The sequence below is a fragment of the Saimiri boliviensis genome, chromosome 4 (assembly GCF_048565385.1).
Source record: "Saimiri boliviensis isolate mSaiBol1 chromosome 4, mSaiBol1.pri, whole genome shotgun sequence".
NCBI lineage: Eukaryota > Metazoa > Chordata > Mammalia > Primates > Cebidae > Saimiri > Saimiri boliviensis.
Window position 1 is genome coordinate 20,461,459 of NC_133452.1, and position 71,142 is coordinate 20,532,600.

Sequence of the window (71,142 nt, forward strand, 5' to 3'; positions counted from 1 at the left end):
GATCTCAGCTCACTGCAACCTCTGCCTCCCAGGTTCAGGCAATTGTCCTGCCTCAGCCTCCTGAGTAGCTGGGATTACAGGCACGCACCACCATGCCCAGCTAATTTTTTGTATTTTTAGTAGAGACGGGGTTTCACCATGTTGACCAGGATGGTCTTGATCTCTTGACCTCATGATCCACCCGCCTCGGCCTCCCAAAGTGCTGGGATTACAGGCTTGAGCCACTGTGCCCGGCCTTTTTTTTTTTTTTTTTTTGAGACAGAGTCTCACTCTGTCACCCAGGCTGGAGTGCAGTGGTGTGATATTGGCTCACTGCAACCTCTGCCTTTTGGGTTCAAGCGATTCTTCTGTCTCAGCCTTCAGAGCAGGTGGGACTACTGGCTCATGCCACCATGCCCGCTAAATTTTGTATTTTTAGTACAGACGGGGTGTCACCATATTGGCCTGGTCTCAGACTCCTGACCTCGGCCTCCCAAAGTACTAGGATTACTGACCTGAGCCACCGTGCCCAGCCCATCTTTTTTTAAATGCACAGCTGGGTTGCACTTGGCAATATCCTCAGAGAGTTTCTTTTTTGATCGGTTGCTATCTCATACCTGCAAAAAATGTGGCTCAGCCATTTAGTGTTTGAAAGAGATCATCCAAGGAAGCCATTGTACTATGTGTCTCTGAGTTCTGTTGCTTTATTCAGTTAGATGATCAGAGAGCCAGGCTCTCGGACAGCGTTAGCTCATTTCCCCATAGAAACACCTTCCCTTGAGTTGAGGTATGAGGTTATATACTCTCAGCTTTTGCTTGTGGTGAAAAATGGGCATTTGAAGACCAACACAGCATCTTCTACAGGACTTGAGTTGAAGATATTGACTGATTTGTTACTCAACCTAAGGATTTAGATCTCTCCTAAAATTTAACATCAGGAATGTGCTTATTTCTCTTGGAAATGCTGCATCCTTTTCTGTGGGTTTGGGAGCTTGGAGGCAATGTGTGGTTGTGCAAAGCATGTTTCTGAGCCTGATGGCCCTGGGTTTCCATCTTCACTCAACCACTTAATGAGTGAACATGGGCAGGTTGGCTACACTTTCTCAACCCTAATGACCTTGTCTGGAAATGGAAATAATTATTTCAATGCCATCAAGCTATTGTGGAGATTAGGACACTTCAATGTAAAGTACTGTATATATCATTGGTGCTAAACAAATGGGAGTTATTGGCCAGGTGCAGTGGCTCACGCCTGTAATCCCAGCACTTTGGGAAGCTGAGGTGGGCAGATCACAAGGTCAGGAGTTCGAGACCAGCCTGACCAACATAGTGAAACACTGTCTCTACTAAACATACAAAAATTAGGCCAGGCATGGTGGCATGCACCTGTAGTCCCAGCTGCTCAGGTGGTTGAGGCAGGAGAATCGCTGAGGCAGGAGAACCTGGGAGGTGGAGGCTGTAGTGAGCTGAGATCGCACCATTGGACTCCAGCTTGGACAACAGTGTGAGACTCCGTCTCAAAAAACAAATAAATAAAAAACCAGAAATTAGCCAGATGTGGTGGTACGCACCTGTAATCCCAGCTACTTGGGAGCCTGAGGCACAAGAATCACTTGAACTCAGGGAGGCAGAGGTTGTAGTGAGCTGAGATTGCATGTTACTGCACTCCAGCCTGGGTGACAGAGCGAGACTCGGGCACAAACAAACGAAACCAAATGGGAGCTGTTACTAGAAAATCCACTGTACCGGAAAATTTCAAAGCTAGAATGAGTGTTCCAATCAATGTAGTGGCTACTTTAACCCAGCTTTCTAGTATGATGTTCTTTTCTTTTAAAGATTTCTGATTGAACTTTGAAAATAGTTTTATTTGTTTCTGAGATAGGATCTCACTCTGTCCCTCAGGGTGGAGAGCAGTGGTGCAATCACAGCTCACTGCAGCCTTGGCCTCCCGGGCTCAAGCAGTCCACCTCAGCCCCCTGAGTGGCTGGAACCACAGGTGTGTGCCACCATGCCTGGCTAATATTTGTATTTTTTGTAGAGATGGGGTTTGGCCATGTTGCCCACGTTGGTCTCAAACTCCTAGGCTCAAGCAGTCCTTCTGCCTCGGCTTCCCCAAGTGCTGGGATTACAGGAGTAAGACACTGCTCCTGGCCTTATTTTTTAATTATTCTACTCTGTATGTGTTTTAATCATCTATACTGCTTCACGTTTTTTGGGGGAGACAGGAGGCAAATAAATAAATAGAGCTACGCATTCCAGTTACCTTGTGCCATTCTTACCTCCCAGCACAAACACCTGGGTTCTAAACCCAACTTGGCCAACTGGCTGACTGTGTGTCCTCGAGTAAGTCATTGCCAGAGACACGGTGGTTTGTTGGGAGGTGGGCTACTGTGTGGTTTGATTGTGTTCTTTCCTTCTGGCCCCTGATGGGCATCACCAAATTTAGGAAATAGTCTCAGAGTTCTGGATCTGCTGCTACCTGGTGAGGCTGGAGGCCAGGCAGCCTGCAGGATGCTGTGGTTGGGGGGGTCCGACTTCCCCTGCCAAGTGGGAGAGAAGCCACCACCTGCTCTATGCAGGGCAGCAGTAGGGAGCCACAGGGCCAGGTTATCTTTGACACAGGCAAATGCCTTGGTTGGAAGGACTTCGTAACTTGCTTGGAATTCCCCCTTGTGAAGGCAGGGACAGAGTCCTCCCTGTGCCATGTCCCCTGTGCACCCATATCTCCGTAGCCATCTCTGCTCTCTCCCTTGCCCTGACACTCTTTCCTCCTGCAAGCTATGTTTGTGTCTAGCTGTGAGTACTGACTTTCCCCAGGAGCAGCTAGGATCAGGTGATCTTCCCAGCTGCAGGCAAGAGAACGTCTGTTCCAAGGAGTCTCCCCATGGCCTCTGAATGCTGTCCTCATGGAGCCTCTCCTGGCTTTCTGTGCAGCCAACCCCAACTACCGCCCTCGCAGAGACTCGCTGCCCTCACGGAGGGTTCGTTTTGCATGTGGTGGCTGAACTTTGATTCTGTGACTCATGCTGCGGCGCAAACTTCAAGTCTTTCTTCCTTTTCTTTCTTTCTTTTTTTTTTTTTTTTTAAAAAAAAACCCAAAGCATAACTACCTTTGCAGCTGAACGTGACTGCGGCGTGCAGGAAGTGGAGCGTTGGCATGAAGTGGCTCTTAGTGGCTGTGTGGCATATGCCGGCTGCCCTCCTCTGACTCCAGTGGCACCTGGGGGCCTGGCCTCACTGGCAGGAGAACATTGGTATGAAGGCTGCTGGCAACTGTGAAGACCGGAGGGACACACCCTGCTGGTGAGTGCATGTCCCCTGGCCATCAGTCAGTGTGGCCCATACCACGCAGACTTGAGTCCAGAGGTGGGGGACAGGGACTGGAATCCTGGGGCAGGGGTGGGAGGAGGACCGGAAGAGAGCAGTCCTCAGGGAGTGTGACCTGAGCAATCTGATTTTTCATACTCTATATTATTTTAAGTGCTAAATAAAAAAATAAGATAACCCTCTTTAATTTCCTTGAGGTGAAATCATTGCTCATTTTAGCAAAATTGGGCTTAATTTCCAGACGGTTTTTTGCGGGGGAAAGATTAAACAGAGGAAGCTCTTTGGTTTCTGTAAAAGCTCCTGCTTTGCGTTGGAAGCTATTTACATGTTAGGAAATCAGAAAAAGTAGCAGTCCCCAGCACACTTGAGCCCCGCCACTATGACTTCTAGACTTTTTATCATCTGTGGGAAGCCTAGTTTCCTGGCTGACTGTAGTCAGGAACTTTTGACAACATCTCTTATAGAGGATACCTCTGTGGGCTTCATGAAGGGTAATGAGGAAATTGAACTAAGTCTTACTCTGACTGTAGTGAAGATCAATTCCCTGCAGCATAAGAAACCTCAGCGGTGGCTCCCAAGATTATGAGCTTCTCTCCAAAGCCAGGTGATGCCCACTGTGGGGTGCCCATCCCTGACGCATGTACAGGCTGGGGTGTGGACTACAGTATCGCGGTTCCAGGATGGGGGTCAGGGCTTAAATGCTTGTGTGTCCACCTTAGAGATACCATCGCGGTGCAGAAGAGCAGGGGACGAGTTTGAGAAAGCAGAAGGCCAGGCCGGCACACTTCATGTTCACAGCAACATCGTTCACAGAGGTCCAGAGGCCATGGGTGAACAGATAAACGCGATGTGGTATATACATACCAAGGAATGTTATTCAGCCTTACAAATGAGAGAAATTGGCGGGGAGTGGAGGCTCATGACTGTAATCTCAGCACTTTAAAGGGCCAGGAGTTTGAGACTAGCACCTTGAGGCCAGGAGTGTGAGACCAGCCTGGGCAACTTAGTGAGACCCCCATCTCTACAAAAAATTTTAAAAATCAGCCAGGCATGGTGGTGTGTGCCCATAGTTCCAGCTACTCAGGAGGCTGAAGTGGGAGGATTGCTTGAGCCTGGGAGTTTGTATGGAAGATACAATGTAGGCCGGGCACCAGTGGCTCATGCCTGTAATCCCAGCACTTTGGGAGGCCGAGGTGGGTGGATCACCTGAGGTTGGGAGTTCAAGACCAGCCTGACCAACATGGAGAAACCCCATCTCTACTAAAAATACAAAAAGCTAGTGGGGCATGGTGTAATCCTGTAATCCTTGGTTTACATGCCTGTAATCCAAGTTACTCAGGAGGCTGAGGCAGGAGAATGGCTTGAACCCGGGAGGCAGATGTTGTGGTGAGCCGAGATGGTGCCATTACCCTCCAGCCTGGGCAACAAGAGCGAAACTCCATCTCAGAAAACAACAGCAACGAAATGAAGATACAATGTAGGGCAAAATAAGCTGGTGACAGAAGGACAAATACCGAACGGTTCCAATCCTAAGAGCTGCCTAGAATCATTTATTTACTGAGACAGAAAGTACCGCGGTGGGTGCGGGGGGCTGGGGCCGGGCGATGGGAAGTTACTGTTTAATGAGCAGTTTCAGTTCTGTAGGCGGAAAAGTATCCAGAGCTGAATGGTGGTGTCGGCTGCACAGCAGTGTGAATGTGCTCTGTGCTGCTGACCTACAACGGTACATTTTATGTTGTGTATAATTCACCACAATTTAAGGAAAAATTTTAAAAAATACATGTTCCCTTTAAAAGAAAAAAGAAGGCCGCAAGAAACACTGGCCCCATGAGCTGCAGTCTTTGCCTCTCTGTGACTTCCTCAAAATCTAACTGAACTGACAGCTCCACTGCCGGCCTCCAGCTCTGAGCTGAATCAGAAACTGTCCGCTTGGCCTCTGTGGAGAAGCTCAGGGCAGGACAGCTTCCTCCTCACCTGGTGGCCGAGTTCTGGAGGCCGGAATTTTGTGGATTTCTGTGGAGCCGGCAGAGGTGACCCGGGAACAGATGTGGGGTTTTGGGGCGGGCGACGTGTTGAGCGCGCTGGTCTTGGGGCTGGGGTGAGTGTCTCTGCTCCGTGGCGCCTCGTGGTGGCCGGTGGCCTTCGGGTGGCACCTGAGCAGCCCTGGGCAGTGCCCTCTGGTCTCGGCAAATCACCACCTTTGGGAGTCTGGTCTCCCCTATTTACAATGGGGGCCTGGGTATGTCACCAAAGCCTCTGTTTGCCTCAGTTTCCTCCTCTGCACCGGGAGTAATGAGGTGGCTTCCAGGACACGGGGTTCCCACAGATGCGATCATATACAAGGAGGCGCCCACAGGAGCTGCCGCGTCCCCGCGCGCCCTCGCCCGACTTCTTTCCTGTTTGTTTCTTTTTTCCGCTTTTCCTCAGCGCTCTTCCAGGCAGCGGCTGCAGACTAGAATCTGGGCCCCTGCCCTGGACTGGCTGATTCCAGAACGGACAGATCTGATCTGTTCCAGCCACGTCCCCCCCACCTCCAGGCCACCCCGAACCCCGCTCCCCGCCCAGGAGCCCGCTCTGACCACAGGAAGCTGCTCCTGTGGCCTCCCAAGGCCTCGAGGGGCCACTTGGAAGATTTTCTGAGCGTTGCCGCGGATCGTCCGGACTGCGTGTGACTTCCAGTCAGGATGGAGGAAGAAAACCGAAATGAAGCTGCTCAGACTTTCCGGTCTTAAAAATAGGAAGGAAGGAACGGCGCGCGGCTGGCCGAGCTGCAGCGCGGAGCCCATCGCGTCCCCGCGGAGGCTGCGGCCCGGGTCCCGGGGGACTCCTGAGAGCAGCGCCCTCCCTCTGCCGCCGTTTCTTTCGTGTTTAGAAGCGTTCAAAAGGAACCAAGTTGATGTTGAAGTCTCAGGGGAAAAGCCCCTGAAGCAGGCGCGTTCTTTCCATCAGCTTGGTGTGAAAACAGCTCTCCTGGCCACGCTTACCCCCTCGGGCTCCTCCGAAAATGGGCTGTGGGCTGAGACCTGAGGGTCCCTAGGGGAGCTGCCCCCCACTGCGGCCCCCAGACGCCCTCCCCGCACCCCCACAGGTGAAACCCCCGGTGTTTCTGTTTTGGAAACGCTCATGTTTCTGTTACCCCGAATGCAAGTTACAAAAGAAACTCGCCCTTTCCTCGGAGCCGCTCCCTGGTGACCGAAGAGCAGTCACCTGACCCAGCCGCGTTCTGGTTGCTCCCACGTCTGCGCCGACAAGATGCTGCCTGTCCTGAACACAGCTCAAAACGACAAAGTGTTTTCGTCACCGCCGATCGTCTCCGCCATTTACTAGCCACACGGCCTTTACTTTCCTAGCCTCAGTTTCCTCACTGGCAGGAAGGGAACACGCATATCTGTCCCATCTTCCCACCAGGGGTAACGGGAAGGGCATGGGTACAAAGGCTGAGCCACTCCTGTAATCCCAGCACTTTGGGTGGCTGAGGTGGGCGGATCACTTGAGGTCAGGAGTTCCAGACCAACTTGACCTACTTAGTGAAACCCCGTCTCTACTAAAATACAAAAATTAGCTGGATGTGGTGGTGCATGCCTGTAATCCCAGCTACTCAGCAGGCTGAGGAAGGAGAATCGCGTGAACCCCGGAGGCAGAGGTTGCAGTGAGCTGAGATTGTGCCACTGCACTCCAGCCTTGGTGACAGAGCAAGACTCACTCTCAAAAACAAAACAAAACAAACTGAAAAAAAAAAAAAGGCCGAGCCACAGGAAGGTGAACTTTTCTGTTCCTGTCGCTTGTTCCTTCCTCTCTCTCAGTTCTCATCCTCTTTTCTTTCTCCTACATCTCCTCCCTCTTCCCTTTTCTCTTTTTCTTCCAAATTAAAACAAATGCCAGCACCTGCATGGGGAAGGGTGGAGGTGGCTGGGGCTCTCAGGGTTGGGAAGGCTTCTGAGGGATGTGACAGTGGGTTTCACCTGGGGCAGATGTTCTGGGTGAGGGAAGAGGCTGCCTGGAGGCCTTTCAGGCTCAGTGCGTGGTCCCGGCGTGAGGCTGGCCTGACAGGCTGGGTGAGTGTCCTTCTCCTCCTCCATGGAGTCGGGGCTGCTGGTGGACCTCAGCTGAGGGGACCACCATCCTGAGAGAGAAGGATTGGTCGCCAGTCAGGGAGGAGGTGAAGCTGGGCTGGTGGCAGGTGGCCAAGAGCCTGTGGGTGGGTTGGGCCCCATGGTGATGATAGTGTGGAGCATGACAGGGCCCTTTGTCCCCTGGAAGAGCCAGTCTCCCTTCACTGTGCAGTTCACTTCTCTCCAACAGTTCTTTGGCCTTCCCCTGCCCCTCAGAGGAAGACATTCCTCACCTTCTATTTATTTACTTCTTTTGAGACAGAATTTCACTTTTGTTGCCCAAGCTGGAGTGTAATCGTGCGATCTTGGCTCACTGCAACCTCCGCCTCCCAGATTCAATTGATTTTCCTGCTTCAGCCTCCTGAGTAGCTGGGATTGCAGGCATGTGCCACCATGTATGGCTAGTTTTGTATTTTTAGCAGAGATGAGGTTTCTCCATGTTGTTTAAGCTGGTTTCGAACTCCTGACCTTATCCTCACCTGTATTTTGATAGCACATTTTTCTTTCTTTCTTATGTTATTTTTTTGAGACAGGGTCTTGCTCTGCTGCCCAGGCTGGAATGCAGGGGCACAATCATGGCTCACCGTAGCCTTTAACTCCCAGGCTCGATCAATCCTTCCACTTCAGCCTCCTGAGTAGCTGAGGCTATAGGTGTGAGTCAACACGCCCAACTAATTTTTTATTTTTTGTAGAGTTGGGGTTTTGCCATGTTGTCCAGGTTGATCTTGAACTCCTGGGCTCAAGTGATTCACTCACCTAGGCCTCCCAAAGTGCTGGGATTGCAGTCATGAGCCACCATGCCCAGGTTCCAATTTTTATTTTAGGTGCAAGGGCACGTGTGCACGTTTGTTACATGGGTAAATTACATGTGGTGGGAGTTGGGTGTACAGATTATTTTGTTACCCAGGTAATGAGCTTAGTACCCGATAGGTGGTTTTTCAGTCCTCGCCCCCCTCCTGCCCTCCATCCTCAAGTAGGGTCTGGTATCTACGTTCTCTTCTTTGTCCTCACGTGTACTCAGAGTTTCACTCCCACTTACAATTGAGAACATGTGCTATTTGGTTTTCTGTTCCTGCATTAATGAACTTAGGATAATGACCTCCAGCTCCAACCATGTTGCTGCAAAGGACATGATGTTATTCTTTTTTATGTCTGCATAGTATTCTATGATATATATATAGACCACATTTGAAAGCACATTTTTCTAATTAAAAGTATGTGCTTATCTTCATGATTTATGGCTCATTGTTTACATTTTCTGTCTGTTTTCTTGAATTGATTGTGAATGACTTGACATTGGGTTGTCTTATTTTGTTTTCATAGAGCTGGGATGCAGCACAGTGCTGGTGTTGAGTTGGTGAGTGGCAAATGTTTGCTACACAAAGGAGTGAATGAACTAGGGTGGTGCTGTGAATGTAAATGGTGTGCGTGTAAACGGTGTGCGTGTAAATGGTGTGCGTGTAAATGGTGTGAGTGTAAACGGTGTGCGTGTAAATGGTGTGAGTGTAAACGGTGTGTGTAAATGGTGTGCGTGTAAATGCGTGCGTGTAAATGGTGTGCGTGTAAATGGTGTGCGTGTAAATGGTGTGCGTGTAAATGGTGTGCGTGTAAAGGGGAGGAACATGTGAGTGTAAGGGGAGGAACTAGGTGTGAGTGTAAGAAGCAGGGTGATTATGGAAAGCGTCGGGGAAGCAGGATTATTGACCGATGGGATGTAGAGGTGAGGAAAAGCGAGAAGTGAAAGGGGACTTTGAGATTTCATCTTTGGGCCTCTGGGGGATGCCATTCAGTGAGATGGGAAGCCCAAGAAAAAAAATATTTGAGGAGAGAAGATAAATTTAGCTTTGGACATTTACTTTTAGAAATCGATTAGGGTGTGGTGGCACACACCTGTGGTCCGGCTACTTAGTAGGCTAAGGTAGCAGGATCACTTGAGCCCAGGAGTTCAAGTTCAGGTTGGGCAACATAGTGAGACCCCGTTTCTAAAAATTAAAAAAAAATCCGTTGAACTCCTCAGATATACTAGGCATCATGCTGGTGCTAGGTGAACTCCTCAGATATACTAGGCTTCATGCTGGTGCTGGTGATTCTGAGGCAATAGGTCAGGATACCTGAGTAACTCAGCCTCTTGAGAAACAGATGAATGATAATTCACTGTGTCATAAGACAGTGAGCAAAGTACTGTAGTAGATGAGATGGCCGAACTGCTCATTCTGTCTGTAGGCTCAGGGATGACTGCTCTGAATAACATCCGAGCTGAATCTTGATGTTTTCCAAGACAAAAAGAGCCTTCCAGGTAGAGAGGAAAACATATTCAGAAACACAGTGCTGAGAACATTCTGGTTTTTTGTATGTTTGTTTTTTCGTTTTTAAAGACAGAGTCTCTCTCTGTCACCCAGCCTGGAGTGCAGTGACATGATTTTAGCTCACTGCAACCTCTACCTCCTGGGTTCAAGAAATTCTCCTGCCTCAGCCTCTTGAGTAGCTGGGATTACAGGTGCATGCCACGTCACCTGGCTAATTTTTTTTTTTGTAATTTTTAGTAGAGACGGGGTTTCACCATCTTGGCCAGGCTGGTCTTGAACTCTTGACCTCGTGATCCACCTGCCTTGGCCTCCCAAAGTGCTGGGATTACAGGTGTGAGCCACTGCACCTGGCCTGTTTGTTTTTTAAGTTTAGTTTTATTTTTTAAGAGGCAGGAGCTTGCTCTGTCACCCAGGCTGGGGTGCAGTGGTGTGATCACAGCTCACTGCAGCCTCGACCTCCTGGGGTCAAGTAATCCTCCTGTCTCAGCCTCCTAAGTAGCTGGGACTTTAGGCACACACCACCATGCCCAGACAACTTTTTAAATTTTTTATAAAGATGGGGTCTCACTATGTTGTCCAGGCTGTTTTTGAACTCCTGGCCTCAGGCAATCCTCCTACCTCGGCTTCCCAAAGTGCAAGGATTACAGGCAGGAGCCACCATGCTTGGTGTGAGAACATTTTGGAATGCCTGGGGACAGGGAAATGTTCAGCAAGGCTCTAGAGAAGGGGTCAGGTGGGCTAGGATGGGCAGTGAGGTAGACAGCATCAGGGCTACTTTGTGACAAGCTCAGCAGCCTGCCTAGGAATTTGGTGTCTTTCTTGTAGCCAATGAGGAGATTTCTAAGTAGGTGGCTAACATGTTCAGACTCATTTTAGAAATACAGTGGTGGCTACAAGGTAGATGGAGGCTGCTGCAGTCATGGGGTGTGGGATGAAGATGGCAGGACTGAGGCGTGGGTGGGGCAGGGGGACCGTAGGAGGTAGACCTGAGAGGGCCAGATTGAGGGAGTAAAGAACTGGACGTTCTGTACTGGCGCCCTGGGAGAAGGAGGATGTGTCTATAGGTCACCTGCGTGGAGCCGGCTACATGGAAATACCTGTTGGAACAGCTCTAGATTTAAGAAGAAACTTTTTAGTTTCAGAACCCCTTTATACTCTTAAAAATTATTAAAGGTCCCACAGAGCCTTTGTTTATGTACTTTATTAGAAACAAAAAACTAAGAACTTGAAAAAATGTGTTTATTTTTACATAATAATAAACCAATTACACTGACATCATGACATATCTTCATGAAAAATAACTTTATTTTCCAAAACAAAAAAAATTAGTAAGAAGCGTGGCACTGATTCATATTTCTGCAAATCTGTTTAATGTCTGGGTTAATAGGAGACAGCTGGATTCTCATACCTGCTTCTGCATTCAAGCTGCTGCAGTATCGCACGACATGTAGTCTCTGGAATATTCTGTTGTATCCTTAGGAGAGGATAGGAGTTAAGCACACAAATCACATCTTAGCATTATTATAAAAATAGGGTTTTTCTTTTTGTTTTTTGTTTTTTGTTTTTGAGATGGAGTCTTGCTCTATTGCCCAGGCTGGAGTGCAGTGGTGTGATCTCGGCTCACTGCAACCTCCACCTCCTGGGTTCAAGTGATTCTCCTGCCTCAGTCTCCTGAGTAGCTGGGACTACAGGTGCGCACCACCATGCCTGGATAATTTTTGTGTTTTTAGTAGAGATGGGGTTTTACTATGTTGCCCAGGTTGGTCTCTGACTCCTGACCTCGTGATCTGCCTGCCTCGGCCTTCCAAAGTGCTGGGATTACAGGTGTGAGCCACTGTGCCCAGCCTAAAACTAGTTTTTACTTTGAAGATGCCCTGAAAAAATCTTGGAGTCCCCCAGGCTTCCCTAAATCACACTTTGGGAACCACTGAAGTAGTCACTTAGCAAATGTCTGTTGAATGACAGCATTCTGAGTTCCCACAGCACTTAATTTAAATAGCATGCACGGCGTTTATCTCCCAGACTTACAACTGAGCCTGGTGATTGGTGGGAGGTGTGAGCCATACATGCAGTTGTGGGGCCCATCAGAATACAGGGGCTGGTGGAGGGCCTGGGCGGCACCCCAACACTGAAGGAGAGGGGAAAGAGCTGGACCAACTTAGGAGGAGAATCAGGCCGAGTCATACAGCCTAAGGGAGCAGATAGTTTCAAGAAAGGGCAGTCTATACTTTTTTAATGTAAAATAACAAGGCGTGGTTCCCAGTTTCAAAAGCGGCAGAGAGGTTGCATAAGGCGAGGACTGTGAAAATGCTGTTGGATTTGGCAGTTAGAAGGGGCCGGTGCCCCTGGGGTCAGTTTCATGGTTTCAGGTGGTGCCTGGCCTGTCCCGAGTGCTGGGTGCATGCTCAGCCCCTGCAGCCCTGGTGTGTGGTCGGGGTTCCCTGCCAGGCAGTGTGAGGTGAAGGCCTCAGACAGCGAACTGTGAAAGCAGCATGATTGCCTCTGCAGGTCCGCAGCCACACTGAGCAGCTGAAAATCCCCAAGCAGACTGGGCTCCACCTGATTCCTGACAGCAGGGCCAGGAGGGAGCCAGCGCAGGCATCCCTTGCTCTTGTCCCAGTCTGCCCAGGAAACACCTGATGGATGCCTTTTTTCTCTTTAGCTCATGCCTGCAGGGCTCTGAGAGGAGGAAGCCTGGGGCAGGACCTGCGCCAGTGGCTGCTGGGCACAGTATGGAGCATCCCAGCAAGATGGAGTTCTTCCAGAAGCTGGGCTACGACCGAGAGGACGTGCTCCGGGTGCTGGGCAAGCTGGGCGAGGGCGCCCTGGTCAACGACGTGCTGCAGGAGCTTATCCGCACGGGCAGCCGCCCGGGGGCGCTGGAGCACCCGGCTGCACCCAGGCTAGTGCCTCGGGGCTCCTGTGGGGTCCCGGATTCCGCACAACGGGGCCCGGGAGAAGCCCTGGAAGAGGACATCAGAGGCCTGGCCAATTCCCTGCGACCCATAGTGATTGATGGCAGCAACGTGGCGATGAGGTAGCTTCCGTTCGTCCTGCAGCTGGGGCCGGGGAGGCCTCTCTTACAGGAGCCCTGAGAACTGTCCCTCTTCTCTGTGGTTTGGTCCCAAGAGCTTTGGGGACAATGGATCAGGCTTTGAATCCCTGTGCCAACTCATCGTTGCTGTGTGGCATTAAGCGAGTCACTTAACCTCTCTGAGCCTCATTTTCTCCATCCATACGGTGGGGATGAAACCTCCATAGAGGGTTTTTGTGCACAAAATGCCCAGGACAACGCCTGACACAGAGTAATTTCAACAATCGTAGTTGTTATGACCATAACCCAGAGGAAGAGCCTTCTTTTGGGGAAGGTGTGGTAATGAGGGAGGCTCCCTGGGTCAGGTGTTGACAGATGTGGTTTTGGTTGGGAGTCTGTCCCTAACCAGCTGCGTGACTCTGGGAAAGCTGCAGCACTCATTTCCTCTTCTGTGAAAGAGGCCCGCAAATATCTCTTCTACTCTGTCGACGTTCGGAGCATCAGATGGGCAGGTGTGCTTGCAGTGTGCTGGAAGCCCTCTGCTGGGGTTGCTGGGGAGGCAGTGTTGCGGTTCCCTTGTTAAGTTTGAGAGATTTGTTTGTGACGTCCTGAGCTGCAGATTCGGCTGGGTGAACATTCGCATGTTGGCATTTTTGTGGGCTTCGGGAATTCCAGCCTCACGCCCAAGTTGTTATCTGCCTGTCTTGGCTGAGCTCCTCTGTGACGGAATCTCTGTAGCCTCCACCAACACCGTGCTGGGTGAAGTGGGGCGTTACCCAAACAGGTGGGTTATTCTACCACTTGGCTTTGTTACAGCCCCGCAAAAGGCAGAGCCATAGGAAATGGTTCCCTCACAGCTGTAAATATATGTGCTTCCCTTTTCAAAAGCTGAGTTACTCCCACCATAGGTGGGAATCCAGAAAAGCCATTCTTCTCCACAGCACCGAATGTGTCAACAGAGCGTCCGAGTTTCCCTTTTGGATTTGGTGTCCCAGGACCTAGGTTTGCAGTGGTTCGACCCAGATGGTCCGGCCTCTGGGGTTGTCCCTGCACTTTTTGTGGTGTGTACTATGAGTTTTCTGTTTTTCTTTTCCAACTTTTCATCAGTAAGTCTCCCTGGCCTTGATGACATCAGCAGGTGATGGAGCCCTCTCTTTCTCCTGGGATTTAGGGACTGGCCCATGGGGTCTCTGTCACATTCTCACCCATGTCAAGTATAGGCACCAGATGGGTAAACCTATGAAATCCTGCTCAATTTAAGATCTCTGGGAAGCTAAAAAGAGTTTTAAGAATCCAGTAGGTTCTGAGGGTCCTAGAAAGTCTAGGAGGGGTTGTGAGAGCGTCCTGGCCTCTATACGATCTGAGCAAGGAACCTCTCTCTCTAGGCATCCATAGAAAGAAGGCTTTAAATGCTTGTCTAAGACCTTCCCAGCCTTAAGGTTGTATGAGTTCTGTGATTCCAAATCAAAACAGCAGAGTGGCTGCAGAGTAAAAAGACTATTTCAGGGGCTACAAGAAACATGTATGTTTTAGAAATTGCATGTTTTAGAAACTTGCATGTTTTAGAAATTGTTATAACAGGACAGCAGTGCAGGGTTCTGTTCTTATGGGAGTCTCGGTTACTGCTTGGAGTCAAACTTAAGCCACATTCTCTGTTTGCACATGACCATAATGTGTCCTGGGCACATCCATTAATTCCCCCACCTCTGTCCCCCACCTCCCATGATTACGGTCAGTTTAATTTTTTCACGATCAATCTGTGCAGGTTACACATTGAAATCCTTACTCAGACTTACTGCGAAGAATGTGTCAGAGCATAAATGTTCTCACACACTGGCTACCTTCGAAATATCTGAGTCAACCAGAACGCATGTACCTATGCTCTGTGTGTTCATATAGGGACACACACACACAATGTGTCTACACACTCACAAACATCCCCTTCCTCTGCCTCTGGATCCCAGCGGTCAGGAAAAAGAGACAAATTGCACAACCACCACCTGATCATGGGACTTAATTTGTTCCTTTTAAAGGCAAGTTATGGGGATAGTGGGGTGTGAGGTTCCACCCTCTCCTCTACCCCTTCCACAATGACATCTATTGCATCTATTGAGTTCCCCCAATGGGAGTTTCAACAGAACTCAAGTCCCTCAAGGTCTGCCATATCCTTAGTCGTGAAATGTTTAAGTGGATGCTCACCCTTCACAGGCAATGGATGACTGAAACCCAAAGTGGTGTCTCATTGCTGTCTGCTGACCTCAAAATTCAAGTAACCTCAGAAACATGGTTTCTGAAAATGCCCTTTCACTGAGGTTTTGTAGTATTGCAGACGTTGCCATTTTCTGTTTTTGAAGGCAATACTGCTTTATGCACTGTCTGGCCTTGCAGTGGGGGGGACGGGCTAAAAGACCGAGTGGGACACCTGTTCTTTCCACCTCGAGTGGATGGCAAGTGTGGCTTCTGTTGGCGGGAGTGTTCTTCAGTGTGCCTGCTCCTGGCTGTGTCCCTGTCCCCTGGAAGCGTCCTTCTGGAAGTCCTAGAGGACAGGCATTTTTAATTTTTTTTCCAGCTTCTAGAGACTTCATTCCTCAGCTCATGATCCCTTCTATCTTCAAAGCCAGCAATGGCCTGACATGATATGCACAACATGACATGTCTGTACATATATGTTTCTCTGGGGGAAGATTCATAGCTTTTAGTAGCTACTTAAAGGAACTGTAATCGCCTAAATATTAGAAACCACTGACATAGAATGAGAAATTACAGGTAATACTATGCTTTGTTAAAGGCCAGGGATTTCTTTTCCCTCTGCCTTTTGGGAGGCACTAGGCCATGTGTCCCCTGTAAGCACAGAGAATGTTAGAGTGGGCCATCAGTCCTTGTATCTGACCCTCTCAGTTACACAGGAGGGGACTGACAGGCTTGACTATGGTCAGCACTGGCTTGACTCAGACCCTGACACCCACCTGTGTGCTTCCTGGCCATGCCACAACTGGTAGAAGTTTCTGTGGGTTTCTTTCTTCCGTGCTTCAGAATGTTTAGCCCAAGGCCATTGGTCATGCTTGGCTGAGCCAGAAGGCCTGGCTGCTGCTCTCTGGAGGTTGACAGAGTGGGCCACTGGCCCAGTGCTTTTTACAGAAATGGGTACTCTTAAGTGGGACTACTGACATCATTCATCATTTGTTTTTTCTCATTTTTTGTTTTTTTGAGATGGAGTCTCACTCTGTTGCCCAGGCTGGAGTGCAGTGGCAGGATCTTGGCTCACTGCAACCTTCACTTCCCAGGTTCCAGTGATTTTCCTGTCCCAGCCTCCTGAGTAGCTAGAATTACAGGTGTGCACCACCACACCTGGCTAATTCGTGTTTTAGTAGGGATGAGGTTTCACCATGTTTGCCAGGCTGGTCTTGAACTCCTGAGCCCAGATGACCACCTGCCTCCACCTCCAGAAGTGCTGGGATTACAGCCGTGAGCCACCACACTCAGCCCATTCATCATTTTGTAAGAAGTGGGTCAACATAATCAGAAATCCAAGTGACAATGTGGGGAGAGTATAAGAAGGGGACTTGGTAAACAGACCCATGGCTGCCCCCAGTTTTGCTGGACCTCTTGCTGCACCCCATCAAGGAAACCAGGCAGGTCAGAAGCATGGGACCACTAACCCAGAGCTGCCAACACAACTCCCTGAAGTGAGGGAAAGGCCTGCTACCTGCACTGTCCCCATAGAGCCACTTGCCACGTGTGGCTATCAAGCACTTGAAGTGTGGCCAGTGCAACCAAGGAACTGGCTTCTGATTTTATTTTTTAATTAAATTTAAATTTAAATGTGAATAGTCGGGTGTGGGAAGTTGCCATAGATTGGACTGTACAGCTCTCTCTTTTCAGCCTTCCAGCTGTGTGGCCTCAGGCAAGTCACCTGACTTGAGCCCTATTTACACAATTAGGAGGTTGGACTAACCCTTAAAAGGCCTTTTCATCTCTAATAGGTGAGGATTCAAGGTGGTTATTTTACATATGCTTGAAATAAATAAATAAATTTTCTTTCTTTCTTTCTTTCTTTCTTTTTCTTTCTTTCTTTTTTCTTTCTTCGGACGAAGTCTCATTCTTGCACCAGGCTGGAGTGCAGTGGCACAATCTTGGCTCTCTGCAACCTTCACTTCCTGGGTTCAAATGATTCTTGTGCCTCAGCCCCCTGAGTAGCTGGGATTACAGGTGACTGCCACCATGCCTGGCTAATTTTTGTAGTTTTTTGTTTGTTTGTTTTGAGACAGAGTTTCACTCCATCACCCAGGCTGGAGTGCAGTGGCGAGATCTCTGCTTGCTGCAATCTCCACCTCCCAGGTTCAAGCCATTCTCCTGCCTCAGCCTCCCAAGTAGCTGGGACTACAGGTGCATGCCACCATGCCTAGCTAATTTTTTGTATTTTTAGTACAGACGAGGTTTCACTATGTTGGCCAGGCTGGTCTCAAACTCTGGACCTCAGGTGATCTGCCTACCTTGACCTTCCAAAGTGCTGGGATTACAGGTATGAGCCACCGTGTTTGGCCAAATTTTTGTTTTTTTTTTTTAAGTTGAGATGAGGTTTTGCCATGTTGGCCAGGCTGGCCTTGAACTCCTGACCTCAAGCGATCCACCGGCTCAGTCTCCCAAAGTGCTGTGATTATAGGCATGAGCCACTGGGCATGGTCCATGTGATTTTCTCATAAAGGAATTTCTCTTCTTCTTTTTTTTTTTTTTGAGACGGAGTTTCGCTCTTGTTACCCAGGCTGGAGTGCAATGGCGCGATCTCGGCTCACCGCAACCTCCGCCTCCTGGGTTCAGGCAATTCTCCTGCCTCAGCCTCCTGAGTAGCTGGGACTACAGGCACGTGCCACCATGCCCAGCTAATTTTGTATTTTTAGTAGAGACGGGGTTTCACCATGTTGACCAGGATGGTCTCGATCTCTTGACCTCATGACCCACCCATCTCGGCCTCCCAAAATGTGGGGATTATAGGCGTGAGCCACGGCACCTGGCCAGGAATTTCTCTTCTTTAGAGGTACAGCGAGGTCACAGAGCAAGAAGAGCCAGCTCTGGATTCAGTGCTCTCTCCAGAGCCTCGTGTTCCCCCAAGACATTACCATTCTTTCTGGTCTCCCCCAGGCCTAGGAAATGGCTACAGGGTGGGAGACCCTGATCCATAGGCTGTTGTCCTGCAGCCAGAGCCAGACAGAGCACAGGCAGGCTCTGTCGGCAGCTTACAGCCCTCGACTTGTCAGCTGCAGGCAGGAGGTGTGAGGCCCCAATCCCTTCACAGGGGCCCTCTGCAGCCACATGTGCCTCGAATGGTAGCTCTCATGGCCTATCAGCCCAGACACTGATTTCCAAGTACAGTCTCCATACCTTCAAGGTAGGGCTGTGTGTGTTTCTGTGAGAAAGAGAAGGACATCAGCTTGGGTCATTCAGCTGAATACCTGAGTCCATAGATACTTAGCCTTAAGAAAAACGTCCAGCAACTTCTTTTTTCTTTTGAGATGGAGTCTCGCTCTGTCACCCAGTCTGGAGTGCAGGGGTGCGATCTCGGCTCACTTCAACCTCCGCCTCCTGGGTTCAAGTGATTTTCCTGCCTCAGCCTCCCAAGTAGCTGGGACTACAGGCGTGTGCCACCACGTCTAGCTAATTTTTTGTATTTTTCGTAGAGACGGGGTTTCATCGTGTTAGCCAGATGGTCTCCATCTCCTGACCTTGTGATCCGCCCACCTCCGCCTCCCAAAGTGCTGGGATTACAGTCGTGAGCCACTGCACTCGGCCCCCAGCAACTTTTTAAAAAGAAGGCAGCTTTCATTGAAAGCACGTTCAAAATGGCATCATGGTGTGTGGGAAGAGCATGAATTCTCACCAGCCAGCGGTTGCTGCAGTTTCTTGCCCGGGGCAGGCAGACTCGAAAGTGTCTGACCTGTTTTACATTCCATAGGCAAATCTAGAGAAGGCGGGATTTGAAGTACAAGCTTAGCGGGAAACCACCTGATCATTTCACATCCTCTTACTGCCCCGGAGGAGGGTTTCATGTAAATGTGCCCTCATTTTGGAGTGCACAGGGCTTTTTGGTTTGGCTGTTGTTTACATTTTCACACTCTCAGGACACCCAGCAGGCTCTAGTTTGTGCTGGAGTAAGGGATCTCCAAGGAAGAGAGTTCAGTCTTGAAATCATGGCTCCGTTTTCATCATGCCCCTCTCCGTGCGTTCCCAGAGGCCAGAAAGTGAAGGGTGGGGGTTTATGACAGGGCTGGGGGTCAGACCTGCTTCTGAGACCCTGAATCTGTTCTATCTGACGTTAGCCTTGGGCTCCTGCTTGTCTGAACCCATTTCTTGTAAGTTGAAAGCTCCCAGAGCAGCTCCTGCTCATCTTCTGTTCTCCCTGCCTTGAGCTAAGGAGAGAGCTCCCAGTGAGAAGGGTCAGAGTGTTTGCAGTTGAACTCCCAGTAAGAAACAGCAGTTTCCCTTCACACCTCAGACCCCTAAGGAATCCTTGCTCCTCTCTTTCTTCCCCACCACAGCCACAACCTTCTTCCGCACGTGACTGCTTTGGGAGCTCCTAGCCCCTGCAGGGACTTCTTGGGCAATAATCAAAGATGCAGTGGTGTACAATTGGATTGTCTAGTTACTGTAACTGGCTGGCACTCTGACTGCAGCTACTCCAGGCACAATTGTCAGGCAGGCAAAATTTGCCCTGGGCGCCAACCCACTTCCTCTTTGTATCTTCCATTACTCAAAACTCCCAGCTCCTGTCTCCTTTTCCCAGGGCCTGGCTCTTGGCTTGCTGCCTGATGAGCTGGTTCACAGTGTTAGTTAATAAAGGCATGAGGGGCCTTTTTTTGTTTTTTTTCTTTCTTTCTTTCTTTCTTTTTTTTTGAGATGGAGTCTTGCTGTTGTTGCCCAGGCTGGAGTGCAATGGCGTGATCTCGGCTCACTGCAACCTCTGTCTCCTGGGTTCAAGTGATTCTTCTGCCTCAGCCTCCCAAGTAGCTGGGATTACAGGTGCCTGCCACAACACCCAGCTAATTTTTTTTTTTTTTTTTAATATTTTTGGTAGAGGCAGGGTTTCCCCATGTTGACCAGGGAGGTCTTGAACTCCTGACCTCAGGTGATCTGCCCACCTTGGCCTCCCAAAGTGCTGGGATTACAGGCATGAGCCACCACGTCCCCCCATGAGGGACTTTTTCTAAGCATGAGCATTTAAACTATGGGTTATTGTTGCTCCAAAGGAGCTGCCATCCGGGTCCTGGGGTGTAGAAGGAGTTTCAGGGAAGCAATGGTCTTCGGGAGGCTGGGAGGAAGTTTGCAGCCCAAGGGGTCAGGCTTTGAGGGCTGCCCCTAGATCAGAGAGTTGGACACATTGCTTTGCTTCAGTTTCGTCAAGGTAAAGTGGGGACAGGGTCACTTCCTCAAGGGCTTCTTGCAATGATTATATGAGGCAAAATGTGCAAAGTGCCCTGGGAAACAGAACTCTCTACAGAGCTTAAACATGAGCTCCAAGGCCAGGTGCAGCAGCTCATGCCTGTAATCTCAGCACTTTGGGAGGCCGATGTGGGAGGATCACCTGAGGCCAGGAGTTCAAGGTCAGCCTGGGCAACATAGCTGGACCTCATCTTTACAAAAATTTTTAAAATTAGCCAGGTGTGGCAGTGCATACCTGTAGCCCCAGTGACTCAGGAGGCTGAGGTGGAAGGATTGCTTGAGCCTGAGAGGTCGAGGCTACAGTGAGACATAATTGCACCAGTGCACTCCAGCCTGGGTAACAGAGTGAGACTCCGCTTCTTTAAAAAAAAAAAAAAAAAAAAAAAAGAGCTCCAAGAAGCAGGGGTGATGTCTCTTCTTAGCATACAGTGCAGAGCCTTGTAGTCGATGTTCCGGAATCGCGCTGAGCCTGTGAAGGAACGCACAGATGAGCGGATGCCTTTGGTGAGTGCACTTCTGTCTGCGTGCTGAGGAGTGGGCTCCCAGGGTGACTGAGAGCTCTGCCAGGGTCCAGGTTTGCTCCCTGTCTCTCACCACTGAGCACTGCCTCCCGTACCCACCAAAGGTGTCAGAGATGGCTTGTGAATGGTTAAACGTGAATATGTAAGGAGACCCCGAAAAGAGAGCAGCGATTAGGAAACAACTTTCAATCATCGTGGCACTGCTGTTTTCCCTTGAGAGTTAACTGAGGGTGGGCTCGACTACAGTGAAGAGATGCCTGAGTCTCGGAGGTGGCATCGGGGAGGCTGTCATCAATTGCTCACTTCACTGCTTTGGGGCCACAGAAAATGGACCTCATTTTCTATGATGGGCATGATCTCTTCCCCCGCTTTGTAGGTAGGGGAGGGTACAGCTTACATTTGCCATTGCATGTCCGGTGGGGCCTCCGTTTCTTCTGTCTCCTGGGAGACTCAGGCTTCATGGTTCCTCTCTGCCCCCTCCCTCAGATGGCCTCTGGGGGGTTTGAGACCTGGTATTGGCTGGAAAATGTGTCTCAGGCCCTCTCTGGGTTCTGCCGCACAGTGGCTGGGCTGGCCTGGCCTCTGGACAGGGAACATGGAAGTGGCCTTCTGGAAGCCACGCTGGCTTAAAATGTTCTCTGCTCACTGGCTCCAGGTTGTTCATCCCCAGATAGTCCACCAGGCCTGGGAGCACGTGAGGGATGGGGTGTTTCTTCAGGCTCACTTCTACAGCCATGCTCTCCAAGGCGGCCCTGCAAAAACCACATTTCTCTGAGGGGCTTGCAACCTACCCAGGCTGTGCTGAAAAACAAAGGTTCAGCCTCTGCTTCAGCCTCTTTTTCACAGCGTCTTGGTGTTCCTCCATCTCCCTGTCTCCTATGGCTGGGCTGGATGGAGCCGGAGTGGGGATGCCAGGTGAGAACCTCCTCCCCCTCCCATCTCCCCTCTTTTTCAGCTTCTGCTGGGCTGGAAGGGACTAGCAATCTGCTTCTTCTTCCTTTTTTTTTTTAAGATTGAGTCTTGCTCTGTCACCTAGGCTGGAGTGCAGCGGCACGATCTCGGCTCACTGCAACCTCTGCCTCCTGAGTTCAAGTGATTTTCCTGCCTCAGTCTCTTGAGTAGCTGAGACTATAGGCACATGACACCACACCTGGCTAATTTTTTTTAAAGACAGAGTTTCACCTTGTTAGCCAGGATGGTCTCGATCTCCTGACCTCGTGATCCGCCTGCTTTGGCCTCCCAAAGTGTTGGGATTACAGGCGTGAGCCACTGCGCCCACCCTTCCTCTTCCTTTGTACCACAGATATCCCCACTGATGTTTTCTTCTCACTGTACAAGCCTCAGAGCTCAGCCTCAATAGCGAAAGGAATATTTCTTTTCTTCCTTTCTTTTCGTTTTCGTTTTTCCTTGAGACGGAGTATCGCTCTGCCGCCAAGGCTGGAGTGCAGTGGTTCGATCTCTGTTCACTGCAACCTCTGTCTCCTGGGTTCAAGCAATTCTCCTGCGTCAGCCTCTCAAGTAGCTGGGCTTACAGGCTTGTGCCACCATGCCCAGCTAATTTTTTGTATTTTTAGTAGAGATGGGGTTTCGAACTCCTGACCTCAGGTGATCCACCTGCCTCAGCCTCCCAGAGTGCTGGGATTACAGGTGTGAGCCACCGCGCCCAGTTGAGATATTTACCGTCTTAAAACTGGAGGAAACCCTAGATGTTGGCAGCGAGGACTGGTTCCTCATATGTTACTGGAGCTAAAGGAATTTAGGAAGTTCTCTGGTATCTCCACAAAGCCTGACTTCCAGTAATCATGATGAGCATTTCTAAAGACTTCCTTTTTCATATGTAAACCTGTGATCGTCCTAATCTGCCCTGAGAAAATAGCAGGAAAGTTCGCACACCAAAGAGAGCACAGTCATGCAAGTTCAAAGTGTTATCCTTGTCTTTCCTGGGCTGGCTGCCAGGCTTCTCGGGATAGGGCATGAGTGGCGTGGCGGCCCTGGGCTCTCTGAGAACTCATCTCTGCCTCTCCCTCCTGGCTCAGATCTCCACCTGTTGCTGGAGCTCATTCCTCGTGCTCCAGCCACACACCTGTCTCTGGTCCCTAGATCATGTCAGTCACGCCTGCGTTTGGATCTTTCCGGTCAACTCTCCCCTTTGCCTGGGTTACTCCTCCAGCTGCTTATCAGCTGAGTTTCTTCTCAGCCATTCATTTATTCAACAGCTTTTAAATTGAGTCATTACAATTATTAGGCACAATGTTGAGTGCTGAGAATTCTGTGATGAGCAAGAGGATCTCATGGTTTAGAGAAGGGAGACCCAGGTGACCCCCTGGATGGGTGTGAACGTTCCCCAGTGCCAGGAAGGAGCAGGAGGGTGCAGCGGGAGCTCGTGAGAGGGATCTGATGGAGTCTAGGGGGTCAGGGATGCTTCCTGAAGAAGCGAGGATGAAGCTAAGACCGAAGAGGAGGGGAGTGATCTAATCTGAAGCTAAGACTGAAGAGGAGGGGAGTGATCTAATTTGAAGCCAGGCTCTGTCTCGTCCATGGACAAGTCAAATTGATTTTGCCTTCTCAGTATCTCCAATCTATCCACTGTCTCCCTCCAGCAAAACCCCACTGACCCCATTGACTGAGTCTGAGGGAGTCTTCAGGTTTCACCACTCAGAGCAGTGTTTGGCGGCCCTTTCCTTCAGCTTTCCTGATGTGCACCCCCTGTTTTTCTTCCTGCTTCTCAGATCTGAGCCTCCTGAGTCCCCTGTGATCTAGCCCTCCTCTACCTAGAACCAGCTGCAAAGTCTCAGAGTTCCTCCAGGTCCAGCCCAGGCCGCTCACTTTCTCTCCAGGAGAGCCGGAAATTCTGTCCATGCTGTGGCTTCAGCTATTGCTTACGCAGAGATGACCTACAGCTTTAATCATTCAGAACTGTCCTCTGAACCCTAGCTGTTAACTTAACATTTCCTCTAAGTGGAAATGTTAACCGCTCAATACGTGTCTAAAATAAAACTCATGATCTTTCCCTCTAGCCCTGTTCCCTTCCAGAATTCCTGGTGTCAGAATAGCCCGCCATCCTGTTACATAAGCCAGAGATCTTGAGTCATCTCTGATGCCTTCTTCTCTATCACTCTCACATACGATCAGTCATTGAGTTTTGAGATTTGACCTTCTAAATATCTCTCAAGGTCACCTACTCTTCTCCTTCATCCACCACCACCAGCTTAGTCCAAGTTACCGTCAATTTTTGCTTTCTTTTTTGAGACCGAGTCTCACTTTGTTGCCCAAGCTGGTGTGCAATGACACAATCTCAGCTTACTGCAATATCTCTGCCTCCCGAGTTCAAGTGATTCTCCTGCCTCAACCTCCTGAGTAGCTGGGATTACAGGTACCTGCCACGATGCCTGGCTAATTTTTGTATTTTTAGTAGAGACGGGTTTCACTACGTTGGTCAGGCTTGTCTCTAACTCTTGACCTCGTGATCTGCCTGCCTCAGCCTCCCAAAGTGCTGGGATTACATGTGTGAGCCACAGTGCCCAGCCATTTTCTGCTTCAATAATAACAGATTTTGAACTGGTACCTTACGTCTGCTTTTGCTTTCTTCCAATTTACTGTCCTCTGTGCTGCCAAATTGGGCTTTTTGAATCATACATCAATAACATCATATCACATCACATCACATCATCACATCACATCACATCATCACATCACATCACATCACATCACATCACATCATCACATCACATCACATCACATCATCACATCACATCACATCATCACATCATCACATCACATCACATCATCACATCACATCACATCACCACATCACATCATATCACATCATCACATCACATCACATCACATCATCACATCACATCACATCACCACATCACATCACATCACATCACATCATCACATCACATCACATCATCACATCACATCACATCATCACATCATCACATCACATCACATCACATCATCACATCACATCATCACATCACATCACATCATCACATCACATCACATCACATCACATCACATCATCACATCACATCACATCACATCACATCACATCATCACATCACATCACATCACATCATCACATCACATCACATCACATCATCACATCACATCACATCACATCATCACATCACATCATCACATCATCACATCACATCACATCACCACATCGCATCATATCACATCATCACATCACATCACATCACATCATCACATCACATCACATCATCACATCACATCACATCACATCACATCACATCATCACGTCACATCACATCACATCATCACATCACATCACATCACATCACATCACATCACATCACATCACAGCTACTTCCAATCTTAAAATTATTCTATGGCTTTTAATTCTTCTTAAGAGGAAGAAAGGAATCTTCCATGATGTCTGCAAGGCCCTGCCTGATCTCACATCACTCTCTCTTTATTGCCTCCACTGATGTCTTTAGTGGAATCTGAGGGGCATTGGCCTTTTGCCTTGGGCTTGGGAAATGCAATAACATATTTACAAGCATCTCTCAGGATGAGAGTGATTCTGTAGATGGCTACTCCTAACGGTTTTATGTTGATCTTTCTTAGCTTCAGTTAAAGAGAAGGCCTTGTCTGTTGGTCCTCAGAATGTGTTCTCCTTGGAGCCTGTATTAGGATTCTCTGGAGGGGAGAACTAATAGGATAGATGTATATATGAAGGGAGTTTATTAAGCAGTATTGACTCACACAATCACAAGGTCCCATAATAGGCCATCTGTAAGCTGAGGAGCAAGGAAGCCAGTCCAAGTCCCAAAACCCCAAAAGTAGAGAAGCTGACAGTGCAGCCTTCAGTCTGTCGCTGAAGGCTGAAGAGCCCCTGGCAAACCACTGGTGTAGGTCCAAGAGTCCAAAAGCTGAAGAGCTTGGAGTCTGATGTTCAAGGGCAGGAAGAAGCATCCAGCATGGGAGAAAGATGGAGGCCAAGAGACTCAGCAAGTATGCTCATTCTACTTTTTCTGCCTGCTTTATTCTAGCCATGCTGGCAGCTGATTAGATGATGCCCACCCAGAATGAGGGTGGGTTGGCTTCTCCCAGTTCACTGATTCAGATGTTAATCTCCTTTGGCAACACCCTCACAGGCCCAGGAACGATGCTTTGCATCCTTCAATCCAAATCAAGTTGACACTCAATATTATCCATCACAGAGCCCAAGGCTCTACATACCCATCACAAACTATGTGGTTCTTGTTGATGGATATTGTTTGTGAATGAAAGAATGAACTATCTTTAAAATGTAGATTTTCGATTTGTGTGTGTGTGTGTGTGTGTGTGTGTGTGTGTGTGTGTGTGTTTTGAGACAGAGTCTTCCTCTGTTGCCCAGGCTGGAGTGCTGTGGTGGGATCTCGGCTCTCTGCATCTTCCACCTCTCAGGTTCAAGTGATTCGCCTTCCCCAGCCTCCAGAGTAGCTGCGATTACAGGTGCATACCACCACACTTGGCTAATTTTTGTATTTTTCATAGAGATGAGGTTTCACCATGTTGGCCAGGCTGGTCTCAAACTCCTGACCTCAAGTGATCCACCTGCCTCAGCCTCCTAAAGTGATGGGATTACAAGTGTGAGCCACTGTGCCTGGCCTAAAATGCAGATTTTCTTGGTCCCCTCTTGATTATGAGACTATGATCCAGGAAATTTAAAGGGGAATTTCCCCTACTCTTAGGAACACTTGCAGTGTCTCTACAGATTTCTTTGTTTTCCTGTTGTAGCCATGGAAATAAAGAAACCTTCTCTTGCCGGGGAATCAAGCTGGCTGTGGACTGGTTCAGGGACAGAGGACACACCTACATCAAAGTTTTTGTTCCTTCCTGGAGGAAGGACCCACCAAGAGCTGACACTCCTATCAGAGGTATGCTGGAGCAGATGTGTGCTTGGGAGGCACTAGGCACACTTCCTTGGGGCACTCTTAAAATCCACAGTCAAATTCTACTTGATGTTTGTCCTCCTCACTATGCTATAAGCTCCATGAAGGCTCCGATTATGAATGTTCAATGCCATTGCCCTAGCACCCAGCACCTAGTGTAACACCTGGTATTCAAGAGGTAGTTCAAAGTTAGGTGTTCGATGAGCAATTGTTGAGTAGATGAATGAATAAATTACTCTTTTAGTGTGAATAATAAAGTCTCAAAATAATTGTGCCTGACAACTTTTAACACCTGACGAGGGACTGGATCTGTATTCCACTCCTAATAGCTTATAGGATTTGAAAGAGGCATTTATTTGATCAGGTAATATTTATTTACTGAATACCTCATCTAATCTCTTTATTTAAAAAGAAGACGACAACTGAGACTTAGGGAATTTTTTTTTTTTTTTTTTTTTTGAGAGGAGTCTTGTTCTGTTGTCCAGGCTGGAGTACAGTGATGGGATCTCAGCTCACTGTAACCTCCGCCTCCTGGGTTCAAGCGATTCTCCTGCCTCAGCCTCTCCAGTAGCTGGAACTACAGGCATGCGCCACCACACCCAGATAATTTTTGTATTTTTAGTAGAGATGGGGTTTTACCATGTTGGCCAGGATTGTCTCGATCTCTTGACCTCGTGATCTGCCCGCCTCAGCCTCCCAAAGTGATGGGATTACAGGCATGAGCCACTGCGCCCGGCTTTTTCATTTTTAATTATTAAATCAGGAATATTTTAAGCTACAAGTATTAGAACACTGCAGTTTTATTTGTTTATTTATTTATTTTTGAGGCTCACGTAGTAGTCCAGGCTGGAGTGCAGTGGTGCTGTTACGGCTCATTGCAGCCTTGCTTTCCCCTGGCTCAGGAGATCCTCTTACCTCAGCCTTCTCAGTAGCTGGGACTATAGGTGCACACCACCATACTTGGCTGGTATTTTATTTTATTTTATTTTTTTGACAGAGTTTCACTCTTGTTACCCAGGCTGGAGTGCAGTGGTGAAATCTCGGCTCACTGCAACCTCTGCCTCCCAGGTTCAATCAATTCTCCTGCTTCAGCCTCCTGAGTAGCTGGAACTGCAGGAACATGCCACCATGCCCAGATAATATTTGTATTTTTAGTAGAGATGGGTTTTCACTATGTTGGACAGGTTGGTCGTGAACTCCTCACCTCAGGTGATCCACCCGCCTCAGCCTCCAAAAGTGCTGGGATTACAGGCACCAGCCACTGCACCCGGCCCTGGCTAGTTTTTGCATTATTTGTAGAGATGGGATTTCGCCATGTTGCCCAGGCTGGTATTTAACTTCTGGGCCTAAGCAATCCCTCTGCCTCGGCCTCCCACAGTGCTAGGATTATAGCAGGCATCCCCAAACTTTTTACACAGGGGGCCAGTTCACTGTCCCTCAGACCACTGGAGGGCCGCCACATACTGTGCTCCTCTCACTGACCACCAATGAAGGAGGTGCCCCTTCCTGAAGTGCGGCGGGGGGTCGGATAAATGGCCTCAGGGGGCCGCATGTGGCCCGCGGACCGTAGTTTGGGGACGCCTGGATTATAGGCATGAGCCACCACGCATGGTCAGAACACTGCGGTTTCAACAAAAAATGTCTTGTTTGTTGTTTGGCTTCGTATACAGGTTGAGCATCCTTTGTCTGAAATACTTGGGACCAGAAGGGTTTTGAATTTCTGAATATTTTTATTATGCTTACTGCTGAGCATTCCTAATCCAAAAATCCCAAATCCAAAATGCTCCCATGAACATCTCCTTTGAACATCATGTTGGTCGGATTTTCGGATTAGGGATGCTCACTGGTAAGAAGGGATCAGATGCAAAGCTCTTTATTATTACGATCAAGTGTTTTGTACTCGACATAATGGCATGTGCTAGACTTTGACACAACTGGCAGCACAGTAGGGCGTTTCAACCAGCATTGCCTCGGACACGTGAGTCATGTGTCACACTACAAGGTCAGGACGGCTACGATGATAGGGATTTTCAACTCTGTTACAGTTATATGGGACCACTGTCACGTATGTGGTCTGAAACATAGTTATGCAGTGCAATTGCCATGAGTTTTCTCTCCTAGCATGAGAACTTCTCCCTCAATGGCAGTGCAGGCCATTTGAGTTGACTGGCAGTTTTCATTTTAGCGTACCCGGCATGGAGGAGGCAGGCAGCCTGGCGCCTCTGCCCACCACTTATTCCAATGGCAGAATGATGATGGTTTTATTCTAGGAGGACAACAGCCCCAGGGGAGGTTTCCTCCTTCCTGGTGGTGTCTTCACTTTCTTTATAGTGACAGGGATGGGAAATGAGGGGCGGTTCATGCCACTCATTTCCCATCCCTATGGCTATAATCCGGAGCAGCTGCCCGGGAGTAGCTCACCTGTTGGTTAGTCACCCCGACTTCGCCTGACTTCCACTCCATCTCCACCGCCTGGAGTGCTCCAAGACTGCAGGGAAATGGCTCCCACCTCCGCTCCAGCCTTCTGTGCACATTCTAGGCCATGCTTCCCTCCACGCTGCAAAATCAATATGATCCTCTCTGCTTTCTGTCTTCCTAAAATATGCCAAAATCCTGGGTTTGCTGATGTCCCCAAACCTAATTTTAATGTGATTATAGATTCTGCCCTCTGCCTCACCTTACATTACACTGGGACTATGAGAAGGAGGGAGGATAAATACTTGTGTGCAGTTCCCGTCATGAACTGGTTGCTCCAAATTATTCTTTATGGTCTGAATATGAAGAATGGCGAATTTCTTTTTCTTTTTCTTTTTTTTTTTTTGACAGAGTCTCACTCTGTCACCCAGGCTGGAATGCAGTGGCGTGATCTTGGCTCACTGCAACCTTTACCTCCCAGGTTCAAGTGATTTTCCTGCCTCTGCCTCCTGAGTAGCTGGGATTACAGGCACGTGTCACCACACTTGGCTAATTTTTGTATTTTTAGTAGAGACAGGGTTTCACCAGGCTGGTTTGGAACCCCTGACCTAAGGTGATCCACCTGCCTCAGCCTCCCAAAGTGCTGGGATTAAAGACATTAGCCACTGTGCCTGGCCCAAGAATGGTGAATTTCAATAGTAGTGTAATACTTAAATATAATATGGGAACAAGTAGAGAAATTACTTTGGGGTAGGGAAGGAATTTTTTTTTTTTTTTTTTTTTTTTGAGACAGAGTTTCACTCGTTACCCAGGCTGGAGTGCAATGGCACGATCTCGGCTCATTGTAACCTCCGCCTCCTGGGTTCTGGCAATTCTCCTGCCTCAGCCTCCTGAGTAGCTGGGATTACAGGCACACACCACCATGCCCAGCTAATTTTTTGTATTTTTAGTAGAGATGGGGTTTCACCATGTTGACCAGGATGGTCTCGATCTCTTGACCTCGTGGTCCACCCGCCTCGGCCTCCCAAAGTGCTGGGATTACAGGCTTGAGCCACCGCGCCCGGCCCTTCTTTTTTTTTTTTTTTTTTTTTGAGACGGAGTTTTGCCCTTGTTACCCAGGCTGGAGTGCAATGGCGCGATCTCGGCTCACCGCAACCTCCGCCTCCTGGGCTCAGGCAATTCTCCTTCCTCAGCCTCCTGAGTAGCTGGGATTACAGGCACGTGCCACCATGCCCAGCTAATTTTTTGCACTTTTAGTAGAGACGGGGTTTCACCATGTTGACCAGGATGGTCTCGATCTCTCGACCTCGTGATCCACCCGCCTCGGCCTCCCAAAGTGCTGGGATTACAGGCTTGAGCCACCGCGCCCGGCCGGGAAGGAATTTTTAAATAAGCCACAAGTGCAGACTTACAAGAAAAGATGAATAAATTTGACTATACTAAAATAAAAGTTTTTTTTTTTTTTTTGAGACAGAGTTTCGCTCTTGTTACCCAGGCTGGAGTGCAATGGCGCGATCTTGGCTCACCGCAACCTCCGCCTCCTGGGTTCAGGCAATTGTCCTGCCTCAGCCTCCTGAGTAGCTGGGATTACAGGCACGCACCACCATGCCCAGCTAATTTTTTTGTATTTTTAGTAGAGACGGGGTTTCACCATGTTGACCAGGATGGTCTCGATCTCTTGACCTCGTGATCCACCTGCCTCGGCCTCCCAAAGTGCTGGGATTATAGGCTTGAGCCACCGCGCCCGGCCAAATAAAAGCTTTTATTATTAACAGATACCACAAAAACAAACAAGTGAAAAGACAAGACTCAAACTGGGGTGAGAGTGTGGGGATGGGTTATATATCACACATTACTGATGAGGGATTACTGCCTAGATCTAGAGAGATCTTCTCCAGATCAATGGAACAAAAACAATGAATCAACAGAAAGATGCACTAAAGCACAAATAGGCTGTTTACAGAAAAGAAAACATACATGGCCACATAAACATACAAACACATAAAAAGATGCTCAATCTCATTAGCACCAGAGAAATGCAAAATAAAACCATAGTAGGAGGCCATTTTGTACCCACCAGGTTGGCAAAAATTCAAAAGCCTGAAAATGCCAAGTGTTGGCAAGGTTGTCTTATATGTTGTTTTGGGTATGTAACTTGGCATCACCACTTTGGAAAACAATTTGGCATTATCTTGTAAAGTGCCTTCCATATAGCTCAGCCGTATTCACTCTTGGAGATACACCCTGAAGATGCCCTTGCCTCTTCTGTGCCAGGGGCTTTCATGCAAGACTAACAGTGATGAACACATGACATAACCAAACCTCACAAACACAATGATGAGCAAAAAAGACAAGCCACTTAAGCATATGTATAGTATCATTCCATTTGTGTAAAATCCAATGGGTAACTATACTGAAAATGATCCTCAGCTGGGCATGGCAACTCACGCCTGTAATCCCAGCACTTTGGGAGATTGAGATGGGTGGATACTTGAGTCTAGAAGTTTGACACTAGCTTGAGCAACATGGCGAAACTTCGTCTTTACAAAAAATACAAAAATTAGCTGAGTGTGGTGGTGCACGCCTGTAGTCGGAGCTACACGAGAGGATTACCTAAGGTAAGAGGATTACCTGAGCCTGGAAGGTAAAAGCTGCAGTGAGCCATGATTGTGCTAACGCACTCCAGCCCAGGCGACACAGTGAGATCTTGTCTCAAAAAAAAAAAAAAAAAAGAAAGAAAAAGAGGTCAGGCACGATGGCTCACGCCTGTAATCCCAGCATTTTGGGAGGCTGAAGAGGATGAATCACAAGGTCAGGAGTTTGAGACCAGACTGGCCAACATGAGACAATGGTAAAACCTTGTCTCTACCAAAAATACCAAAAAATTAGCTGGCATAGTGGCATTTGCCAGCAATCACAGCTACTCAGGAGGCTGAGGCAGGAGAATTGCTGAACCCGGGAGGCAGAGGTTGCAGTCAGCCAAGATCAGGCCACTGTACTCCAGCCTGGGTGGCAGAGTAAGACACCGTCTTGGGGCGGGGCAGGGGGTGAGAAAGAAAATGATTCTCATAATCTGTATTTTAAATAATAAAAGCAAGGACATTTTATAAACTCAGAGTTCTAAAACTAGGGTTGTCCTAAAGTCTTAAGGGAAATGGAGAGGATTGCAGACTGAGGGGGCAGAGGGGACTTCCAAACATGGGCCACCTCCTCTTTCTCGAAGGAGATGCTGCGTATGTGGCATCTTTATTTTTGTTCTTTGTACCATAGACGCATTATGCACTTTTTTGTTTTTTTTTGAGACGGAGTTTCACTTTTGTTGCCCAGGCTGGAGTGCAATGATGCCATCTTGGCTCACTGCACCCTCCACCTCCTAGGTTCAAGCGATTTTCGTGCCTCAGCTTCCCGAGTATCTGGGATTACAGGCATGCCCACCACGCCTGGCTAATTTTGTATTTTTAGTAGAAGGTTTCTCCATGTTGGTCAGGCTGGTCTCGAACTCCCAACCTCAGGTGATCTGCCTGTATCGTCCTCCCAAAGTGCTGAGATTATAGGCATGAACCACCTCGCCTGGCCTCATTATGCACCTTTAAAAAAATCAGCAAACTGGGCAGGGTGAGGTGGCTCACACTTATAATCCCAGCACTTTGGGAGGCTGAGGCCAGTGGATCATGAGGTCAGGAGATGGAGACCATCCTGGCTAGCACAGTGAAATCCCGTCTCTACTAAAAATACAAAAAAATTAGTTGAGTGTGGTGGTGTGAGCCTGTAGTCCCAGCTACTGGGGAGGCTGAGGCAGGAGAATCACTTGAACCGGGGAGGTGGAGGTTGCAGTGAGCCGAGATCGTGCCACGGAACTCCAGTCTGGGCCACAGAGCGAGACTCTGATTAAAAATAAATAAATAAATAAAAAAAACAGCAATCTGTGAAAGGACTTAAATTTGAGGGACCTCAGTAACTATTACATGACAAAGAGATTTTTTTTTTTTCTGCATGTCTCTAACGGCAAAATTAAGATCAAACAGCTGACCTTCCTGGATGCAGAGTTTAGCCTCGGATAAGAAAGGCCTTGTAATGTTTGTACCATGTGGTATCTGTTTACCTCTTGACTAGTTTTTGCAAGAACGCTCACTAACTTGAGCTCAGTCCACTCATAAACACTGTGAGACAGGAAGAGGAGGTATTGGTATCTTCATTTTATGAATACGGACATTAAACCGGGGTGAAGTACCCAGGAACTGGAGCCTGGCCAAGACTCCAGGCTGGATTCCTAGTCCTGGATGCTTTCTATGATATTCTTGAGTCCCTGCATCTGTCTGTGACGGGGTGCTCCATCCCCAAAGTGTCCCAGGCAGATTTCCCTATGTTGGGAGAAGATGGACCCCTGGCTCCCTGCTAGGGGCCCATGCAGGCCTTCCAGGTGGATGCAGGGCTCCCCGTCATGCTGCAGGCATCACCAAGGTCCCAGTTAATATCGGAATGTCTTTCTCCAGGAGGCCCATTTGCCTGCTGTGGTAGGGGCACTGTGGCATGGAACCCTCAAAAGGACAAGGACTGTGGCTGAGACCCTCCTTCTAAGTGACTCTGCCTTGTAGAGTACCACTTTCTGGACTCCTGTCATGACATAGGCAGGACAGAAGCCATCCACCCGCTTGATCTGGGGCTTCAGGCAAACTGAGTGAAACTGAGTGAAAGAAGTGAACGTTAGAGCAGGAAAATCTGGTGTCTTTTTCTTCCTCCCCTCAAAATCTTCCTGGCCCTCATCTGACCGGCGGGGAAATGGGTGTGAAGGTGGGTGGCCTCGCGTTGGGGGTGGTTCTCAGGGGCGGTGCCCTCAGGCCCTCACCCGTCCCCGCCGCCCGCTCGCAGAGCAGCACGTGCTGGCGGAGCTGGAGCGGCAGGCGGTGCTGGTGTACACGCCGTCCCGCAAGGTGCACGGGAAGCGCCTGGTCTGCTACGACGACCGCTACATCGTGAAGGTGGCCTACGAGCAGGACGGCGTCATCGTCTCCAACGACAACTACCGGGACCTGCAGAGCGAGAACCCCGAGTGGAAGTGGTTCATCGAGCAGAGGCTGCTCATGTTCTCCTTCGTCAACGACCGGTACGGCCGGCGGGGGTCCTGACAGTGAGGCCGGGGGCGGGGCAGAGGCGACGCGGCTTCCAGGCAGTGGGGCTTGGGGTCACCCAACCCCGCAGACAGAGCTCCCCCAGGCCTGCTTTCTCCGCAGGTGCCTTCCCCAGTAGGGGAGCTGCTTTGCCCTGACCTTAACTGTTCCCAGGGCCACATCTGACTCACCACAGAGATGCCCAAGTGGTGGGCCAGGCATGGAAGCATGTGCTCAGGGCATCAGCACCTCCAAAAAACAAAATGGCATGCTTCAGGGCATTGAAATAGTCATCTTGGACAAAACCTGTTTTGCCTTTCACTTATTTCAGGTTTTTGTCTTTTTTTAAAAAAAGTTTTAAATTACATATGGGAGTGGGCGATGGAATTTTTTTTTTTTTTTTTTCTGAGACAGGGTCTTGCTCTGTTGCACCGGTTGGAGGGCAGGGGCATGGTCACGGCTCACTGCAGCCTCGAACACCTGGGGTCAAGCGATCCTCCTGCCTCAGCCTCCCAAAGTGTTGAGATTTTAGGTGTGAGCCACTGAGTCCTGCCCAGAATTTTTTCTTTTGGGCTGTAAAGATCTCCACCTGCCCGGCCCTGACTGTCTCCATACCTCTGGGTTGAAATGTTCAAGAGAACCTGGCTGGTTCATGGAGCCCTGAAATAGTCCCCTTGCGTCAGTTCATCCTAGACCAACTGGCTATGGCTGGGGGCAGAGCAGGACACCATGGCCACAGGTACAAACCGCTCAGCAGGGGGCAAGGGCAGACCCTGGCGAGGAGAGAGGGTCTGGAGACCAGAACAGTGTGTGACAGAGCACAGCCAGCGGAGCTGCTGCTCCCATGTCCACTCCTATTCCAGGCAGCATTAGCCTGGCCCTCATTCTGGGCCCTCTGACTGACTTTTCGGAACGTAGTTTGAGACAAACTCCTGAGCTCTGTGGGGGCAGGGACTGTGTGTCTTATGTGCGGTGCCCCCATCCTGCCTGGCCCACAGGCGTGCAATTACTAGTTGTAGAGGAACTCCCAAGTGAATGGCTGTGGCCCGGGGAAGGGGGATGGGGAGAGGGGTCTGGGCTCAGGCTGCCTGCACATGGCCAAGCAGCTCCTGACTTCTGATCCAGGGACACAGTGTGATGTTTGAGAAGGAATTGGGGCTTTGGAGCAGGCAGGTGAGGTTTCCATCTGAGGTTCTGTCACTTACTGACTGGGGGTCCAGGGGGAACCACTCAACCTCTCTGAGCTGAATGTTCTTCACTTGGAAAAGGGATGAATAATAATAGCACCTCTGAGATCATTGTGAGGACCAGAGAGAATTGTGCTCCAGGAGTGGTAGCAGCTGCTCTTAGGACATGGTGCCCCAGGGGGTACTGAGGTCCCCACAGCCAACCGCTTGTGCAGCCCTGGAGGTGGAGGGGCAGAGGTATGGCAGCAGTGCCCTGCAGGAGCCCCATTGTCATTTCAGCTGCAAAAGGCCAGTGGCTGTCACTGTCCAGCTGCGGCCTGGAGTCAATGGCTGGTCTGGTAACTGTGGGCTCCAGAAAACCTCACTGTGCTCTCAGGGGCATGGCCATCTCTGGCCTGATGACAGCTTGGGGCCAGGGCCAAGTCCTTTTGATGCACTGGCCTCTGTTACGGGCCTGCCAGAAGGCAGGGCCTGCCACCCACTTGTGAACGAGGGCGCCTGTCCTGGTGCCTTGGGCACGTCCACAGGGCCCTCTTGGCACAGTTCCTACTCCTGAGAGAGCAGGAGAGGAAGTCTTTGAGAACTTTTAATAACCACAGTGGGCGGTTCCCCAGATTCTTGGTCAAGGCCCAACTCTGAGAAGTGCAGCTGGGAGCTGAGCTGCGGAGGTGACACAGGGCCAGAGATCATCCAGCTCCCTGCAGAGTGAGACTTCAGCATGACTCTGGACTTTTAGGGGGACAGCCACCCATAAAATCATCTCCTCCCCGATTTAGAATCCCAACCTCTCTGCAGAACCTGGAAGTGTCTCTGGAAACAAAAGCATTCATATAAAAAGTGGACCTAACCCAGCGAGGGGTGTTTTCCTTCTGAGGAATTGGATTTTCCCTGTTGAGCATGCATTCCCTTCCTCATTAGGGCTTCAAGCCAGGGAGGAGTGAAGGGCAGGTCGGGGGCAGGGCAGCCCTGGAAACAGACCAGACCCTGTGCCCCCAGGGTTTGCAGAGGAGGGGGTTAAGTCAGCGAGGAGGCTGTGTGTGCAGGCAGCACCTTCCTCACTGATCCAAACTCCCTGTTCCCACTGAACCTCTTCGCCTGGAGGTTCACAGCCCAGAGCTGTGTTTGGCACCCGGTGAAACACAGGAGAAATGAAATCTAAGTCTCAAGGAGCCCATACAACTCGGAAACTTCTGGAACTGGGTTTTTGGTTTGTTTATTTAGAGATAGAGTTGTCCTGGGTGGACTCCTGGCCTCCAGGGATCCTCCCTCCTCCCTCCTAGTAGCTGGGACTGCAGGCACAGGACACCACACCCAGCTTTTCTGGAACTGCTTGTTAACCTCATAGAGGTTTGTAACCTTTTGTTGAGGACAATGGGGAGCCAGAGGAGCCCTTAGAGCAATTACGCTTCCATTTTCCTGGGTAAAAATCACCTGGGAAGTTCTTCAAATGCAGATTCCTGAACAACTTCAGATTCTGATGGAGCAGGTCTTGCATGAAGCTCTGAGACTGCGTTTTTAATTTAATTTATTTATTTATGTAGATTTATTTATTTATTTATTTATTTATGAGATCTTTTTTTGCCAGGATCTCACTCTGTCATCTAGGCTGGAGTACAGTGACATGAGCATGACTCACTGCAGCCTCCATCTCCCAGGCTCAGCCATCCTCCCACCTCAGCCTCCCGAGTAGCTGGGTCTAAAGACATTCACTACCACACCTGGCTGATTATCTTTCATTATTATGTTTTTAGACAGAGCTTCATTTTTGTTACCCAGGCTGGTGTGCAATGGCACGATAGTGGCTCACTGCAACCTCCGCCTCCCGGGTTCAAGCGATTCTCCTGCCTCAGCCTCTGGAGTAGCTGGGATTACAGGCACCCACCACCACGCCCAGCTAATTTTTTGTATTTTTAGTAGAGATGTTGGCCAGGCTGGTTTCAAACTCCTGACCTCAGGTGATCTGCCTGCGTCGGACTCCCTAAGGGCTGGGATTACAGGCATGAGCCACCGTGCCATGCCTCTTTTTAAAAACTTTTTATAGAGACAAGGTTTCACTATGTTGCCCAAGCTGGTCTTGAACTCCTGAGCTCAAGGGATCCTTCCCAAAGTGTTGGGACTACCCATGTGAACCACTGCACTCAGCTGATTGCATTTTTAAGTTGCTAGGTGATTCTGACACTACTGGCTTGAATCACAGCAGGAGAAACACCCGAAGAGGCCCAGAGCTGTGCTGTGTGCTCTGCATGGGGTTCAGTGTGAAGGGGAGGTTTTGCTTGAAGATGCTGTGACATCCTCTGGGTGATGGTGGGTCCGGGCCGAATGCTTCCTGGTGCTCTCAGGGAGCTTGGGCCTGCTCCTTTTGTACAGGTGTTGGTGCCAAATCCCAAGTGGTCTTGCAGTTGCCTCTGTGCTTATTTTCCAGGTTCATGCCTCCTGATGACCCCCTGGGCCGCCACGGACCCACCCTGAGCAACTTCCTGAGCAGGAAGCCGAAGCCCCCAGAGCCATCCTGGCAGCATTGTCCCTATGGTGAGTGAGGCTCAGTGCTTCGCCAGCGCTGTTCAGGGCCTCGTGTGGGGGCAGTACAGAAGCACAGACAAAAGCGCTGGCCTGGGCTCAGCAGCCCGGGTGCTTGCCTGAATTCTGCCCTCCAGCTGTGCCACCCTGGAGAGTTAACTTTCCTGACAGGGTTATTGTAGAACTGACATCCTGGCTGGTGTTGGCATGGGGGTGAGGGTCCCTTGCCAGGGTCAGATGCAGGGGTCTCTCACATAGCAAAGTTGTGTCTGAAAAATGGGGAGGCTGGACGCACACCCAGCTCTGGGTCTCAGTCGCTTTACCTGGCCCCTGGCAGCTTCTGTCCTCACTCTGCCCAGCTCCCCACCCTTCCACTTATGGACTGTGGTCACTGCTATCCATGAAGAGTTAAGCATTTACCCTAGCACCCTGGGGGATGCCAGCCTTCTAGCCATCTCTTTCACTGACTTGCTTCACCAAGTTATTTGATGTCTTCAAGTTCAGTAAAGACTTGGGTGACATTCAGTCATTTCTTTTTAGAATTAGGTGACCATACATACATTCAGGCTGGCTCCTCCTGCCCCATTTCACTCTCAGAAGCCCTGGGTTTGGATGGTAATACTTGATCATTTGTTCAGGACTCTGTTAGAACAGCGGGCAGGGAGAGGGCAAGGGTTAGCACAGGGAACATGGAGAACGCTGGGGACTGAGGCGGCACTGCAGGCGCAGCCCTATGCCCTGAGCACCCAAGCCCTACCGCCCTCTCCCTAAGCCTGGCCCTATCCACGGGGTCCCTGGGGAAGTGGAGGCTGAAAGTCTTTGAATCCAGAGATTTGGTCTTAGTCTCTGGTCAAAGGGGCCTGCGACCGACACTCCTCTGCGGACCTTGGGATTAGTGTGCCCAGCGGCCTTCGCCCAGGCCGCCCGCCCCCCCCAGGCACTTCTCCCACTGTCGGCCCCGCGCCCAGATCCTGAGGCGTTTCCAGGGCGCTAAGTCTGGAGTCCGGGGCGGCCTGGGGGTCTGCTGAAGGACTCTCCCCCGAGAGGCCACGGGCGGGCACTCCCTAGAGGCACCAGGCAGCACCGCCCCTCTGCGCCCCCCGCCTCACGCCGCGCCCTCTCTGCCCCTGCCCCTTTCAGGCAAGAAATGCACCTACGGCATCAAGTGCAAGTTCTACCACCCGGAGAGGCCGCACCACGCGCAGCTGGCGGTGGCCGACGAGCTCCGCGCCAAGACTGGGGCCCGGCTTGGCGCTGGCACCGAGGAGCAGCGGCCTCCGAGCGCCCCAGGCGGCCCTGCAGAAGCCCGGGCGGTCCCCCGGGAGCCGATTGCTCACAGCCTCCCGCCAGCGCGGGGATCCCTGGACCTGGCTGCCCTGCGGGGGAGCTTCTCTCGCCTGGCCTTCAGCGACGACCCGGGGCCCCTGGGGCCGCCTCCCTCGAGCCCTCCCTGCGGCCTCGCGCCCCGACTGGGCGGGCCCGACTGGGTGTCCGCTGGTGGCCGGGTGCCCCGGGTCTCGCCGTCTTCGCGGGCCGGCGGCGCTGCCACCTCCGAGCTGCCCAGCCTTGGGGCGCCGGGGCCAGGCCCACCCGGCCTCCCTGGCCCTCAGAACCCGTTCTCCCTGGGCGACCTCCCGCCCCCGCCCGGTCTGCAGCTCCAACCGCGGGGCGAACACCGCCCCAGGGATCTGCACGGGGATCTGCTGCCCCGGCTCAGGCCGCCCGACGACCCATGGGCCCGTCCGCCCAGCTCCGACCGCTTCCCGGGGTGCTTGGCTTGGGCGGAGCCGGCCTGGGGCGATGGCGCTACTGGGGGACTCTCAGGGTACTCTGCAGAGGACGGCGAGGGGGACGCGCGCGCCCTGGCTCGCCTCGCTCTCTACAGCGTCTTTCCGCGCGACCACGTGGACCGCGTGATGGCCGCGTTCCCCACGCTCTCCGATTTCGACAGGCTCATCCTCCTGGTGCAAAGATCCCAAAGCGCGCGGGCGCCCCTGGGCAAGCCCTAAGGGACCACCACGCCCTTGCAGGGAATGGCCCAGCCTCACCTTGTGTCTTAGACGGGTGGACCAGTGGTTGCCAGCCTTGACCTGAGTGGGCCCGCCGTGACGCCCCCGTTTCTTTAAAGATGGTCAGGGACGTCTGCTTCCTCCTCCTTAGCGGGGTTGGGTGGGGGCCTGGTGGCACTTGGTGATCCTCACTGAGGCTGGGGCCTGCTGCCGGGAGGTTCCCCCCACTTCCGTGGACGGAGTGATTTTCCACGTGCAAGGAGACTGCAGCTCCAAGCTGTAGTGGAATCCACAAGTGGGTCACAAAATCAATTTAGTGGGTCACTCCCACAAACACAGCGGACTGGGACAGCTCAGAGCACACCCTGCACAATCAGGCTGAGTCTAAACTCTTGTTACCTAGCCTGTGTTCCTACCCCCTTGGCAGCCATGTAACTAACCTTAGTGTGGGTCATGGTCAGAAGTTTGACAAAGACGGGTGAATGGTCTTGAACTGCATTACATCAGATAATGTTGGAAATAGCAGTCAGGTGGCCAGGGGAGGTTTGCCATCCGGAAGTTTTTGTGTTAGCTATTGCTAACCCCACCCGCAAGCTGGGCCCAGACTTCAGGGGTGGGCTCTGCTGTGCTCCAAATTGCGTGGCTGTATCTTGCTAGGGACGAGTGGAAGGATTGCTTTGTCCCAGGGCCACCTTCTGGGGCCTTCACTCCCCTTCACACACACGTACACCACACCACACAAATACATGCACACACAAGTATGCAGTCTCACACATGTACACACTCACACACATCACACAGACACATCTTTTGGCTCAGGGTTAAATATTTCCATTTTTTTTTAAGACATTCATCATGGTAGTTTCCAGAACAGGTCTTCAACTGTACCAGCTGAGTGTCTGTGGCTGCCGCCTCCTCCTCCTGCTCCTCCTTCTTTTCAAAAGAAACAGAGCCTCAGCCTCGTGCGGTGGCTCACGTCTGTAATCCCAGCACTTTGGGAGGATGAGGCAGGCAGATCACTTGGGGTCAGGCATTCAAGACCAGCCTGGCCAACATGGTGAAACCCTGTCTCTACTAAAAATACAAAAAATTAGCCAGGCATGGTGGCATGTGCCTGTAGTCCCAGCTACTCACGAGGCTGACATGGGAGAATCTCTTAACCCAGGAGGCAGAGGTTGCAGTGAGTTGAGGTCATCCCGCTGCACTCCAGCCTGGGCAACAGAGTGAGACTGTCAAAAAAAAAAAAAAAAAAAAGAGTCTCACTCTTGAGTACAGTGGTATGATCATAGCTCACTGCAGTCTCAAACTCCTGGACTCAAGCAATCCTCCTGCCTCAGCCTCCTGAATAACTGGGACTGCAAGCATGAGAGCCACACTTCACAGCTTAACTGGGTTTGGGTGAGTCAGGACTTTTGCTCTGAAATCTACAGGTCAGCAGAAAGCTGACATGAGCCAAGTCATAGAGTTTACTGCCATCTTTCTGGTGCCATTTCTTCCAGTTAGCTCCTGCTCTGAGTTTGAGGAGAAGGGGCCTACCCTTTTGCAATGGCTAAGAAGTGAGATGGTGCTGCCAGAGTGTCAATCCCCAAATCCTCAGGGGGCCCTGGCCACTCCTGGCAGCATCCACCCATTCTGGCCATACCAGCCCCATGCCAGCCCTATGCCAGCCAGACTATGGCTCATTTGTTCACTAGAGGGCTTGGTAGCTTGGCAGTTTCGGGGTAAGCATGAGGCACTTCCCAGGGGAAGACCAGCCCCCAGCCCCACAAGATTCCTGCAGCCTGTTGGTGCAGAGGGAACTCTTGCCAGTTTATTACCAGATTTCATGAGATGTTGGCAGGCCTGGGGGACACCACAGGGAAAGTGCGTTCCTAGCCCTTTCATTCATGCTAAATGACACCCCTGCGGAATACACTGATGTCAAGTTTTTCTGAGACTCCTTTGATCATTTTAAACCAGATTCTGAGCATGGCTTGAGCCAGATCTGTTCCTCACTCCCTTTTTTCCAAAGAGGATGGTGCACCCACAATTTTACCATATCATATTGGAATCTCAGTCCTGAAGATGGTCCACTCTTTGTAAATAAGTTGGACTTTCCTCATGATGTGTGTGGTTTTTTTTTTTTTTAATTTCAATTTTATCTTTTTGAGACAGGGTTCTGCTCTGTCACCCAGGCTGAAGTGCAGTAGTGCGCCATCAGTGCTCACTGCAGCTTTGACTTCCCGGGCTCAAGCAATCCTTGTGCCTCAGCCTTCTGAGTAGCTGGGACTACAGGTGCACCACCACATCCCGCTGATTTTTTCAATTTTTTTGTAGAGACCCAAAGCGTTGGGATTACAGGCATGAGCCACGGCATGGGGCCTTTATTTTTATTTTTAACTTTTTGACAAGACACGCTTTCTATTAGAGCTGCTTTTTGTCTCCCTGGCTCAGTCTCCTGATGTAGAATCATTGTGTTGCTGATTTTCAGTTGAAAATGTTTAAACTGCTTCCTTTGAGAATAAGTTTGAGTTTTAGTAAGCTGTAAAGCTATTTTATTTGGTTCACTCTGAATAAAACAAGTACACACAAAAAAGTGAAAACGCAGCATGTTTCAAGTGTAATCCCCTTTGGAATTTTTCCAAAGTCTTAGTATATGTCTTTGTGACACAAAAACAGATGGGACAGGTCAATAAAATGTTCCTAGTTGCATAGCTGTTACTGTGCTTCAAAAATAAATCAGTTTTACCACAGCTGGATTCTTTATTGTCAATTGTCTATTAGCTTCTCCTACTGGCTTTCCCTCTAGATTGGTCTGTCCTGTTAAAAATTGTGGGTGTAAGCCGGGCGCGGTGGCTCATGTCTGCAATCCCAGCATTTTGGCTGGTTTCATGAGGTCAGGAGTTTGAGACCAGCTTGGTCAACATGGTAAGACCCTGTCTCTTCTAAAAACACAAAAATTAGCTGGGTATGGTGGCGCACACCTGTAATCCCAGCTCCTCGGGAGGCTGAGGGAGGAGAATTGCTTGAACCTGGGAGGTAGAGGTTGTAGTGAGCTGAGATTGCGCTACTGCACTCCAGCCTGGGAAACAGAGTGAGACGCTGTCTCAAAAGAAAAACCAAAATCCAAAAACAAAAAACCAAACACAAAGTGGGTGTGAAGAAGACTGAGGCTGTAGCTGGTCTCAGCAGTTTCAGGCCCATGCTGTTTCACCTGGGGGGATGTTAGGGGCTCAAATCCACCTTTTCCAGGAGAAGCAGTGAGGCCACAGCGAGGACCTCCCTTTGCTGGATGTGCAGCAGGCTGTTCCCAAGGACACATGCTTGCCCATTTCCTAGACTTCAAAAATCCTCTTTACAACTATGAAGCCTTCTTATAGAAGCCGCTCTTCTAGTTTAAACCTGCTGCAGAGCTGTCCTTGGCCGATCAAACCTGAGGCTCCTGCTGTCCTGGGTTTGCCCTGGGGCAGCTTACCAGAGGCCTCTGGAAGGGGGATTGGGGCAGAACTGCAGACTGTCAGGGGTTGAAGGGTAGAAGCAAGACAAGCCACTCTAGTTGGCATTCTTCCACATAAAATGGGTGCAGCTTTGGATCCAGCTTTGGTTTGACATTGAGCTCAGCTGAGGAGCTGTGTCCCAACTGCAGCTGGCATGAGATGAGGCCACAGAGGCTCCGGCTTCTGGGGAAAAAGTCCACATATGGGGTGGGGTGGGGTGAAGACCATAGAAGTCAGGGGTTGGGGGAGGGAGGCATTAAGGTAAAGAAGACACAAGATCGGGGCAATTGAGAGAGGGGTTCTGGGAACTGGAGCAATTCTTTGGCATCACAGAGCCTACCAGGAAGGATTGTACAGAGCCAGGACCAGCAACATAATCTGTGGGACTCTGTGCAAAATCAAAACGCAAGGCTCCCTGTTCAAAATGTGTAACAATTTCAAGATGCCAGCAGAGTATGAAACCAAACACGGGTTCCTTCTAAGCGTAGGGCCCTGTGCGAATGCACAGGTCACATGCCTAGGAATCTAGCCTGCCTGGAGTTACCTAAAAGACAAGCAAGAGAACATTCGCAGCGCTGAGTGTATTCAGAACAAAACTGAAAGAAGTCAGAGGCCAAGACGCATGTACTTCATAGCTAGAAAAGGCCATGGCATCGGAGCGGGTGCTGTTCCCCAACCGCTACCTGAGGGTCTGCCCGCTGCAGCTACCCAAGGACTAAGTGGGGCTCCCTTGGCTTTCCCTGGAAGGGCCTAGAGGGAAGAAATCAAGGGACTTGGGCAAATCACGCTCTGAATCGTCCACATCCAAATGAGTGAGCGCTGTCAGCTGGGGTAGCTCTAGAATTATCCTAGTGTTATTAGCCAAGGCTCTTGGCTGCAAGTGTGGGTCACAAAACCAAATGGCAGCGCGCCAGCGGTGGAAGGCAGCTGTGGAGCTGACTGCAATTAGAGCCTCAAAACCGTCAGGACTCTTGTCTGTTAACTTCTGTACCTGTTTCCTTCTGTTTATTCTCTCCTTCCACGGGTTTTCCTGCACAATGAGAGCCATTCTCCTGCTCGGCTTAAGCACACATCTTCCAACTAAAGGACTCAAGAGACGGTTTCGGAAAGATCCCGGGGAAGGATTCTCATTGGCCTGGCTTAGGTCACGTGCCCACCCCTGGACCCTTCAGATAAGGAAGTACTACAAATGGCCCAGCCTGGACCTCAGGCCCACCTCTGGCTAGGATGAGGACATACAGATATCTGGGCTTGTCACCTCATAGCCGAACCCACATGGCTGGTGGGAGCTTGGGGAAGGGAGAGGAGCAGTGCCCTCAAAGAAGGGAGGACACTGTTTAAGCAGACAACACGCATGGTCACAGCAATGTGCAAACCTGGGCACTGCAACAAGGCTCGGGATGGCCCACCCTCCTCCACCCTCTACCCTGGTCCTATTTGAGAAAGGGGCGGCTGGGTTAGAATACCCTTGCTTTTGCCCATCCGTAGACAACATGGTCTCCTGTGGGTGGAAAGTGGAAGGGCTGCTGCCACAGAGGTATCATCATGTTAACCTCGCCAATGTGGGGACTGTGGCCAGAGGACCCCTCCGGTGGCATACCACCAAAAACCCCTGTTGGGGAGGAAGAGGCTCTGCAGAGTCAGAAGGTGACTTTGAGTCACTTCTGAACAAATGCCCTCTAAGATCAAGAAGCTCCTGGAATCACAGTAGTGCAACCTAGCTGCTGGTGGCTGGGCTGAAAATGGGGGCTGGGGGCCTGACCCAGCTGGGCAATTAATTTGTCCTGAGTTCTTGGGGACAGCTCTCTGTCCTCATGGAGGGATGACACACCTATCTCAATGCCCAGAAACAGGAAAGGTGCTGGGTAAATGAACAGAAAGGCAAATGGGCCCAGTGCTCAGAAGCCACCTGAACACTGTGCTTATTAACTGGCTGGCTGACATGGACTGACTGACTGTGATGGGCTGCCTGGCTGACACTGATTCACCAACCCTGTCTGACCAGTTGACAATGACTGCTGGCTGACACTAATTGACTGACACTGACAGACTGATTGACAAACACTGACCGACTGGCTGACAGATTCTTACAATGTTGGCCAACTGACGTGAACTCACATTGGCTGACTGACACTGGCAGACTGACATGGGTGGACTGACACTGGTGGGCTGACACTGGCTGAGTGACACTGGCTGAGTGACACTGGCTGAGTGACACTGACTGACACACTGGCTGACAGAAACTGATACTGGCTGACTCTAACACTGGCTGACACTGACTGACACTGGCTGACAGACACTGGCTGACACTGACTGACACACTGGCCGACTGACACTAGCTGACTGATAGTGGTTGACACTAGCTGACACTGACACTGGCTGACTGACACTCACTGACTGACACTGGCTGAGTGACACTGGCTGACAAGGCTGTTAAGAGTGATTAATTGCTCAAATGGAACTAGCAAACCACAATGGTTTTGACTTTGCCTGCCGTCAGTCTTACTCCCGAATGTAACATAAGTGTGATGACACCCACCCTTAGTAAGCCTCCAAAGTTAGGCTTCACGGAGGCCATTCCCAAATGAAGCAGTCACAGAAGCATTTCCCCCAAAAAGCAGCACGAGAGGGGCTGAGGTTCTTCCTCTAACAGGGGTGATTTCCCGTCTGGCTCCTTGTTCTCTCAGACGGGGGCTGTCTCCAGCTCAGTTTTTCGGAGCTGTGACTTCACACCGGTCACCTCCTCTGCAGTCCTCTGGGCTGTGTTTTGCTCCATCATGACCCCATGCTCTCCCACCTTCTCCACCTGTAACCCCCATGCCCCTCGGGCCTCCCCATCCTTCGGAGCCCTCCCCTTGACCCCTCCTCCAGGGCGTCTGTCCAGGCCATTCTGGTGCCAGGAGCCCCACTTCTTCTCAGAATGCTTCAGAGCTGCCCTTTCAGGGCAAAACTGGTCCCCTCTGCTCTGCGGCACCCTGGCAAGAAACCCTGGAAGAGCTGAGGCAAGGGTCTGAGGCCTCAGTCTGTTCTCATATAAATATTGAATTAGAAGAGAATTAGAGATATAGTTACATAGTTATTCCTATATAAAATCATAGTCCCATAGCTATTCACATGTAAGCATAAATATATACATATATACAATTATATAATCTTTAGTTTTACTAATAAGTCTCAGGTCATGAAGTGTGGAATTGAAGTGGCATTGGGAAAGAGGTGACCCTAAGGCAGATGCTCTAAGTCCTCTGTCGCGCCCGCACAAGGGCTGCTGGAGGGCACCTCAGCTGCATGGCAGTGCCAGCGATGTGAAAACGCCTGCTGGTTAGCCAGCTAGGGAAGAAGATGTCCAAAATGGCCGAGACGTCTCCTTCCTCGGGGGAGTTAGGAGAAAACTGCCCTTCTTCAAGCTCTGGTGGTAGGCCTGGCGGCTGTCAGGGAAGCCTGCAGACATCCGGGGCTTAACTGTCTCTACGTGATGCTGGGCTTCGGTGCACGCTCCATGTCCACCCTCACGCTCCGCTTCTGCACCTGGCTCCTCTCTTTCTTCTAAGATAAGAATTAGTAATAGTAATATAAATTTTAATGCTTTGATATTCTTGACAAATATGAAAAAAGTGCCGACACTTCAGGTTTTCTCCTTGCCTTGGCTACTTGAAAATCCTGAGCCCCTGTCTCCAAAACACGTGACTTACCTGACCTTATCACCGACCACCATTGCCTCACCCTACCTACCTGCCACCTGCTTTGTACTCGATAAAAGTCAGAGTGTCCAGGCACTCGGGGCCACTGCTGGACTCCATGCTTTGGTTGGCAGTAGACCCCCTGGGCCCACACTCTCTTTTCTCTATGTCTTGTGTCTTTATTTTCAGTTTCTTGTCTCCACACCTGTAGAGAAGGACTCACAGGACCCTGTAGAGCTGGACCCTATAGTGCATTATTGAACTCTTCCCTTGCATGTGGGCTGGACTTTCCACCTTGGCCATGCATACTTGGAGGGGTGGGATTCATCTCAGCCTTGTTTCTGCGTCAGCCCTAAGGCTGGTCAGTCAGGACAAGAGAGGTGCTTAGAAACAGTGCAGCCATGACTCCCACTGGGTCAGACCACTGAGCTGGTTATGGGTTTGTGCTGGATGTCCCTTGTAAATTGGCTGGGGCTTGCATGCAGAGACCTGGGTGGAAGCAGTTTCTGTCTCTGGCCTCACAGTGAGCTACAACCGGGAAAGGGAATGTTCAGGAATGTGCCCTGGCCCTGAAGCTTCTGCCCAGAGGTCCTTGCTGCTTCTGTTTCGTTGGCCCGAACAAGTCACATGGCAACACCTGACTTCTAGGGACAAGAAAGCACGATCCCACTGTCTGCACGTGGTCGACATTTGGAGAATAGCACTCATGACAATTCGCCTGTGGAGGCTTAGAGAGAAATACTTGCTGACTGAAAGTCCTGAAAGAATGAATGAGTTAAATGAAGCATGATACATCCACTTAATGGAATATCACAGGGCAGAAGGATGTTGGTGAACTAGAAAGTGTTGAGCACATATTGTGAAGTAGAGAAGTAGGTTATAAAAAAGAATGTCCTGGCTGGGCACCTTGGCTCACACCTGTAATCCCAGCACTTTGGGAGGCTGAGGCAGGTGTATCACCTGAGGTCGGGAGTTCGAGACCAGCCTGATCAATATGGAGGATCCCCATCTCTGCTAAAAATACAAAAAATCAGACGAGTGTGGTGTCACATGCCTGTATTCCCAGCTACTCAGGGGGCTGAGGCAGGAGAATTGCTTGAACCTAAGAGGCAGAGGTTGCAGTGAACCGAGATTTCACCATTGTGCTCCAGCCTGGGCAACAAGAACAAAACTCGATCTCAAAAAAAAAAAAAAAAAGTTTCATATAATCTCTTTTTTATTAAAAATGTTTATTATAAAAAAAAACCAAGGGAATTCACTAAAAGATCATCAGAAGATATCTGGATAGTGGGATTATGGTTATAGTTGGTCCTCTCCCCCTTCTGTTCTCTATTTTTCTAAATCTCTGTATTTAATAACTTTGGTAACATGAAAAAAATTTTACTGAACAATGCTGTATTTAAAAGTATAAAATACACATTCATTATTCAGAAAATTCAGTCATCTTTGTAAAAAATTGTTGGCCAGAATGCGGCCATGGTAAAATGCAGGCATCTTGCAGTGCCATCTGATAATACCAACGTGGATACCTTCAGGCCGCTTTCCATACATACCTGCGTGCATGCATGCATATTTCGTAGAAAGAAGCTCCTCATGGGCCAGGTCCCTGGGCAGCACTGGGGCTGTCAGACCTGAACCCACCTGCACAGTCCGGGCGAGCCGCGCGCCTGGTTTACGCTGCTAGAAAATCCTGTGCCGGCCCTGGCTCCTGGGGCGGGGAGTGAAGCGTCGTGGGGGGCTTCTCTTGGAAGCTGCCTGTCTGCAAGCTGCAGGGGCTATTGTAGGAAGACCTGTCACCCTGCAGCCCCCAAGGCCACGAACACTGTCCTGGGTCTGGCATTAGGGACTGCGCTCTCACCAGGGCAAGGAGACAGGCTTCAGTGTGGGTACTTAGCCCCGGGGCCTCAGGGTCTGTCTCTTGGGAGAGGAGGAGGAAGATTTCCCTGTTCTCTGTTTGAGCTCTTGGAATTGATTCGGCTCCAGGGAATTTTTTTTTTTTTTTTTTTTTTTTTGGGCCCAGTCATTTTAAAAATAGCTCTTCATGATCTGTTTGTGGCAAAGGCAGTTCATTTATGGCTTTGCTGACCTTTGATTTGTTGTCAAAGCTCTGCCTGGGGTCGCGGGGAGGTTTTCCTTTGTTTATTTACCCAGAGTGCTTTAGGAGCCTCAGTGCCAAGAGGTTTCCTTATTTCTTCCTTCTTAAGGCGTGACCGCATGGCCCCTGCCATCAGGGTTCACACCCTGGGAGGGGCTCAGCCTCGTATTTCATACAGAATGGCAGTTATCCCTTGGACGCCCTGGGCCGTGTCATTCATATTCCTTGGCCTGCAGTCCTCATTGAGAATCCCCGGGGACAGTCCCCAGAGCTGCGTGTCTCACTCTGCCCTGCCGCCGGCCGCCTGGCCTCTTCCCACCCGCTTTTGGGCTCCTGGCCCTCCACAGCTGAGGGGCTGAGGAAGGGCGGATGAATTATTATTACTATTAATTCTGACGAGGCAGCCTCCTTACGGTCTGTGAGTGCAGCTGGCGCCGCAGCACCCGTGGGCAGCTGGGCTGCTTTGCAGGGAAGGAGGGCTGGTGGGGCAGGTTTAGCGGTCCTGAACCATCCTGGGCCTTGTTCTTCTGGCCAGTAGGTGAGGGCGGTGTACTTTTGTGTGTAGCTTTGTCCGTTCACGGTGGAGTAGAGACTGGAGGAAACTCAGAGGTCCTGAGGAGACACCTGTCCTGGGAGGCCAAGTCACTTGCTCAAGGCACAGGGGGATTTTGTAGCCCCGGGGCCTTTCCGTCAGTTTACAGATTTCTGAAAACATGTCCTGGTTCATTCATACATGTATCTAGCACGCTACTTTAGGCCCTTGCTATGTGCCCTCCGTTCTAGGACCTGGGGACAATCCTGCCATCACAGAGCTTGCCTTCTGGCTCAAAGCAAAGCTTGGGTTCATTGTGCACATTCCTCTGTCCTGTGGTCGGAATCACCCTGGGACCCCCACAACAGCCTTTGGGATACGCACCGTTCATTCCACCTCACAGAAGAGGTGCCGGAAGCCCCTTGCCCAAGGTCCGTTTTGTACTGTCCTTATGGCTACTTAGGCTAAAAAGAATTCAGTGTAAATAGTAGTACGCATGAATTTGTAAGTAACTCTAGGAGCCGGGCGTGGTGGCTCATGCCTGTAATCCTAGCACTTTGGGAGGCTAAGGCAGGCAGATCACCTGAGGTTGGGAGTTCAAGACCAGCCTGACCAACATGGAGAAACCTTGTCTCTACTAAAAATACAAAATTAGCCGGGCGTGGTGGCAGGTGCCTATAATCCCAGCTACTCTGAGGCTGAGGCAGGAGGATCACTTGAACCCAGAAGTCAGAGGTTGCAGTGAGCTGAGATTGTGCCATTGTACTCCAGCCTGGGCAATAAGAACGAAACTCCGACTCAAAAAAAAAAAAAAAAAAAAAAAAAAAAAAAAAAAAAAAGCTCATGCATGGCTAAGGAAGTAAATAAATGAAAAAAAGGAAGTCTAAGTCTAATCTGCATGAAACGTTGATTGGTTAGCATTTGAAGGCCCCTAATTGGGGTTTCTCTCCAGAGGAGGGAACTTAGGGCCTAATAGTTGTTACAGAAATAGATTCTAGAATCTTGTTAATTAGCAGAAAGGACAAGAGAAATAGTTTTAATTGTTGAAAAGAGGGATATTCAAAATATGTGCTTAGTTGGCGCAGGCCTCAGACCTATGCACGAATCCGTGAATGCCTGCCAGCAGTGCTTTGGTCTCTCCTTCCTTCCTTTCTTCTTTCTTTCTTTCTTTCATCTCACTCTGTTGCCCACATTGGAGTATAGCGGTGCGATCTCGGCTCACTGCAGCCTCCGCCTCCCGGGTTGAAGCAAGTCTCCTGCCTCAGCCGCCCGAGGAGCTGGGACTACAGGCACAGGCCATCATGCCTGGCTACTTTTTGTAGTTTTAGTCGAGACGGGGTTTCACCATGTTGGCCAAGATGGTTTTGATCTCCTGACCTTGTGATCCACCCACCTTAGTTTCCCAAAGTGGTGGGATTACAGGCGTCAGCCACCACTCCTGGCCTGGTTACTTTCTTTTGCTGGGAGAATAAACTGAGGCTGGGCTACGTGGGGGAAAAGCAAGCGGTTGGTGGACCCAAGATTCCAGGCTGCTTTTCAGCTTCTGAGCTGCCTCTCCCCACTGATCTCAGCAAAACAAAACAAAATTAACCTCCAATTCCACCCCCAACCCGGCTTGAATCAGGAAGAAATAGAAATCTTGAACACATCAACAACAAGCTATGAGATTGAATCAGTAATAAAAAATCTCCCAACATTAAGAAGCCCAGGACCCAATGGAATCACAGCCAAATCCTACTAGACATTCAAAGAAGAATTGCTACTAATCCTACTGGAATGATTCCAAAAGATTAAGAAGGAAGCCCTCCGTAACTCATTCTATGAAGTCAATATCACCCAGATAACAAAGCCAGGAAAGAACATAACAAACTACAGACCAATATCTTTGATGAACACAGATACAAGAATCCCCAACAAAACACTAGCAAAGTGAATCCAACAGCACATCAAAAGGCTCATTTACCATGATCAAGTGGGTTCCATCCCAGGGACGCAGGGATAGTTCAACATATGCAAGTCAATAAGTGTGACTCACCACATAAACAGAGTTAAAAACGAAACCACATGATTATCTCAATAGTTGCAGAAAAAGCATTCCATAAAATTCATCATGACTTTATGATAAAAACCCTCAAAAACTAGGCATAGAAGGAACATAGCTCAAAATAATAAATGCCATATACAACAAACCCACAGCCAACGTCATTCTGAATGGGGAAAAGTTGAAATCATTCCCCTGAAGAACTGGAAGAAGACCTGGATGGCCACTTTCACAGCTCCTATTCAACGTAGTACTGGAAATCCTAGTAATCAGGCAAGAGAATAAAATCAAGGGTATCCAGATTGCAAAAGACGAAGTCAAACTATCTCTGTTTGCCATAAGATGACCTTATGCCTAGAAAATCCCAAAGACTCATCCAAAAGTCACCTAGATTTGATAAATGAATTCAGAAGGGTCTAAGGTTACAAAATCACTGTACACAAACGAGTAGCACTGCTGTACACCAACAATAACCAAGCTGAGAGTCAAATCAAGAACGCAATTCCTTTTATAATAGCTACCAATTAAAAAAAAACTAACCTAGGAATATACTTAACCAAGAAGATGAAAGGTCTCTACAAGGAGAACTATGAAAGAAAGGAGATGAAATAAATCATAGATGACGTAAACAAATGGAAAAACATCCCATGCTTATGGATTAGAAGAATCAATATTGTGAAAATGACCATACTGCCCAAAGCAATCTACAGATTCAATCCAATTCCTATCAAAATACCAAGGTCATTTTTCACAGAATTAGAAAAATCCTCAACCTAAAATTCACATGGAACCAAAAAAGAGCCCATATAACCAAAGCAATCCTAATAGAAAAGAACAAATCTGGAGGCATCACATTACCCAACTTCGAATTATGTATTACAAGACTGTAGTAGCCAAAACAGCATGGTACTGATACAGAAATGGACACACAGACCAATGCAACAGAATAGAGAACCCACAAATAAAGCCAACTACTTATATCCAACTAACCTTCGAAAAGCACACACTGGGGAAGGAATATTCTATTCAATAAATTTTGGTGGGGAAATTGGATTGCTACCTGTAGAGCAGGCGTCCCCAAACTTTTTACGCAGGGGGCCAGTTCACTGTCCCTCAGACCTTTGGAGGGCCGCCACATACTGTGCTCCTCTCACTGACCACCAATGAAAGAGGTGCCCCTTCCTGAAGTGCGGCGGGGGGCCGCATAAATGGCCTCAGGGGGCCGCATGCGGCCTGCGGGCTGTAGTTTGGGGACGCCTGCTGTAGAGGAATGAAACTGAATCCCCGTCTCTCACTGTGTACAGAAATCAACTCAAGATGGATAAAAGACTTAAACCTGCCGGGCACGGTGGCTCAAGCCTGTAATCCCAGCACTTTGGGAGGCCGAGGCGGGTGGATCACGAGGTCGAGAGATCGAGACCATCCTGGTCAACATGGTGAAACCCCGTCTCTACTAAAAAGTGCAAAAAATTAGCTGGGCATGGTGGCGTGTGCCTGTAATCCCAGCTACTCAGGAGGCTGAGGCAGGAGAATTGCCTGAGCCCAGGAGGCGGAGGTTGCGGTGAGCCGAGATCGCGCCATTGCACTCCAGCCTGGGTAACAAGGGCGAAACTCCGTCTCAAAAAAAAAAAAAAAAAAAAAAAAAAAGACTTAAACCTAAGACCTGGAACCATAAAAGTTCTAGAAGAAAACCCAGGACAAACTCTTCTGGACAGGCTTAGGCAAAGAATTTATGACTAAGACCCCAAAGGCAAGTGTAACAACAACAACAACAACAACAAAAATTAATGGAAACTTATTAAACTAAAAAGTTGCAAAGAAATAATCCACAGAGTAAACAACCTACAGAATGAGAGAAACTATTTGCATACTATGCCTCTGACAAAGTATTAATATCCAGAATCTACAAGGAACTAAAACAAATCAAGAAAAAAACCCCAAATAATCACATTAAAAAGTGGACAAATAGCATGAACAGACATTTCTCAAAAAAGACATGCAAGTGGCCAACAAATGTATGAAAAAATGTCCAACATCACTAATCATCAGATAAATACGAATTAAAATCACAATGAAATACCACTTTACCCCAGTCAGGACAGCCACTATCAAAAAGTCAAAAAGCAATAGATGTTGGCACAGATGTGGTAAAAAAGGAATGGCCATCCCCTGCTGGTGGGAATGTAAATTAACACAACCTCTAAGGAAAGCAGTATAGAGATTCTCAAAGAACTAAAAGTAGATCTACCATTCAATCCAGCAACTCCACTACTGGGGATCTACTTAAAGGAAAAGCAGTCATTAAAAAAAAAAAAAAAAAAAAAAAAAAAGACACCTGAACGCTTTTATGTTTATTGCAACAAAATTTACAATTGCAAACAAAGGTAGTCAACCTAAGTGCCCATCAACTGATGAGTGGATTTAAAAAATGTGGTGTCTGGCTGGAAGTGGTAGCTCGGTGGTGGCTCACATCTGTAATTCCAGCACTTTGGGAGGCCGAGGTGGGTGGATCACTTGCGGCCAGGAGTTCAAGACCAGCCTGGGCAACATGGTGAAACCCTGTCTCTACTAAAAATGGAAAAATTAGCTGGGTGTGGTAGCATGCACCTGTAATCCCAGCTCCCCCACTCTAGCCTGGGTAACAGAGTGAAACGCTGTTTCAAAAAAAAAAAAAAAAGTGGTGTGTATATTCCATGGAATACTACTTAGCCACAAAAAAGAATGAAATAATGTCTTCTGCAGCAACTTGGATGGAGCTGGAGGCCATTATTCTAAGTGAAGTAACAAAAAAAGGAAAAACCAAATACCATATGTTCTCACTTATAAGTGAGAGCTAAGCTATAGGTATGCAAAGGCACGCAGAGTGGTATAATGGACATTGGAGAAAGGGGGAAGGTGGGAGGAGGATGAAAAATCACCCAGTGGGTACAATGTGCCATCTGGGTGATGGGTACAATCAAAGCCCAGACTTCACCACTATACAGTTCAGCCACGTAACCAAAAACCACTGTATCCCTAAAGCTATCCAAATAAAACAGTTAAAAAAAATAAAATATTTTCAAGAATACCCCCATCACAAAATCCCCAAATCCCATTTTTGCTTCTTTCTCAACTTCCTTTCCCTACTGCAACATGAATAAAGTGGCCACGGCCCAGCACTGCAGGGTCTCCACACCCAGAAGGTGTGCTGAGCACACAGCTGCCCCTGAAGCTGCTTCTGTTAACCCATTACTGGGAATGAGCAGACGGTCCGACCCCCGAGCCAAGTGCGTTGGGTCACGCCTGTAATCCCAGTACTTTGGGAGGCCAAAGCAGGCAGATCACCTGAGGTCAGGAGTTCGAGATCAGCTTAACTAACGTGGTAAACCTCCGTCTGTACAAAAATTACAAAATTAGCTGGGCGTGGTGACACATGCCCTGTGATCCCAGCTACTTGGGAGGCTGAGGCAGGAGAATCTTGAACCTGGGAGGCAGAGGTTGCAGTGAGCTGAGATTGGGCCATTGCACTCCAGCCTGGGCTGCAAGAATGAAACTAACTCTGTCTCAAAAAAAGAAGATGGTTTGACCTCCCCACCTACCACCCCCCAGACACTCTTTCTGCTTCCACTGGAGCTTGGGTGTGGGGAAGGGAGGGGAAAAGTCAGAAAAGCCCAAGAGAAAAATAAAAGCAGATCATTAGTCATGTCTGCTCTAGTTTGTTTTTTTTTTGCTGTTCTGACACCCCCCACCTTACCCTCTCGAAGTCCAGGAGAGGGGGCAGATGAGGTAACAACACAGCACCCAAGCAGGAGCGGCTGGAGCCCTGTTTATCCTTATTCTTTTTTGTCCCTTTTCATAGAGCACAGGTGTTTGTTTTTGTTTTTTGTTTTTCAGACCAAGTTTCACTCTTGTCGCCGAGGCTGGAGTGCAGTGGTATGATCTTGGCTTACTTCAACCTCCACCTCTTGGGTTCAAGTGAGTCTCCTGCCTCGGCCTCCCGAGTAGCTGAAATTACAGGTGTGCACCACCACACTCGGCTAATTTTTGTATTTTTAGTAGAGATAGGGTTTCACCATGTTGCCCAGGCTGTACTTGAACTCCTGACCTCAAGTGATCCACCTGCCTCGGCCTCTCAAAGTGCTGGGATTATAGGTGTGAGCCCCTGCGCCCCGTTTTTAGCACAGGTTTTTAACCTTTATTTTTATTTTTATTTTTGGGAACTGGTGAGATCTGTGGACCCATTCAAAGATTGCAAACAACTCTAATTAAATTGAAACACAGTTATCGAAATGTTAAAATGACGAATTTTGGATCTAGTACTGTATTTGTTTTAGTGTTGGTGCACTAAGTAACAAGATCTCGCAGGATGTCATACCTCCTCATTAGGAATGACGCATTCCTCATGTAATTTCAAAGAGTTGATGAACATAAGTGATATATGAGATGTCTGCACCAACTATAAAGTGATATGAAAGTATTTGTGATTTGGCAACAAAGCCTCAGGCACTGCTAATAAATATCATGGTGGTTTGTTACCTACATTTATAATGGAAGAAATGCGAAATTTCAGTTAGAAGCTCAAGTTTCTGAACTGTCACTGGCCAGGGGAAGGGAACGAGTTTGGCTGAGACCAAGTAAGACCTGTCTTATGGGGGATGTGGTCAGCTCCCCTGAGCCATGTGACAGCATGCAGGAGAGAGGGATTTCTGACGCGAGATTTGGGGGCAATAACACCTTTCCTGGGACCACGCCTGGGAATGAGGAGGCAGTTCTGTCTTCTCTGTCTCTATTCCCCCGGACTGAGGCTTGAGTGCCTCATGGGCTCCCCACCCCCTGCAGCACCAGAACTTCTCCCACATCCAGAGGACCTTCAGCAGCCCCAGTCATAACGACAAGAGGCCGGGCACAGTGGCTCACACCTCCCATCTCAGCACTTTGGGAGGCCAAGACGGGCGATCATCTGAGGTCAGGAGTTTGAGACCAGCCTGGCTAACATAGTGAAACCCCTATCTCTACCAAAAATACACACACACACACACACACACACACACACACACACACACACACAATTAGCCAGGTATGGTGGTAGCTGTAGTCCTCCCTACTCAGGAGGCAGAGTAGGTTGAACCTCGGAGGTGGAGGTTGCAGTGAGCCGAGATTGCACCACCGCACTCCAGCCTTGGCCACAGAGAGATTCCATCTCAAAAAAACCAAAAACCAAAAAAACCCACACGAATATGTGTCTTGCTTTTGTTTTACAATATATCAGTGACAAAAATTCTATTATTTCACCTATCATTTTTGTTACATATACTTTCCATACTCACAGCCTCCTAGTGGGCCAGTATCATCATTTTATTCAGTAATGGAGCTACTTAACTTTTTTTTTACAGTTACAAAAAAAGACGATTGAATGTTAATGGAAGAAGTATGAAATAAACACCCAAATCTTTTCCATTAATTCTCCCATCTTAATCTATCTAGGTCCGCATCATGGCACCCATTCAGAATGGCTCATAAAATTGAGATTCAGGACAAAGCTTTTTTTTTCAACATTATATTTGGTAAAAATGAGTTAAGAATGACTTTTTTTTTTTTTTTTTTTTTTTTTTTTTTTTTTTTTAGACAGAGTTTCACTCTTGTTGCCAGGCTGGAGTGTAATGGCGTGATCTCGGCTCACTGCAACTTCTGCCTCCCAGGTTCAAGTAATTCTCCTGCTTCAACCTCCTGAGTAGCTGGGATTACAGGCATACTCCACCACACCTGGCTAATTTGAATTTTTACTAGAGACAGGGTTTCTCCATGTTGGTCAGGCTGGTCTTGAAGTCCTGACCTCAGGTGATCTGCCCGCCTTGGCCTCCGAAAGTGCTGGGATTACAGGTGTGAGTCACCACACTCAGTAGAATGACTGACTTTTTATTTTTATTTATTTAATTTTAAATTTTAGATTTGGGGGGCTCATGTGCAGCTTTGGTCCATGGATGTATTGTGTGATGCCGAGGTTTGGGCTTCAATTAAATCTCATCACCCAAATAGTGAACATAGCACCCAAAACGTAGTTTTCAACCCTTGCCCATCTCTCTCCCTCCCTTCTTTCGGAAACCCCAGTGTCTATTGTTTCCATCTTTGTTTTTCTCTTTTTTGGAGATAGGGTCTTGCTCTGTTGACCAGGCTGGAGTGTCGTGGTGTGATCATAGCTGCCTGTGTACCCTTGAACTCCTGGGCTCAAGCAATCCTCCTTCTTCAGCCTCTTAAGTAGCTAAGGCTACAGGTACATGCCACTATGTCTGGCTAAATTTTTTGTTTTTATTTTTTGTAGGGACAGGGTCTCACTATGTTGCCCAGACTGATCTCAAACTCCTCAAGCCATCCTTCCACCTCGGCTTCCCAAAGTGCTGGGATTACAGGCACGAGCCACAGTGCCTGGCCTACTGTTTGCATCTTTTTTTTTTTTTTTTTTTCTTTTTTAAGATGGAGTTTCAATCTGTCACCCAGGCTAGAGTGCAGTGGTGTGATCTTGGCTCACCGCAACCTCTGCCTTCCGGGTTCAAGCAATTCTCTGCCTCAGCCTTCTAAGTAGCTGGAATTACAGGCATGTGCCACCACGCCTGGCTAATTCTGTATTATTAGTAGAGACAGGATTTCTCCATGTTGGTCAGGCTGGTCTTGAACTCCCAACCTCAGGTGATCTACCTGCTTTGGCCTCCCAAAGTGCTGGGATTACAGGTGTGAGCCACCGCACCTGACCAATTATTTGCATCTTTAGGTCTGTGTGTACCTATTGCTTTACTCCTACTTGTAGGTGGTCTTCTGTTTCTGTGATAATTCACTTAGGATAATGGTCTGCAGCCACATCCATGTTGCTGCAAAGGGAACCCCCATTTCTTTATCCAGTCCTCCACTGATGGGCACCGAGGTGGATGCTGTGGCTTTGCTGCCGTGAATAGTGCTGCGATGAACATGTGAGTGCAGGTGTCTTTTTGGTAGAGCGATGTCTTTTCCTTTGGGTATGTACCCAGGAGTGGGATTGCTGGGGTGAATGGTAGTTTTTAGTTCTCTTCGAAATCTCCAAATTGCTTTCCACAGGGGCTGAGTAATTTGCATTCCCACCAAGAATGTATGGGCATTCTCTGTTCTCTGCCACATTGCCAACCTCTTTAATTTTTTGACTTTTAAATAGTAGCCAAGAATGACTCACTTTTTAGATGATCACACAGTGTGCACACAAACATTTCACCAGACGGTAAATAAGCAACATTTCAGAAGCTTTTCTAAGTAAAGATAGTCATTGTTAAAAACAAGCTTCCAAAATCGGCGAACTAAAGCTAGGAGGGAAATATATTGCGATACAGACAACTTACATTTGTGTGGCCTGTGGGCCTTCACAAGCACATTTCCACCTACTGTATTTTGTGCTTTCCATATTAATTCATGGTGCTGTGAGGTAGGTTATAAGTCTCATTTTGTGGATAAACTCACCGGGTGACTTGCCCAAGGCCATTCAGCTGGTTAGCGTTGGGTTCCAACTGTGAAGGACAGGGACCAATCCAGGGATGTCTCTATTACACTTTCGAGCAGTGGTGGGACAGAACTTTTTTGCTACCTGCTGCTCTGTGGCTAAGTGAACCGGCCTTGGCCTCAGGTAGCCGAGTGCTGATCTCAGCTCTACCTCCTACCATCTGCTGTGTGTCCTTAGGAAAGTATCTTAGCTTCTGAACCTTAATTTTCTCATCAGTAAAAAGGGTGCAAAGAGTATCTGACATATTGGATCATCAAGGAGACTAGATGAGCTGCTATAAATAGAGCCCCAATGCAGCGCTTGGCAGAATTACTGCACACAATGTTGGCAATTATCATTATATTGTTATCCAAGTAAATTATAAAACTAATTGAAGGAAGTGAAGAGGGGACGCTCTGTAGCTTCTGCGACACAATTCTTGCTCCACGAAGATACTGATTTTCAGTAATTGATTTTTATTTTTATTATTTTATTATTTATTTTGTTTTATTTTATTTTTTGAGACTGAATCTCACTCTGTCTCCCAGGCTGGAATGCAGTGGTGTGATCTCGCCTCACTGCAACCTCCGTCTTCCAGGTTCAAGCGATTCTCCTGCCTCATCTTCCTGAGTAGCTGGGATTACAAGCATGTGCCACCCACAGCCGGCTAATTTTTGTATTTTTAGTAGAGACGAGGTTTCGCCATGTTGCCCAGGCTGGTCTCGAACTCCTGACCTCAGGTGATCCTCCCACCTCGGCTTCCCAAAGTGCTGGGGTTACAGGTGTGAGCCACTGTGCCTGGCCTGATTTTCAGTAATTCTGAAGCACCAAGTACTCAGGCTGTTGATGATTTCACCGTCAATACAAGTAAGCAGTCAGCTTCATTAGCGGTCTGTTGTGTAGATTTAGAGAACTAATAAATGGCGTGGGAGGAGAAAGGTATGCCTTACCACAGCATGCGATGAGGCATGTGTGTGCAGGGCTAGACATACTAGTATCATTGGGTCAGTTTTGTTCTTAGTCACATGTACATTCTTGGACATTTCGACATTCAGATGCCTCTTGGGGAATTAGTGAAATATCTCTAAAGTCTTGTCCAGCCCTAACATTCCATGATTTCCAAAAACCACCCCAACACATTTACATAGCATCACTGACCGACTTACTTTGAAACGGAAAAAAGTATGGTCCCACTCCGTGCCGTTTTTTCCTATCCGACGACAGAAATAGTTCTGGCCCTCAAATCTCACTTCCAATGTGGGTTGGAGACGTTATTTTTAAAAAGCTTCAAAGGTTGCCTTAGTGTTGGCAAGGACACCGGGAGGGAGCCCTCCAGAACACAGGACTTCACTCAGCCTCTGGAAGGCGGGGCGGCGGGGGAAGCGCCGTGCAAATTCTCTGGCGAGGAAGGCGTTGGTCTGCTTCCGCCCTTCCGGAAAGGACAGAATCAACTGGAATCTGCTCCTTTATTGTCTTTACGCAGAGTGGCTCGAAACAGGTTGCCCAACAACGCATGGTGTCCCTTCGGACCCGGGGACGCAGGACAGAACCTGCACCGACCATTAGGTGGCGCTGTTGTAGCACAACCAGCATTGACCTGGCTTGGCGACAATTCTGACCCGGCTCCCGGTGGAACTGCCTCGCGCCGCCGTCATGGGGCGTCCACAAGCCTAGCAGCTCGAAACCCCAGGCCAGTAACCAGTAAACAGCTGACGATGATGATGATAAAATACAGGAAAAAAAACACCTACCCTTGCACTCTGGCAGTTACAGCTCTTTGTGATGGAAGATGTAACAGCTGAGGCAAATTATATTTTTATTTAAAATTCATAAACTATTTTGAACATACATAACATTTTATGTATGTATGAATGCTGTAACAAATGCCTGAATTATTATTTTTTTTATTTTTTATTTTAGACAGGGTCTCACTCTGTTGACCGGGCTGGAGTGCTGTGGCATGATTTTTGCTTACTGCAGCCTCCACCTCCTGGGTTCAAGTGATTCTCCTGCCTCAGCCTCCGAGTAGTTGGGACCACAGGCATGCACCATCACACCCGGTTAATTTTTTGTATTTTTGGTTGTGCTGCCCAGGCCTGTTTCAAACTCCTGAACTCAAGTGATCCTCCTGCCTCAGCCTCCCAAAGTGGCTGGCTGCCTGACTTGGATTTTTTCCTTTTTTTTTTTTGAGACAGAGTTTCACTCTGTTGCCCAGGCTGGAGTGCAGTGGCGTGATCTTGGCTCACTGCAACCTCCGCCTCCTGAGTTGGAGCAATTCTCCTGCCTCAGCCTCCTGAGTAGCTGGGACTACAGGTGTGTGCCACTACGCCCAGCTAATTTTTGTATTTTTAGTAGACACAGGGTTTTACCACTTTGGTCAGGATGGTCTGGATCTTCTGACTGTGTGATCCACCCACCTCGGCCTCCCAAAATGCTGGATTACAGGCGTGAGTCAACGCGCCTGTCCTCCCAACTTGAATTTTAACACCTTGCCATGTTTGCATTAGTGTTTTGTTCCTTTTAATAATGATTTGTAATTTTCTTTACAAATGTATGGGTGCATAGTTTATTAAAATTATTTCTGAGTACCATGTAGATTTCTTACTACTATTGTTATTATGAATGGGTTCTTTTTTCTTCACAGTCTGTTACTGGTGTATTTATTTTTGTGTGAATAAACTTTGAATTTCCCAAATGCTTTATCTACGTCTGTTGATTACATTTTTCTCTTTCATCTTGATTACATTTTTCTCTTTCATCTTTGCATATAGGATAAGCCAGTTGATTTTCTCCTTTAGCGCTGACCAAAAAAAATCTGTTTTTAAAAATAATATTATGGCCGGACACGGTGGCTCATGCCAGTAATCCCAGCACTTTGGGAGGTCAAGGCAGGTGGATCACTTGAGGTCAGGAGTTTGAGACCAGCCTGGTCAACATGGCAAAACCCTGTCTCTACTAAAAATACAAAAATTAGCTGGGTATGGGGGCAGATGCCCATAATCCAAACTACTTGGGAGGCTGAGGCAGGAGAATCACTTGAACCAGGAGAGTGGAGGTTGCAGTGAGCTGAGATTGTACCACTTCACTCTGGCCTGGGCAAAAGAGCGAAACTCTGTCTCAAAAAGAAAAATGTGTATATGCATATATATATACATATATGTATATATGTATATATATATGTAAAATAGCATGAGCATTTCCTCATCTTCTTATAAACTCTGTAAGGTTGATCTGTTGGAAGTACATTTTCCCCAGTGGAGAGGCTATACTTAACTTAGTGCACATGATGTCTCTCTTTTTTTTGTGCTATTATAAATAAAAATACCTTTGGCATAAATTGACCCAATTAGGTGCAAGTAAAGTATGTGATATTTTAAGGCCTCTGATGCCTGTTCCCAGGCTGCTTTGGTGAAAGCTGTGCAAATGTACACCATCGCCAGCAAGACTTCCGTCAAAACAACCCCCAAACCACTGTCTTCAGCACACACCAGCACTGTGATAGGTGAAAAGCTTCAAGCTCATTTCTTCAACTTTTTTTCCCCATAGGATTGTTAACACGTTTAATTCCTCTTTGGCGAATCATCTATTCAAGTATTTTTCCTACTTGGTGGTCAAATTCTTGGTGTTTTAAATTTATTCATGGCAAGGACACCATACCTATTAAGAACAGCAATCTTTTGTCTGTTTCATTTGTTGTGAATGTTTTCCTATGTTTGCTTTTTAAAATTTGGCTGTTTTGATGCAGTGATGCTTCCATTGTCCCTTTTCCAGCGCTTTCTCCTGCTCTGCCTGGCTGTGACCGCCGGCAGCGCTTCTTGTCTGGCTCCCTTCCACAACTGGCCATTCCACTCTGTGCTTGAACCACCTTGATGGGTGGTTGCCTCTCTCTGGGAACACACCGCAGGGGCCTGCTGCCCCCGACGGCTCGATCGGATGTCCCCCTGCCACCGTGCTGCTTCTGTGTACCCCCTGCTCTCTCTCTGTGTTCCCTAAATACACGAATCATCAAGAGGGGCTTGAGATGAAAGCACACAGGCAGGCAGGGGTAAATGACTTGCCCCACACTCTCTTCCTTTTCAGATGTCTACTTTTACAGCTTTCTCTGGATCCAGAACATTCCTAGGAATAGCCATCCAGCCAATGCTATCCTGTGCCCTTATGAAGCCCTTTCTTCCTACTGCCCAGGCAGAACACAATTTAGGGCATGATCAGGCTATGGAGACGTTTGAAAGGCACGGGGGCACAGCAGCTGCAGGGAGAGTGGAGCCGCCGTGACTGCTGAGCTGTGCTGAGCCGCGGGAGGGATCCTACAGTGAATGAGCAGTTTGAGGCTAGGCGTGAGAACCCAGGGCCTCTCTCTAGCTTCCAAGGAGGCTTTTGTCTCCTGTAGCGAAGAGCTGACACCCCTGACCAGTGGGCTGAGGATCTGATAGTCACAGAACTTCGGGGATGTTGAAATACTCAGTCAAGGCTGCCCTGTTGTGCTGAGGTCATGCCTCTGGCTGGGAAAACACGGCCTGCAAGGAGCGGATGGGAGTGTGTACATGGATGCCTTGGAGGACGTGGGTTCTGCAGAGGCCTGGAGCCCTCAGAGCTTGCCGAGCTGGCCTGCCTTTCCCTCACCAGAGACCCTGCAGAGCCCCTGCCCGGCCACAGGTGCCTCCTCGGGAGCTACACTCACGTCCTCTCCTGGCTGCCAAGCTGCAGACAGTCTTCAATCCCAGCACAGGCCAGCACCTGCCCAGGGAGGATGGTAGTTGTCCTCTGAAGGGTCTGAGGGGTTGGCCAGCCTGTGCCTGTCTGCAGGAGCCAGGACATCACCTCAGCTTGCATTTCGAGGGGTCTTGATCAAGGAGGCCAGAATATAGGATTGGATAAGCAAGAATCCATCGATCTGGGGTGTATTTGGGGAACATGGGATTTAACACCCTGGCAAGGACTGCAGAGCATGGGGCAAACTCCTGCTACAGTTGGTGCCGTTGGAAGCCTGGAAGTGACAGTGCCTGGGTGGCTTTGACAGATGGACTGGAAGGAACAAAGAGCCTGAGGGGCCCACGCCTGCAATCCCAACACTTAGGGAAGCTGAGGTGGGAGGATTGCTTGAGCCCGGGCATTGGAAGCTGCAGTGAGCTATGATTGTGCCATGACACTCCAGCCTGGTTGACAGAGTGATGCTGTCTCAAAAAAAAAAAAAAAAAAAAAAAGAGCCTGAGGGGAGTGGCCATGCTAGAAATCATCTTACTGAGGCCAGAAGACCCCTAGCTGTGTTCCAGAGAGGGCATGGGGCACACTGAGAATTTCAGGAATACCCTGATGACAGCAACACCGATGTCACTAGGGTGATCTGTGGTGGCTTCCTCTGCAGCCCAGGGCTGGTGGTGGAAGGGATGGTCACAGAGCTGGGCTCATTCATGGTCAGGCCCCACCCCATGGCATAAATGAGTTGTGGCAGCCCAAGAGCAGGCTGCAGTGACCCTGGCGGGCAGCCAGGCAGGAGTGGCGGAGGAGGTTATCAGAGCATGACGACCCTAGAGCCACATGGATGGGGCCCAGTGGGACGCTGCTTAACACCTGCAACCAGAAAAAGGCAAGAGAGGAGGTGCAGACAGCTCGGGGTGGCAGCGGCTGCCCAAATGAAGTCAGGAGCCTTTCCTTGGTCATGGACAAGCATCTGTTCTCGGATCTGGGACCAATTAACTGAGGAGGCGGCCACATTCCTAGGAAGGAGGATCCCATAACACTGTGTCACGTATATCCCATACTGACCCCACAGTCCTTCCCCAAAGTGACCCGCGGCCATTGACTCAGGTGGCTGGACGCTGGGAAGGGGAAATGCCCAGACATTTTGAGGACTGGTGGACACACGGTCTCACTGACATGGACATGCATGGTCTCGAGTATCTTTGGGACCCTGTTGTTAGAGACGTGACTTGCTGGGGTTGGGGTAGTAGGTGGAATCCTGGCTACAATGTGGCTCTCAGTAGCCCGTGGAGTCCTGGTGCCGCCTGTGACCATCTCTGCAGTCCTTGAATGTGCACTCAGAATGGATGTATTTGGCAGTTGGTGTCACCACTACATGAGGTCCTTGGCCTGTGGGGCTCTCCGTTCCTACTCTCCCCAACTCCCATCCCCTGTGAAAACATACATCAAAAACACCACTGCACCCATGGAGAGATGGTGGAGATTAGTAACCCGTGGAAGATGTAAAGAGGAAAGAGGTGGTGCTCTTATCATATCTCCCTCCATTTAGCTGACCGGCCTGGCCCCTGTAGCTGACCGGCCTGGCTCCTGCGGAAACTGGATAGATCCCGGTGAGGCAGCATGGACTACTGCAGGCTCAACCCAAGAATAGCCCTGACTTCATCTGTAGCAGCAGGTACAGTATTGTTAAAGCGAAACAAGCAGGCCTGAGGGACGTGGTATGCAGCCTTCGAGCTGGCAAAGGTATCATTTCCTGTTCTAATTGGAAGAGAGGATCAGAAAGTTTGCATTCACGTTGGATGGACAACAATATTCATCTACAGTTTCGCCTCAGGGCCATGTGAATTCTCCTGCCCTCTGCCATCATCTAAGCCAGTGAGGTCTGAACCGCCTGGCCTTCCTGGAACGGAGCAGGGCCCAGGGCCCCGATGACTTCATGCATGCCCATCAGGTGGGAAGAGCTAAAGGTGTCGAGTAAGCAAAGTGTAGGTAAGATGCAGGCCCACCGGCAGGTGGGGGGCAAACCCTGTGAAGATCCAAGGACCTGCCACTTCAGGGAGCCGTTTGGAGGCCCAGTGGTCAGGGGCATGCCCACACAGCTGCTCCCCACATTGAAAGACAAATTGCTGTATCTTGCATGAACGATCACACAGAAGAAAATAAAGTGCCTGGTCGGCCTCTTTGGGTTCTGGAGGCAACAATTCCACACCCAGGAACACTTCTGCGCACACATACCAGGTGACATGAAAGCCTGTCAGCCTCACATGGGGTTAGGAGCAGAAGGGGGCTCCCTTGCAGGCCCAGGCTCCCACTAAGCAGCCCGGCTGCTTGGACTGCATGGCCCAGCCAACCCTGTGGCGTGGAAGGTGCCGATGGTGGAAAGAGAGGCTGGGTAGAGCTTACAGCAAGCTCAGGGGAGGATCCCAGCACAGAACTCTTAACTTGGCTGAAGGTGGTGCCAGCCACAGCCAAGAATTAGCCTCCTTTTGAAAAGTAGCTCCTGACGTGTTATGGTCCCTTCATCACAAGGCACCAAGTGTCCAGGCATCCAGAAGTGTCTACTATGAGCTGGGTTCTGCCAGATTCACAAATCATAAAGTTGAATGGCCCCACCATCAGTCCGTTTCAGGGTGGGGATGGTCCAGGCAGGATCAGGCCCAGCAGAATCAGATGGCACGAGGCTGCATGAGTTGGGGGGCCCCCAAACCCCCAACTCCCAGCATCCCTTCCTCAGCTCACACCTGTGGCCACCAGGAGGGTCCTATACAACCAGCCAAGGAGAGGGACAGAGCCCAAACTTCACTTAGGGGTGGGTCCGCTCAGCATGTGGGTGCAAGCTGAAAATACGTGGTGACTACATTCCAGTGACATCCAGGGGTGGCTGTGTCAGTGGAGGGAACACCTTCTCTTTGGGTGGAACAGAGAGCAGTGCCCTTGCCTGGAAATAAATGGCCTGGCAGATGGAAGATGAGGAGGTGTTGGGTGGGTGAACATCATGGGTACAGGGGAGTGGGCAGGAATATGCCTATCAGAAAGCATCTGGCACCGAAGAGCATGGAACAGCCAAGCTGACAAAATGCCTTGACATTTGTCACACTGGGCTACTGATCCCCTGGAACTGGCACGAAGGAGGGCATGGCCCTGGGGGCAATGGCGGAAGTGACATCTATGCCCAGCATGGATCCCTACTCACCAAGGCCAACTGAGCTGCTCCTGCCTCTGTCTTCCCAGCCCACCAGCACTAATGCCAAGCCTCTTGGTGGGACAGCTCTGCAAGGACAGCCACCCGTGACTCCATTTGGTTCAATCTGCCCTGCAAGGCCAGGGGCCAATCCTTGGAAGGATCTGTTTATTCTTGGGATGGGTTTGCCTTTCCTGCCCACTCCCTGGGGCTCCTGAGTGCCCTATCCATAGGCATGGGCACCCTCACTGCCCAGAAGTGGACCACATCCCCTTCACCGTGACCTCGCAGGAGTGGGTGGTTTGTGGACCCCGGGACCCACTGGTCCTGTCCCATAGCCCTGTCCAGCAGCAGAGAGAGACATGGAAGGGGCATCTACAGGCACAGCTGATGCCCCATATAGCAGTTGCATTCTGAAAAGACAGGCCGCCACCCTTCAGCAAGCAGCCTGAGCATTCATTCAGAAGCCTCCACAGGGTGCTATGACTCCAGCAGGAATCCTGGGTCCAGGAGACAAGGGGTGGCCCAGGAGTGGCTCTCCTTCCTATGGCCACCAATGACCAAGGGCACATGCACCTCTTGTCCTCCCAGCTCTGGGCTCTGCAGGTCCTGGCCAGAGGAAGGCTGTGCTCTGGCCAGAGTACATGGCTGGGCCGCATAGAGTCCAGGGCACAGAAGTGGCAGACTCTTTGACACCTCAGCTCCAGTGACCGGCAGGTTGCGGGGGGGGGGGCACTGTCATTATCAGTGGGAGGAGACAGGGCTGCTTTTTAAAATGAGGTCAAGAAGGAATGCCTGGAGCTCAGGCGGCATGCCCGGCCACCCTGGTGCCTCACTGCCACTGACGCTGGCACTGGCAGGCAGCCTGCCGAGGCAGATTGCCCAGGGTTCAGACACCGCAGAAAATTTGGGGAACATCACCAGATGCACTCTGAAGACCAGCTGAGGTGCCGGCTGAGGGTAAGCAGAATTTTGGAAGGATAACAGGAGGAACAGGACTCGGACCGGCATGGCCCTGAGACAACCTGTGCCACCAACCTCCCTCCTCAAGAGGAGAGGCCTCTGGGGACACAGAGGAACTGCTGCCCAGACCTAGGCGAGGAGATAAAGTAGACCTGGGGGCTTGAGGCTGGGTGGTGCCAGTCGTGAGCGTCACGGCTCAGGTGTCCTGCTGGGGGACGACCCAGTGCCATGTTTGTGCCCAGGCTTCCTGCAGGCTGCTGCGGCCATGGACCAGCACAGTGGGTGCTGACGCAGGCCATCCACAAAGACACTGGCCTCCTCTGACAGGGGGTTGTGGCTCGAGGGCTCCCACAGCCGTTTCTCAACCTGGCACAGCAGCTGGGAGCCTGTCCGCCTGGCCCTTCCTTCTCCCACTCCCCACGCACCCCTTCTCTCTGTGTCTCTAACCAGGCCTCGGTGGCTGCTGCAGCTGAGCTGCTCTTCAGATGTAAAAGGTCCAGTGTCGGGCCATTTTTCAAGGGGTGTGGGTCTATAACAAAATCTGAAAATGTTAGAATAAAAGGCAGGCTTAAAAAAATCAATTTAGGCCGGGCGCGGTGGCTCAAGCCTGTAATCCCAGCACTTTGGGAGGCCGAGGCGGGTGGATCACGAGGTCAAGAAATCAAGACCATCCTGGTCAACATGGTGAAACCCTGTCTCTACTAAAAATACAAAAATTAACTGGGCATGGTGGTGCGTGCCTGTAATCCCAGCTACTCAGGAGGCTGAGGCAGGAGAATTGCCTGAACCCAGGAGGCAGAGGTTGCGGTGAGCCGAGATTGCGCCATTGCACTCCAGCCTGGGTAACAAGAGCGAAAACTCCGTCTCAAAAAAAAAAAAAAAAAAAATCAATTTAGCGAGCCGGGTGCGGTGGCTCAAGCCTGTAATCCCAGCACTTTGGGAGGCCGAGGTGGGTGGATCACGAGGTAAAGAGATCGAGACCATCCTGGTCAACATGGTGAAACCCCGTCTCTACTAAAAATACAAAAAATTAGCTGGGCATGGTGGCGCGTGCCTGTAATCCCAGCTACTCAGGAGGCTGAGGCAGGAGAATTGTCTGAACCCAGGAGGCGGAGGTTGCGGTGAGCCGAGATGGCGCCATTGCACTCCAGCCTGGGTAACAAGAGCGAAAACCCATCTAAAAAAAAAAAATCAATTTAGCTAGCTGGGTGCGGTGGCTCATGCTTGTAATCCCAGCATTTTGGGAGGCTGAGGTGGGAGAATTACCTGAGGTCAGGAGTTTGAGACCAGCCTGGCCAACCTGGTGAAAGCTTGTCTCTACTAAAAATCCAAAAAAAAAACAAAAAAAAAAACCATCTATTTAGCTTTGTGAGAATTTGGTATATTGTTCTTTTTTTTTTTTTTTTTTTTTTTAAATTTTGCTACAGATCACTGAAAAAAAAATCAGTTCTGGATTGGGGATGATTTGAAGTCTGGCCTCTGAGAACTACAGGTATAAAACATCCTGGGCACTCCTGGTTTCCCCAGCACACGTGGAAGTTTGCACTTACGGGCACACGTAAGTGTAAATGCTCCCAGGCAGCGAACCGAGGTGGTGGGGAACTGCCTATTGTAGCAGAGCTTCATTCTCACGCAGAGAGAGTGATGGCTTTGCTCTGGTTTTCAAACAGCCTCTTCTGAGACAGAGTTGGGAAAGGACAGAGGACGGCAGGAAGGCTTGGACCCCGACTGGTCCCTGCATCCAGACACCCCTTCGTGAGCTGTTGCTTCCTCTGCTTGAGGAAGCAACTCATTTCCTATGATCAATAATCAGGTGCTTTGAAGTTGGCTGGACCTTGTTTGTGCTGTCTTTTGGAATTAATTGAAACCCTAATCCTCTACTCTAATAGTTTCTTTTGAACTGTAGAAATAGCAACCCTGTAAGAAAATATTTCAGAAAGGACTGCTGAAAATAGCTTAACTTTTCTCTGTAGAGTTTTTCCCGGTGAGCAATGTTTTCAGCTTAAAATGTTCCCTTGTAATTATGCCTCTGTCTGTATTTGTGCTTTTCTTTAGCTTGACTTCCATTCTGTTTATTCAGCAGTTAAGGGCCATGCCACAGTGATCAGCTGACCGAAAGACAGCCTCGTGATGTGCTTAGAAAGCAAGAAAGTGGAGCCCAAATAAAGAAACCAGACGCGCGGCTTCCCTCCCAACACAGCAGTTAATGTGGAGAGGAACGATCTTTTTGAGATGCTCTTCACTCTTCCTTCCCTATGAAAGATGGCAGACACACACACACACACACACACACGCACACGCACACACACACACACAGAGAGAGAGAGAGAGAGAGATAGATTGGGAGAGAGACAGAGAGAGAGAGAGAGAGAGAGAAAGTGATGTCAGATTTAGGAATCCATCCAACCTAAAAAAAAAGAAAGTTATCAGATGCAGCTGAGGTACCACAATTGCAAGACGCCGCTAGTGCTGTATCTGGAGCAGAAGCCACCGGCTTTCAGGGAGCTGTGGCCCAAAGCTCTTACTTCCCATTTCCCTTTCCACCCACCTAACAACAGCGGCAACATCACGGGCAAAATCAGTACCAACTGCTTAAAAGCTATTTTTATTTTTATTTTTAGCATTTAGCAACATCCCTTGACTAATGAGTTTTTTTTTTTCTTTTTCTTTTTTTGAGATGGAGTCTCACTGTCACCCAGGCTGGAGTGAGTGGCGTGGTCTCGGCTCACTGCAACCTTCGTCTCCCAGGTTCAATCGATTATCCGCCTCAGCCTCCTGAGTAGCTGGGACTATGAGTGTGTGCCACCACGCCCAGCTAATGTTTTGTATTTTTAGTAGAGATGGGGTTTCACCACGTTAGCCAGGATGGTCTGTCTCCTGACCTCATGATCTGCCTGCCGTGGCTTCCCAAAGTGCTGGGATTACAGATGTGAGCCACCGTGCCCAGCCCGAGTTTCTTTATTATATAATATCACAAAAAGCAGAAGCCAGGAAAGCATTAAGGTTTTGTAGTTTTTTAGTAACATTTCCTTGCATATATTTTTTATTCATTTATTGTTAAGATAGCGTCTCAGTCTATCACTCAGGCTGGAGTGCAGTGGCTTGATCATGGCTCACTGCAGCCTCAAACTCCCACGC

General features: G+C 49.4%; 1 protein-coding gene across 2 annotated transcripts; it reads left to right on the forward strand.

Annotated features, from left to right (window-relative positions):
- The first annotated feature begins 2,710 nt into the window (after nt 1-2,710).
- On the forward strand, nt 2,711-42,736 carry ZC3H12D (zinc finger CCCH-type containing 12D). Of its 2 annotated transcripts, XM_074397293.1 has the most exons (6): nt 2,711-3,282; nt 12,387-12,761; nt 26,468-26,607; nt 33,907-34,141; nt 37,755-37,861; nt 38,990-42,736. In XM_074397293.1, exons 1-6 carry the CDS (start codon nt 3,236-3,238, stop codon nt 39,856-39,858), a joined length of 1,773 nt encoding a protein of 590 aa, XP_074253394.1. In that variant the 5' UTR covers nt 2,711-3,235; the 3' UTR covers nt 39,859-42,736. The 2 variants fall into 2 exon arrangements, with proteins under 2 accessions (XP_074253394.1, XP_074253395.1); XM_074397294.1 differs by lacking the exon at nt 2,711-3,282 and having other exon boundaries at nt 12,671-13,542.
- Nucleotides 42,737-71,142: the final 28,406 nt, after the last annotated feature.

Bases quoted from the DNA above. Each gene is read 5' to 3' on its own strand.
- ZC3H12D (XM_074397293.1), top strand. From the start codon at position 3,236: ATGAAGGCTGCTGGCAACTGTGAAGACCGGAGGGACACACCCTGCTG. The intron at 12,762-26,467 runs GTAGCTTCCGTT...TTCCTGTTGTAG, and splicing joins GGCAGCAACGTGGCGATGAG to CCATGGAAATAAAGAAACCT. The intron at 34,142-37,754 runs GTACGGCCGGCG...CTTATTTTCCAG, and splicing joins TTCTCCTTCGTCAACGACCG to GTTCATGCCTCCTGATGACC.